The 72,089-nt window shown below is 35.8% G+C and overlaps 4 protein-coding genes across 9 annotated transcripts; all 4 read right to left on the reverse strand.

Moving 5' to 3' along the window:
* Positions 1-14,140: 14,140 nt before the first annotated feature.
* Positions 14,141-20,632, reverse strand: LOC105032916 (probable methyltransferase PMT3). Its single transcript, XM_010907500.4, has 8 exons — positions 20,449-20,632; positions 19,124-19,645; positions 18,871-19,035; positions 18,580-18,762; positions 17,739-18,333; positions 16,256-16,368; positions 15,867-16,087; positions 14,141-14,750 (listed from the first exon to the last, which is right to left on the reverse strand). The coding sequence occupies exons 2-8, from the start codon at positions 19,388-19,390 to the stop codon at positions 14,429-14,431; spliced, it is 1,866 nt and encodes a 621-aa protein (XP_010905802.1). The 5' UTR covers positions 19,391-19,645; positions 20,449-20,632; the 3' UTR covers positions 14,141-14,428.
* A 1,638-nt stretch (positions 20,633-22,270) lies between these two features.
* Positions 22,271-27,848, reverse strand: LOC105032917 (NADH dehydrogenase [ubiquinone] 1 alpha subcomplex subunit 13-B). Its single transcript, XM_010907504.4, has 3 exons — positions 27,362-27,848; positions 22,709-22,780; positions 22,271-22,610 (listed from the first exon to the last, which is right to left on the reverse strand). The coding sequence occupies exons 1-3, from the start codon at positions 27,574-27,576 to the stop codon at positions 22,466-22,468; spliced, it is 432 nt and encodes a 143-aa protein (XP_010905806.1). The 5' UTR covers positions 27,577-27,848; the 3' UTR covers positions 22,271-22,465.
* A 3,823-nt stretch (positions 27,849-31,671) lies between these two features.
* Positions 31,672-39,565, reverse strand: LOC105032918 (uncharacterized). 4 transcript variants are annotated; one of them, XM_019846489.3, is made up of 11 exons: positions 39,417-39,565; positions 38,811-38,921; positions 37,115-37,522; positions 36,473-36,583; positions 35,848-35,938; positions 35,004-35,072; positions 34,079-34,156; positions 32,833-32,925; positions 32,485-32,535; positions 32,086-32,322; positions 31,672-31,938 (listed from the first exon to the last, which is right to left on the reverse strand). In XM_019846489.3, the coding sequence occupies exons 2-11, from the start codon at positions 38,891-38,893 to the stop codon at positions 31,816-31,818; spliced, it is 1,344 nt and encodes a 447-aa protein (XP_019702048.1). In that variant the 5' UTR covers positions 38,894-38,921; positions 39,417-39,565; the 3' UTR covers positions 31,672-31,815. The 4 variants fall into 4 exon arrangements, with proteins under 4 accessions (XP_019702048.1, XP_019702046.1, XP_019702047.1 ...); XM_019846487.3 differs by having other exon boundaries at positions 34,067-34,156; XM_019846488.3 differs by having other exon boundaries at positions 34,067-34,156; positions 39,298-39,533.
* A 3,217-nt stretch (positions 39,566-42,782) lies between these two features.
* Positions 42,783-61,276, reverse strand: LOC105032919 (glutathione gamma-glutamylcysteinyltransferase 1). Of its 3 annotated transcripts, none has more exons than XM_010907508.2 (8): positions 61,101-61,276; positions 58,777-58,933; positions 46,780-47,018; positions 45,481-45,644; positions 44,393-44,444; positions 43,788-44,015; positions 43,187-43,699; positions 42,783-42,984 (listed from the first exon to the last, which is right to left on the reverse strand). In XM_010907508.2, exons 1-8 carry the CDS (start codon positions 61,173-61,175, stop codon positions 42,895-42,897), a joined length of 1,518 nt encoding a protein of 505 aa, XP_010905810.1. In that variant the 5' UTR covers positions 61,176-61,276; the 3' UTR covers positions 42,783-42,894. The 3 variants fall into 3 exon arrangements, with proteins under 3 accessions (XP_010905810.1, XP_073106295.1, XP_010905811.1); XM_073250194.1 differs by having other exon boundaries at positions 43,187-43,267; positions 61,101-61,275; XM_010907509.4 differs by lacking the exon at positions 58,777-58,933 and having other exon boundaries at positions 61,101-61,237.
* Between the last annotated feature and the right edge of the window lie 10,813 nt (positions 61,277-72,089).

Consider the following 72,089-nt stretch of genomic DNA (forward strand, 5'->3'; position numbering starts at 1 on the left):
TTGTACCCTAACTCAGGCCATTGGGTAAGGCGTGACAGACCCATAGCTTACGTGAACTAGGAGATACTGCAACATAGGTTTATTTGAGGCTAACTATGGGCCGATCATAGTGTTTGTGAATAGAAGCATGATGTTGGATCCTTATCCTAGTGATGATGCCAGAGCTTAAATGAGGAGAATATGTGAGAATCCATATGAGCGTATATTTAGTCCTACATGGGTTATTTGCTGAAAAAATTTTAGATACTTATATAGGATCAAGAAACTCAAATAATATCTACTGGATAGCCTTTTTGAATGAGATCCTGGGTTGTTACAACCACCCAGCTCATATCTAAAAAATAAAAATTATAAGGCAGGCTATAATCAATAAGTTGTCTAGCACTGTAAAATAATTAGAAACTTCGATGAAATATATAAGAATAGTGCTTAATCACCTAGTCTTTTGTGCCATAATATTTTCTTCTGAATTTACTTATCAGGTTGACCAAAAAATAAATGTATACATACTATCCTAAACTAAATCGAAAGCTACGTCAGAAGCAAGACTGATTTCCAATAAATCCAGGCGATAGCGCAAGAGTGACTCAACAACACGAGCAGTCAAAATGCTTGGCCGTAGTTGAGCTCTCGTATCGAAGGAAAGAACAATGTTGTGGAACTTTTTTTCTCCAGTCAAAGAGGCGACCCAAAAATACAAAACTATAAAAATGGACATATAATCTGAAACTTCTCCTTTGAATCGCTTCAACATAAAGGCAAGATCGCAGGCCCATAAAGAACAAAACATTATAAGATTTGAAAATGTATGGTTAGAACTGCAAAATTGGAGAGATGAAAATGCTAAAATTTTTACAGATGTCATAATGAACACATAGAAGGTAGAATAATTGAATACTATAAACTATTAGCGATAGTCTGCATAATTTCATCATGAGATATACCAATATCTTGCAAACAAAATTGTTAAAATATGTAGGTTTTTTTAAAGATCACCTGTAACACCTAGATTAGTATCAAGATAACCACTTCATTTTCTCCTCAATCACTTGCAAAAATCCCACAATCTTGGCCTCCTTGAAGCCTTACTCCCTCCTCTCCCCACAATCCCACCTAGATTAGGAAAACAAGTTTAATTAAGTGCTAGTATAATTTTCATTTTGGATGCCAAAACCAAAAATCAAAACAAAGAAAATCTGTTTTTTTGTTCTGCCCACTGTGGACATAACCAGAGACATGAATTTGACAATGCCAAAAGGGACTATTATCTACTAAAGAAACAAATCAGATGACCCAATTCTTAAGAAGAGGCACATCTGTGGATCTCAATCTCACTAGCAACAACCAACATGTAAAGCTGAGGGAATGAAAAAAATGGAGATCAAGCTATTTCTTGTCTGCAGGTCCAAGTCCTGATGGTGCCATTTGCTGCTGCATTCCTCTGAAAATAAAATAAAAGCACAAAGAATGGAAGCTGATCAAAAGCTATGTATATGTGAATGGGATTTGAGATAAGAATGAGAATGCATCAACATGGGTGAAGAGGAGGTTGCCTTTCGATTTCAATGACCGAGAATTTAGAGCCCACAGGATCCTTCAATCTTAGATACGGTCATGTGCAGAACGCACCAATAAATTCTAGAAACCGAATATAAGATCATAAAGAGTAAATATCCAGTTCAATCACCAATAGTTGCATAGAATTCCCAACCAACATATTGGTGATAGCTCTCCATCTTTCATAATGTGAATCAGAACAAGAAAAATTTGATGCTTCCTAAGGCATCGAGATTAAAATGGACATAATTATAGCGAAAATTATGGTTGGAATCTGGGAGAACAATCAACCTAGAAATTCTGATTATAGTTTAGCATTCACTTCCAGAAACACAAAGCCAAAGGGAGTTTCGGTCTAAAGTGGTGGAGGACCATGTAACGTTGCATGAATGGAAGGGCACTTGGCCGGGGAAAAGGATTTAGGTAATATTATGTACCAATTTGTACCGGGTTGGATTATGAGTAAAGTACTATTATTGGTACCATTATGCCCCGCATACCAATGTCACACTGATGCATGTTATTTCATCTCTATTTCCATATGTTTTGGCCAAAAAACTCTACAATGTGCCTATGTAGTACCCTACCATATTGGTTGAACCATATGGGTAAGGTATAGATACTGTTGGGACCATTCAATCGGCCTACGACTCCGATTCTATATCGATTTTATAAATACAATACTCCGACAAACAATCAACTAACCGACCGACAGTCGGCTATTATCAACCAACAATGAACAACTCGATTAATCTCCGACTGAAGATCATCGGTATATCAGAGTTACCGACCGATGCTCATTCGGATCTCCAGGACTATCGACTTACCACTATTACCAACATATAGTCGGCATATCTTCTCAACACACCTAACCATTATAAACGGTTATCGATTACGTGTCATGATCATTAGTGGGCATAAATAACCCATTAACTCCATAATTATGGTTCGATAATTTAGCATCATAAAAAGCGAGACTGCATGCTCAACGGTTACATGAAAATCATCTATAAAAGAGAGATAAATGAACAGTATGGATAAGATAATTCTGGGCTAATACTCTGCCATTTCGATTACTCATTATCTGTTGTTCATCAATTTTTTACTGACTTAAGCATTAGAGGGTCTCCACTGGACACAATTTCGATTTGTGAGGACTTTATTTTACAGGTGCTCTTCACCGACGACAGGCGATAGGAGATTGGCTGCAACAGATTGGCGCATTAGGAAAGAAAAAACTACAATCAACCATGTCAAAAATTAGAGCTCAACACTCGACTGGATCAGTGAAGCAGTCTTTCCATCGGGAAGATGTTCCTCCCCCACCTCCAGAGACAGAGTCCAGTTCTTCGCATTCTGTGGTCACCACAGACGCACAGATTACTACATTCATGCAGCAAATGAAGATTTTGACGAAGACGGTCTAAAGCCTCCAGTAGCAGCAGCCACTGGTAGAGCAATCGGTGGCTCAGTCAGTGCCATCTAGGCACAACCGCCGTCCACCACGGCATTCGCCCTCATCTTCAGAGCGGCGACCGTCTCGACATTCTTATTGAGATGGACAATTGTATTCTCGGCACTCCCATTATGCCACTCATCATTTGTGGCGTTCTCCCTCTCCTTCTCGTGCACATAGCATCAGGAAGGAAAAAAAGACTACGGACACCTTCTGCTTCTCCATCCTAGAGTTCTTCAAGGGATTCTATCCCTAAAGTTTTCCAGCAACGATGGCTTGACGACTACAAACGTAAGTTCATAAAGATTGACCACCAGCTCACTCGACTTCAGGTGGAAGGTCAAAAGTCACTACAAGAAATGCCACTTTTTGCGATGAATTTATTTGCGATGGAAATATATTTTATCACAAATAATGATATTTACGATGAAAATCAAAATTCGTCGCTAATAATTATTTATTTACGATGAAACTAATTTTTCATCACAAATATCTTTATATTTGTGATGAAAATAAAATTTCATCATAAATATAAATTATTTACGATAAAAATAATCATCGTAAATAATAAAATATTTATTTTAATTTTAAATTTTTAAATATTAGTGATGAAAATAATTTAATCATAAATAATTAAAGTATTTACAATGAAAATTAAATTTTTATCGCAAATATATGTTATTTACGATGAAAATTTATCGTCACTAATATTTAAAAAAAATAAAAAATTTTAAAAATTCAATAATTAAAGATTATTTATGATGAAAATATTATATCGTAAATAATAGCATATTGACGACAAAAACTGAATTTTCATCATAAATTAATATTATTTACAATAAAAATTTGTCGTCACGAATATGTGAAAAAAATAAAAAATTTTAAAAATTTAGAAATTACAGATTATTTATGATAAAAATAATATGTCACAAATACAGGCATATTTTTGATAAAAATTTATTTTCTATCGTAAATACTTAAATATTTACGATGAATAATTTTCGTCGCTAGTATTTGAAAGAAAATAAAAAATTTAAAAATTACAGACTATTGGCGATGAAAATAATACATCGTAAATGATTATTATTGGAGATAAAAATAAAATTTTCATCATAAATATATTTTATTTACGATAAAAATTTTTCATCGCTAATATGTGCAAAAAAATAAAAAATTTAAAAAATTTAAAAATTATAGATTATTTACGATGATAATATTATGCCATAAATACTTGTATATTTATGATAAAAATTAATTTTTTATCATAAATATTTCAGTATTTACGACATAATATTTTCAAAGCTAATAAATAAAAAAATTTAAAAATTTATAAATTATAAATTATTTGTGATGAAAACTCTATTTCCATTGTAAATAATACATATTTATGATAAAAAATATATTTTCATCATAAATAATCATTATTTACGATGAAAATTTTTCATCGCTAATATTTTAAAATATATAAGTACATTTTATCTAGTTTTATCATTAGTTAGTTCATAATTATCATATATACTAAATTTTTTGTTTATTATATTTATAATGATATATTTAAAGATAAATCTTGATTTTGTTGCTTGTGATCTTTGAAAATCATATTTTATTTTATTTCTTAGTTATACACATAAGTAATGAATAAAAATTTAGAAAGGTTGATAAGCTGATATGGATGAAGAAAAAGTATATGTGGGGTGTGGGTCGAACCTACTTCAACCTACATGTAAATCAAACACAATTTGACCCGTTGACATCCCTAGTTTGAATCATGCTTTTGTCCAATTTTGATTGGTCTTCCATCTATTTTACTTAATAAATAAAAGAAAAAAAAATAAAAAGGATGATATGATAGTAGATCAAGAGAAAATCTTGCACCCCATATCTGGGCTCTGATGCTAAAGAGGCCTAGTTCTATTTTCTAACCTCTCAAATATCATTATTTTTCATAGAAAATCTTGAGTTAAAAAGTTTGCAGTCAAATTCTTGAACTCACTTTTAGTGAATCAATATCGTCCTGCCGTCTACCTTGTCAGTCGGATCTGAACAAATTTTATCATGCGAGCATCATATAATTACTTATTAAAAATTTATAAATAAGAAAATTATTTTTAGTAATTATTAATGATGGAAGAAAATTTTCGTCGCTAATAACGTAATTAGCAACAAAAATAATCATCATAAATAAAATTTTGAGACTATTAGCGATGAAATAATATATTTTTATTGTAAATAACATATTTGAGAAATTTTTTTTTCTAGCAAAAAAATTTTTTTTTGGTGGAAAATATTAGCGATGAAAAGTTATTCGTCGCTAGTTAGTTTTTAGCGATGAAAAGCTTATTTTCGTCATAAATATTTTTTATTTAAATTATTTACGATGAAAATAAATTATTAACAATGAAAATTGTTTAAAAAAAAAATTCAGCAAAATTTTTTTTTTGATAGAAAATATTAGCGACGAAAAGTTATTCATCGCTAATTAGGTTATTAGCGACGAAAAGCTTATTTTCATCGTAAAATTTTTTCGTTTAAATTATTTACGATGAAAATAAATTATTAACGATGAAAATTTTCATCGCTAATATCCCGCGTCCCGTCATGTCCCATCTGAAACCTATTTTCTCCCCCCTGCCCTCACTCGGCATTCTCTCTCTCGCGTTCCCTCCCCCCGGCATCCCATGTCTCTCCCCGTGTCCGGCCACCGTCGCCGTCCGCTCTGCTGTCGCCGTCACCGTCGCCGTCCGCTCTGCCGTCACCGTCGCCATCCATAAAGCCATCGCCAGTGCCGCCGTCGAGATGAGCTTATTTCTTTTTTTCGGAGGGGGGGTTCGGGCCAGGCCGGGGACTTGGACGGTTATGGGGCCGGCTGGTCGAGGCCTGCGAGTCGAGGTCGGGGCCGAGGGCGGCGGTCCGGGGCCTCGGGGCCTGCGATCCAGGGCAGCAGGGCCTGCGGGCCGGGGCCGCGGGGCTTGCTGGCCAGTACCGCGAGGCCTGTGGGCCGGGTCCGCGGGCCAGGGCTAGGGATGGGGAAGGCGGTCCGGCACCGACGGGTCGGAGATGTGGTTCTGTAGGGCCAGGCCATTGCCGTGGCCGTGGCCGGGTCCGGGTCTAGGGCGGGGCTGGGTCGGGTCTGGTCCGTGACTGGGTCGGGCCGGGTCCGTGATGGGGCCGGGCCGGGCCTGGTCATTTTCGGGTCGTGCTGGGCTGGGCCGGGTTGGTGTGGGTCGGGCCAGGTCGGGTCGGGCTGGGGCGGGTCGGGTCTGTGACCGGCCCGGGTCGGTCCGGGTCTGGTTAGGGCCGGGTCGGGGTGGGGCGGGCTAGGTCAGGTCAGGTTCATGTCGGGCGGGGTACAGGCTGGGACGGGTATGGGTCGGGCCGGGCCGGGCCGTGTCAGGCCGGATTGGGTCGGGTCGGGTCCGTGACTGGGTCGGGTCGGGTCGGGTCCGTGATTGGGCCAGGTCGGGTTAGGGTCGAGTCGGGGTGGGGCGATCGGGCCGTGTCTGGTCGGGTTCGAGTCGGGTCGGGTTCGGTACGGGCCGGGTCGAGTACGGTATGGGTCGGGTCGCATACGGACTGGGTCAGATTGATCTTGGTTGATGAAGAACTTGTAACGGCACCTTTGAATAGGGCTGATCTTCCTTCCGTCCAATGAAGTTGAAGCTGATTTTGTATTTAATCTTAATAAATTGAAGGGCGACGATCAGTTCATAAATGACGATGAGATAGAAGACGACATATATATCGATTACTGTGATTCGGACGAGGATCTACACATCGAGAAAGAAATGAATATTGATGAGTAGATCTATATTCTTTGTTCAATTTTGTCTTCCAATAATGATATGCGATATAATTGTATTCATTATAATATTATTTGATTTTCACTATTATTATTCAATATTATATTTATTTATATCTCAATTCCTGTATATATGGCACCAGGAGATAGACGACGACGTTCGCATTCATAGCTCCCTGCAGATGCCTCAGAGGTTGAGGCACCTCCATTGATCTCTGTTGCCGCATCGACTTCACTGTCAGAGGGTCCTGCACCGGCAGGTCCCAATGAGGCAGGTCCCAGTGAGGTGGGTTTCAATGGTATTAACTATTACACTTTATATATAATGAAATTTGATTCTTTTATTTGGATCATACTAATAATTTATTTATTGCTGTTTCAGGTGAGTCCTCATCGGTGGTGAGGTGAGGGCGAGGTCCATCGAAGAATCTCACTCTGGAGCGTTGAAGTCGCGAGCATTCGAGATAGCATCTCCGAATCGAGATACTGACCAGCTACACCAGACCCATTAGGGGATGGTGTGACCCACAGCAGACTGAACGGGGCTTCATATGCCGCAGTTATGCCTCCGTGACGCTCTTCGATTGGCGTCACATTCTACAGCTCAAAGAGAGATTTTCTACACCCACTTACAGGTAAAATAAATTATATTATAAATATTTAATTTATATAGTATTCTTTTAATATTTGTTATTAGTAGGGTGTATTTGATATTGCTGATTTTGAGGAAGATCGTGTGAAGCGAGCCATCGACATTCAGTAGTCATTGCATTTCAAGGACTATCGCCATCACATGCATCAGCATTGGTATCGGATGGTGCAGGATCATGGGGAGGAGGCAGCACGACAGCAGCCCTATGACAACATCACCATAGATGATGGACTACCATATGCCGGCAGTACGAGGATCCGACATATCAGGTTACATATCCAAACTTTTTTTTTATAGTTTAATGACTTAATCATTTATTCTTAAATTAATTATTTTATCTACTAATTTTACTTATAATTTTACAGAGACAATGTGTCTAAAATACGGCGAATCGGACGAGACAGATCGTGCCGCATTATGGGGGTTCGAGATCGTTTGCTCGTCACATGGAGCACATGGTAGGTAATTTTTAATTTTTAATTAGCATATAATTTTTTAATTATTTAATTTTTTTTAATTAATTCTCAAATTGCAGAGAGATGCTAAGAGTGGTGAGCTTCCTGGTAGGATCGATGTCTACCAGCGAACCCACCAGCGACGATCAGGGGAGTGGACGACGGAGAGCCAGGAGCTCTTTGTAAGTTTTTTCAATTATCTTTCATTCGTAATCTAATTTTTATTATAAAATTAAAATAATAATAATTTTAATTTTTAAGATCGTATGATGGAGATTAGATCCCAGCCTATTCCTGAGGGCTCGACCGCACCCACAGATGATAAGATCTGTGATCGGGTGCTCGGTACGAGACTCTGTTATGTGAGGGGTCTAGGGTATGAGATCATTGCTCCTTCATCCTCATGCACATCTAGGACAGACATCCATTCTGCGTGCGAGGCTCGGCTGATGGAGGTGCAGAGACAGGCTACCGAGGATGGACAGCAGGCTATCAAGAATCGACAGCGAGCTCAGGAGTTGGCTGCACGCGTCAATGACTATCAGCACTTCCAAAATCAAATGATGGAGTGGATGGCACAGATGGAGCAGACGATACAGCTGATGAGATAGCAGCAGGTCGATCCGAGCTCCATCGTCGGTCCGAGCTCCGTTGAGCGCTCTCCGTCCCCAGCTCGTTCTCCAAATATCAATATTTGATGGCTTACTGATGTATTTTTTTTTATTTCAAACATCTTGTAATTTTAATTTAATATAATAAAATAATAAAATTTATTTATCAATTTATTATATAAATTTTTTATTTTAATTTTTTAATTTATAAAAAATATTATACATATAAATTTAAAATATATATTCATAATTTTTTTAAAAAAAATATGACTAAATTATTAGCGACAAAATTATTTCTGACGAAATATTCATCGCTAAAAATATTTTACTAATATAATTTAATTTATCAATAAATATATAATTAATATTGATAAAAAAAATATTCATCATAAATAATATTATTTACGATAAATTTTTTTCATTGCTAATATTATTTAATTTTTTTTAAATAATTTTTTATTAAATTAATAGCGATGAATTATTTTCGTTGTACAAATAGTTTTTTGCAACGAAAATTTTTGTCGCTAAAATTTTAGCAAATAATAGCGATAAAAATTTTTCATCGTAAATAATTTTTTTTAGATTAATTTTTTTCGTCAATTTTTTTTAACAACAAAAAATATTCATCGCAAACATCTTTTATTAGCGATGAAATTTTTTTTTCATCGTAAAATATGATCAATGATGGGACTATTTGCGATGAAATATTAGCGATCAAAATTTCGTCGCTAATATTATTAGCGACAAAAATTGATTATTAGCGATAAAAATTTTTCATCGTTAATAATCTATTTTATTGTAGTGAGTCTTCCAACGACTATGACTTCCACACTGCCTAGTCTCTTTCTCAGTGCATCCTAAATGAGACGATTCTTTCTTGGTTCAAGATGCTACAGATATAGCCATATGACGACTCGATCGATCTGATCGATCATCTGGAGAGCTATAAAGCTCTCATGATGATCCAGAGGGCAACCGACGCCCTCTTATGCATTGACTTCTCCGCAACTCTTTGGAAGGCTGCTCGAGCCTGATATTCTGGATTTCAGTTGGGAAGCATTAACTCCTTTGAGCAGCCGAGTATTCTTTCGTGGCCCAGTTCAGCACTAGCCGAAGGTTGCCACGGACATCCGACAATCTCTTCTTAATCAAGCAAGGTGAGACAGAAATATTGAGAGATTTTGTAGCTCATTTCAACGCGGCCACACTTGAGGTCAGAGACCTCAATGAAGACATGGCTATATCGACTATGAAGAAGGGTCTGAGGGGATCTAGATTTATCTACTCTCTAGATAAAACTCTCCCTCGGACCTATGCTGAACTTCTAGAGCATGCGTATAAGTACATTCGCATGGATGAAGCTGCTTCTGATCAACGCTAGACAGAAGAAAAAGGTCAGAAGAAGAAACAGAAGAAAAATGGAGCTCCAATCAAATCATGTCCGCCAATTACTAATAAAAGAGCTTCACCTCGATGATGAAGTCCGAAGCCAAGTAGCTATGACAGGTATGACTCCTACACTCCTCTCTCTGTTCTCCATGTGTAGATCCTGATGGAGATCGAAGAAGAGGAGTACCTACGACACCCCCATCAATGAAAGTACCATCGAAGAGCCATGACAGAAAGTACTATTAGTTCCATCATGATCACGATCATGATATCGAACAGTGCATCCAACTCAGGAACAAGATAGAGACCCTAATACGATGAGAGTACCTCAGAAAGTTTCGACGAGATCGTCCGACTCAACCTCCCACCGACCAAACAACCTCAGCCACAAACTGAGGAAACACTCAACAATCAAGCAACGGTGGAAGTAATCAACATGATCTCCAAGCGATAGAAGAACTGGAGGGCAACTTTCAAAGAAGAGCCGATGAAAAAATGATGCCTCGATAATATAATTACTTTTTTGAAAGAAGATATTCAGAGAATTCAAACTCTCCATGATGATGCTGTCGTTGTTTCGACAATGATAACAAATTATGATGTAAAAAAAATTTAGTGGATAATGAAAGTTCGATGAATATTTTGTTTTACTCGACTTTCTCCTGAACGTGACTATCGATTGATCGGTTCAGAAGAGTCTCGACGCCATTGATCGGTTTTACTGGAAATGCAGTTATTGTGAAAGGTCTGACCTTAATGCCATACTCGGACGATCTGATCTTAATGCTCTGAGGGCAGTAGTCTCGATATATCATCTGCTAGTCTGATTTTCAATAAAAAATAAAGTTGGAGAGATGCATAGAGATCAACTATTTGCTCGATGCTACTTCCTTGTTTCCATATAAAATAGTCAACCTGAAGACTCTTTGTCTGTTGATAAATTGGACCAAAGAGAGAATGAAAAAAGAGGTGAACCAGCCGAGCAACTGATTTTTGTCCCACTAAAAGAAAGGAATCTTGAGAAGACAGTCCAAATTGGATCGTAGCTATCTGATCCAGAGTGATAACAACTAATAAATCTACTCAGAGCAAACATCGATATTTTTGCTTGATCAGCTACTGATATGCAAGATATTTTTTCGGAGGTAATAATCCACCGGCTAAACATTGATCCAAAGATTAAGCCGGTGAGATAAAACAAAAGATCTTTTGCTCCTGAAAGGCAGAAGGTCATTGACGAAGAAGTCGACAAGCTCCTCACAACTGACTTCATCAGAGAATCTACTTATCCCGATTGGCTCGCCAATATAGTGATGGTGAGAAAAGCCAATGAACAATGAAGAATCTGCATAAACTACACAAATCTAAATAAAATTTATCTGAAGGATAGTTTTTTCTTATTGAAGATTGATCAACTAGTTGATGCGACTTCGGAGCACCGACTTTTAAGCTTCATGGATGCTTTTGCAGGCTGCAATCAAATTCAAATGGCATTCGAAAATAAGGAGCACACAGCTTTCATAACTGACAAAGGGATCTACTGTTATAAAGTAATGCCTTTTAGTTTAAAAAATACCAGAGCCACATATCAACGGCTAGTTAACAAAATCTTCAAGGCACAAATCGAGCAAAATATGAAAGTTTATGTGGACGATATGCTGGTAAAAAGTCCTCAAACTACTGATCATATTCGGAATCTGAAAGAAACCTTCAGCATACTTCGACGACATCAGATGAAGTTGAATCCGACTAAGTATGCATTTGGAGTAATTTCTGAAAAGTTTCTCGAATTTTTTGTGTCACAACGAGGAATCGAGATCAATCCCGAGAACATAAAGGCTATCATCAACATGAAGGTTTCTAGTTCCAAAAAAGAGATATAGCAGCTTAATGCAAGGATCGCCGCACTTAGTCGATTCATCTCAAGGTCGACAGAAAGATGTTTGTCCTTTTTTAAAATCTTGAGATAAGCAAAAGCCTTCTCATGGTCAGATAAGTGCCAACAATCTTTTGAAGATCTCAAAAGATATCTGACATCTCTACCACTACTTACAAAATTAAAGGTTGAAAAAATTTTGTATCTCTATTTGATGACTTCGACAGGAGCAGTTAGTTCAGTACTTGTCCAAAAAGATAAAAATTGAATTCAACAATCGATCTACTACACTAGCAAGATGCTTCATAATATCGAAGTAAGATATTCAAGAGCAGAGAAGATGATCTACGCTCTAATCATATCACCACAACGACTTCATCCATACTTTCCAACACATCCTATTATCATCTTGACAGATCAACCGTTGAAGATAATCTTATAGCGATCGAATACTTCAGATCGAATGATAAAATGGACGATAAAGCTTGACGAATTTGATATACAATATCATCCACGTCCATCAATAAAAATATAAGTTTTGGCTGACTTCGACATCGAGTATAAATACCTAATAATAATCCTGAAGATGAAGTTAACGACAAAATAAAGCCAGTTGAAACTTTCGAGCCCGACTTAACATCGACATAGGTGCTACATATTGATGGAGCATCTAATGCATAAGACAGCAGAACTAGTCTCATCCTCATCAATTTCGACAGGATTATAACTGAATATATCTTTCGATTCAATTTTAAAACTTCGAATAACCAAACCGAATATGAAGCATACTTAGCCGGCTTAAAGTTTGCCAAGAAACTCGATATTGATAGCCTGAAGGTCTTTACTGACTCACAGTTGATTGCCGAATAGATCAAAGATGAATTTGAAGCCTAAGATCCCATTATAGTGAAGTATCTTCAGAAGGAGAAAGATCTAACATCAATCCTAAAATATTTTAAAATCTTTCACATCCCAAGGATAGAAAATGCTCGAGTTGACGTACTTTCATGACTCACAACCACTTCTTTCAACTCATTGGATCGGATATTTATCGAATGTCTTGAACAACTGAGTATAGATAAAGTTGAAGAAGTACTACAAATCAATGATGAACTAAGCTGTATGGATCAGATTATCCAATACTTAACTGATGGAACTCTATCTGTGGATCCTTCAGAAGTCAACCGACTCAAATGGATGGCTTCGCAATACATTTTGATGAATGGTCAACTATGTAAGAGGTCATTTTCTCTTCTCTTACTGAAGTATTTGGGACCGACAGATGCCGACTATGCAATGAGAGAAGTTCACGAAGAGATTTATGAAAATTACTTGGAGAACAAATCTTTGGCTTATAAAATCTTATGACAAGGATATTATTGACCCATCATGAAGAAAGATTCTGCTGAACTTATCCGAAAGTGAGAATCATATCAAAAATATGCAAATATACAACATCAACCGACCAGTCAGTTGACATCAGTTATTAACATCAATTATTGCATCAGTTGATATCAAAAATTTAAAATTATATTTTTTATTTTTTATTTTTTATTTTTTAAAAAAAATAAATAATTGAACTTGTTATTCTAAATGATGTTTTCAAAAATATTATTTTAAATGATAATTTTTTTTCATCGATGACGTGATCATCATAAAATACTATTCAAAATAATATTTTATATAATTTATATTATTTTAATAAATAAATTAAAAATTAAATTATTTTTGTAAATAAATTTTTTTTAAAATTATTTAGGTAAAGTGCTCTCTCTGTTGGGCTTCAATACTTGCTCTTTTTGGTCTCGGTTGCAATTATTGTCCTTCTCTCTCTCGCTGAATTTTGTTTCGGATTCCAAGATCATATTTTGTATTCCAGACTTCCGGTCATGCACCGCACTGTACCTTTTTACCACAGGCAACATAATACTTCTCCTTTTTTTAATCAAAAAATATACCACGGGCAACATAATACTTCTCCTTTTTTTAATCAAAAAATAAAAAAGATTTTAACTGGATCCCATTTCTATAGGTTGCCAAGGAATCCCCTATGATTTAGAGAATTATCAAGTATCTTTTTGATGCAGATGATATTAATTTGTAGGCTCAAACAAAAGAAAGAATAAAAGCAGACATAAGAAAAATGAAATCAGTGCCAAAATGCTTGGATGAGGCCAAATGCCAGAGGCAACAGAACAAAATTGGTAGGCAAAGACCGTACATTTCTAGGCTTACCAAAGGAGCCACATACCTTACAGTTTTGCCTTCGTTCTTTTATACTTGCATAAGATGTTCCATTGAACAGAATTCACCTTCAGCTAGTTTATTTTATTTTCGCATCCATCTAAAAGGAATATTTTGAGCATCTCTATTGGATGAAAAGAAAAAGGACTGTTTTTCAAATGGAAAAAATAGACAAAAAAATGTATGAGGTAACACCGAAAAAGGCCTACGGATCATTGCTCAAAAACCGGGCCTACTAACTTCATATCACTACAGTTAGAATAAGAAAAATAGGGGAAAGAAAACGGCTCACTCCGCTAGATTTTTTTGGTGCGCGCAGGTCATGCATTTTTTGACCCAATTGCATAGGCAGTTGGGGAACAAAGGAAGTCAAAGCTATTTAAGCACGTTTACGCTGAATCCTTGAGACCGTCATCTACGAGCCACATCTTTTTTTGGATAATAAATACCATCTCACCATCTTCTGAATCCGAGTTCGGCTCAGCATCCACCACGGCAACTGATTCCCATTGCAATGCTGTTAAAAACTTCTTGATGAACTCAATGATTGGCCTCCTGTCCCGGAAAATTATGAAACCAGTTGGCCTGAGTATTCGGTCCATCTCAAGAAGCAGGTCTTCAGCGCTGCAACCTTTTTTCTCGATGTCCGTGAAGACAGTCCAAGCATGGAGGAGATCATAAGTACGAGGGTATGTTGAGAATGCCTCACACCTGTCAAATTTGAGATTAATCATTAAAACCCAAATTTGATGAATTAAAAGATAAAATAGCATTTGCTTGCAGGGTTCAATATTGGCTGCTATCTTAACTGAGACAAAGAATGTATCAGCATAAGTAACATAGTTCCTACTGTATGCTAATTTCTCCATGTAATCTAACTATAAACCTGTTGATATCAACCATTGAATTTTCTCATCCCCCTCTCAAGGCTTACCCTGAAACTACCAAGACGTGTCTCTGTAAAACAGGCACACACATGCATGCACGCACGCATGCACGCATGAGAGAGAGAGAGAGAGAGAGAGAGAGAGAGAGAGAATCTTTTATGGTTATATTACTAAAATAGAAAGAGGTGTTGGTGCAATCAACAAGAACCTTCGATAAGGTAGAACCAGCATGAGATGGATTGCCAACATAGTGCAGGTTTGGCCACGGCCTCAAAGAAGAGGATTTCGATTTGGGCTAAATGGGGTATTGCTTGAAAAGGAGATGGATAGTGCTCAGCCGGCATTTTTTAGGATAGTGGTCAGCAGGCGTCTTTTCAACATCAAAGAACGTGGCAATAGATAGAAACAAAAGGTAAAATCCACCAAGAGAGCACAATTCAATGGGGTACAACTTGCTATTTACCTAATTTAAAATTTTGCCTCATGTTTTAACACTAGATATTGAGACAATCTGGAACTTCAGCAATGACAGATTATATCAAATTAGAAACAGCATGAAGCAAACCTTATCAGAACTTGTTTTACTCACAAGCACATAACACAACTTAGGAGTTTGACAGATTACTGGGCAAGCTATCTTCAGATGCACTAACCACATTTTGGGAAATCATCAAAACAAGGTTGCCCTACGAGTTAATCTACTCAATTTAGAAGCTCCTCCACAGTAGATGGGCTTACAAATAGTCCTAGGACCATAAATGCACATTTCAACAATAATTAATAGGCTAACCACCAATATTGACCTTTGCTTTTAATGAAAACCTCTACACCACTGCCTGATTCTACACACGTGACTGAGAAGTGGCAATAAGTGGATCAAATAGATGCACAATTCTAAAGTTCAGAACTTAGATGCATATAAATAAAGACAGCTGCTTACCAATCATGCATTGTGCCTATTAGGCCTCTATCATAAACTATCTTGAGGGTATTTGGTCCATCTTCCGGCACAACATTCATAACCCAAACATCTTTGTCTCTGAGGGCAGCTGCAAATGATCCCATATTAGCCTTCATGTCCATCAAGTTCCTCAGAGTGTTTGGTCGTATTTTTGGACTCAATAGGCTCCAATAACTCTCAACCCTTTCTTGCCAAATCTCCTACAGCATATGAGCAAATATGAGAAACCAAACTGCTATACCAATGATGATCTGTAACTCTGTATATTAAATGTGTATGCTTGCATTAACTGGCACACAAAAAGACAACCGCAAAAATAAAATAAAATAAAATAAAAAATTAAAGAGCAGAAATGCTTGCTCTGTTACCATGTCCTTGTCAAATGTCTCGCTAGAAATACCAAAATCAGCAAGGCGGGGAGGAGGTGTAGTTAAGCGAGCTGGCCAAGGAGCCAATCCACTTCCCTTATCTCTATGGTTCTCTGCAAAAACAAAAATATTTTGGAAGTTACCACAAATATTAATTTCAAAATTTATGAAGGACGATAAGATGAGTATTGTTTATCGCAAAAAAGGAAAACAAGGGGTCTACATAGTTGACATCTAAGATTTTCATCAATAACTGGAGTGTCTTGTATGCTGTTTAGAATTTCCAGAGAAAAAAAAATACTCTGTTGACACATATGGCTGTCCAGAGAACAAGGTAACAAACACCACAAATTCTTTCCACGAAGATGAGGCATCAAATTTCTAAAACCTTTTTCACCATCAAAGGTGTTAAAATTGCTAATGACTAAAACAATATTTGTTTCCTCTTGTAAAAAAGGCAACAGCCCAATAGTTGCAGTCCTCTTCAAAATTGGTGTAAAGTCTGCGATCGAATCTTGGGATTGCTCCCAAAGTGTTGTTCAACATGGTACTCCTGCCATTACCTCAAAAGCAAAAAAAAAATGTACAAAAGATTTGGCTCCCCTTGGTTGCATACAACTTGCATGCTACAGAATATAACGCATCATTCTTATCGAGACACAAGCACGACTTTTGTGCATCAACACAAGGCATGGTGTTTTTATGGTTGTTCTCTCACGCATAGGTTCTACAACAGGTAACATTATTGCAATAACAATCTAAACCCTTAAACTTGCAAAAAACCAGCAAATGCAGTTTCACGGTCCTCTATACAAACAACCTTGATAGCATTTCCAGATAATGCTGGCCAACTTTCAAAATGACTAAACTCATAATCAGGCAATCAGTGGCACATTATAAAACAAATAAAAACAGCTTAATAAGTAATAACCCTATCCCCCAGCCCCACCTGCTGCATGCCCCTACCGCTGATAGAAAAAGAGCCAGAGGGAACATGAATCTGAAAGCACACAACTACAATCTGCATGTCCAAAATAAGATGCTCTATGGTTTATATAGGGCAAAACATATCCAATCCAATGAAAATGACATTGTCATAGAACATCTCTAGTCCATAAAAAATTGTCCGGGTTCATATGGTTGTGCACTTGGCATATAACATGCCAAAACGAAAAAACTTATACAAGGTCAAAAGGGAAACCATAAGTCCATATTAGCAGAGATAAGCACAATACTTATTAAACAAACTCACCAATAAAACATTCATGAACAGATTTTTCCAGATCACAACAATTACTCGAAATAGTTTCTTACATAGCTAGACTCCTCAAAATAAGAGCTCAACAAGCACACCCACATAATAGTCACAAGCAATATTAAATATTCAGAAATGGTAAAATAAGCTTGGGAAAATCCAATGACTTTTGTAACATGAAGAAAGAAAGAAATAATCATAATCAATGCAAAATGCTAGGATACTCACGTTCAGAGTAAGGAGTGATACAAGCCTCCATTGGGACACCCCAGATAGCATCTGAATCGTCATCAGATCTGCATAGAGGAGGTCTTGTGCCTGGTGCTCTGTTCATGTAACAGTCATTTGTCAAAGGTTTAACCCATATAACTGTCTGGTTTCTTTTGGCAGCAATTTTCCAACACATTCGTTCAACCAGTGCACTCATTGTTCTCCATATTCTAAGATCCTCTTCATCCTGAGCATATGCTTCAGGAGATGAATAGGCAAAATAACCACCTGGCCTAAGCAGCCTATCTAACTCAAGTAGAAGGATCCCATCCCTTTGAAGCCAATCAATTCTACATCGAGAACAGTGAGCAAGTTCAAATGATCTGCTAGGGTAAGGAAGTCTCTTCGTCCCTAGCACACCAAGGTATGCAGGAATTCCTCTCTCCAAAGCAAATTGAATCTGGTTTTGATGAACATCATTTGGTGCTAAAGACATCGCTATAATATTTGAGGAAAGAAGATATCCTCCAAAACTTGCAACTCCACAACCGACATCGAGGATCGTCCGGATTCTTCCCTCATTATTCAAATTATTATTTGTGAAGTTAAGCATCTGTCAATCCAACCAGGAACAAGTTTGTTCATTTTGTCACCCAATACATTAAAGGAACAAATGCACAGCAAACATGACAAATGCACTGGCCAGTAATTAGAAGATTTGACAATCCTCAAGTATAGACATAAGCATCTTTAGAATGCATACAAAAGGTAATGATTAGAATTAGAATATAGTAAAATGCCAGAAAAGTGCTAGCGTCCCAAATTAAGCTCCTTAATAGTGTAAGCAAACCACACTTACATTTGCAAGTGATGCTATATACTTATCAGCTCCATAATGAAAATGAGTTCCACCTCCAGGAAATGCAATCTTGTCACCTTTGACAACCATCCAGTTCTGGTCAGACTTCTCATGTGCGAGGTGGGTGTGAGGTATGTTCACCCGCCACACTTCATCTCGGCTTTTTGGCCACTTGATTGGAATCTATAGCACATAAGTAATAACACAGTGAGCAAAAGTTTTAAAAATACCCAATAACTGTGAGGTAACCATATATCATGGGTATTTTCATTAAGGCACGCCCGAGCTGACCTTATAAGCCAGTGGTGGAGGGATCAAGCAATTGAAACGCCTCTCCGGCTGGGGGCAGTGCCTCTCATAATGTTCCATCAAAGATAGATCCAACTTCAGTCGTGTTTGAGAAATAAGATTTCTGTCTAGGCAGGGAATCAACTCTGAATGCCGATCATCACAAATCTTCATGGGCAAAACAAAAACGACTATATTCAGCAAACATGATAGTCAATGATCGCAAACCAAAACAACTAGTTCTACAAACACTTACTGGAAAGCTCTTGGGTACAAGACTGCCATCTCCATCGTCCAGCTCAATAATGGACTCATCGGATTTGCCAACCTCTCCACTATCATCATTACTCCAACCAATTGATCTTGAGAATCTACTACCGTACTCTAAGGCAGAGCTAGTATGCTGCCCCCGAGAACCAAAGAAAGAACCATAATATAGGAACAGAAATCCTAAAATGAGCGCCATAAGACACAACGATGGAACCAAATGTTTGTTTTGACCTCCATCTGCTCTCCCCCTCATGATGTTAGCTAACAAAATCTATTATAGGTCCTTCTACAGCAGCATTCAAATGATCATATAACACCAACCTGTGATAAAACAAATTAAGACCTCACAAAAAAAACTACAACCCGTCCACCAAAACTTCAGTCAGCGACCTAACTTTCACTAAACTTGCACTGCCTTTCCTTCCTGATAAGAGATCCTAATCTGTTAAAGAGGAATGACAGAAAATCTGCAAAAATTGACCTTGAAGCAGACAGGTGGAAACAAAACCTGTAAACATTGAAGATATCTACTGTCAGTCCATCGACCATAAATTTCTAATCACTTATCAGAATTTAACCATGCCGACAGCCTTCAATACCAATGGGGAGGGCGGGTAAAAATGCATCCAGGTAATCAACCAGGAAATAACTGAGCGCATAGATCTGAAAGATTCAGCACGCAATCTAAAGATAGAGCAGAAAAAGAACTAAAACTATGATGTTCACTGCTTGACTTTCGCAAGATCGAATCTCACGAAAGACTGATCAAATCCACGTGATTCACTGGCCTAACAAACCTAGATCAAAATGTCTATCAATCAAAACAGTCATTTACTAACCCACATTGTTTGTCAGCCAAAAAAAAAAAATTCTAGATAGAAGATTTATCGCTACCAACTTCATATCATTGCGAAGCTATCCTATGAAGCGAAATCACGCTAAGAGCCGACCATCCAGAAGCAATAAATTCTCCGCCCAGCGCACCAAGAATCGATGTCACGGTAATTCCAATAATAGTAATAAAAATCCAAAAAATATTTTAAAATAAAAATCCCGAATTTAAAGAACCGTAACATGCATTCCGTTTTTCCAAATTCAATAAACCATTAACATTTCTTCCTTAAAAGCCGTAAACAAATGGTGAAGAAAATCTCCCACAAATGGAAATAGAAGAGAGATGATTCACAAACCCATCAACCACGCTAAGTGCCTCAAATTTCCACGACAAAAACCATCAAAACGAAGTAGATTTCATCAGTGAAATTATCGAAATGGAAGTCGATTGAAACAGAAACCTCTAAACTTGCTTACCGTGATGAGATCTGGACCGGATCTCGATCCGGTAAGCGAAAACCAAAACCCTAGACCGAGGGAGGCGCTAAGGTAAAGCAAGGAGCAGGGAGAGGAGGAGGAGAGAGAGACAGTGCAAGCAGATCTGAGCTCGCGAACGAGCGAGTATTTTAATCCGCTGGTCCAAAGGAGAGAGAATCACTTATTAGTTCTAATAATGAAAGGTCGCATTGCGTACAGACGCGCATACATGCATATTATATATACACACACTACAGCATAATGATTTGACTATAACAAAAAGTTTATTAATAGGTTGTTTGATAAGGAATCTAATTGAATACTTGATCGCTTGTTTAAGTCGATAAATTTGAAGAATAAGTGTCGGCTGAGAGACGTGTTTTCATCAAGATTACAAGGGATAAGATTATAAACATGATAAATAAAAATTTGTCTATTGCAAGTGGTCTTATATCTTTACTTTTATTTTCCGCTCGTCTCGGGTGTGTACCCACTTGTGCTGCCAGAATCGGTTAGAGCCTGAGAGGTGCAAACAAGGCCTGCCTCGTTCAATTTTTTCATGTATCTTGTGCTCCTGTCACGGTCAAAAGTGCAAAATATTTATCAGAGCCAGGTCAATGATTTCATTAGCGAACCCAAGTTTTCATTAGCAATCCTTGTTCTGATTAAAACTGATTTGTTTTAATCAAAATTAATTTACATCATTATAAGGGCAACGTCATGAAATTATTATGAGCAGACGAAAAGTTCTAACGCGTGACAAGAGAGGATTAGTACAACTCCTGATTGATGGCATACATGATATGACAGTTGAATACTAAATTACTAAAAAGTCCGACTTTAACGGGACTGAAGAACTTTGCAAGCAAACGAGATGGATGTCCAACATAGCATTACATTTTCCCCCCTTATGATTCTCCTTTGAAATAGTTGATATCACAATCTTAGCTGCATGATACCAGCCATCACCATAACCTTCTCGTTGTCACATTGTCCATACCATGCAAACAATCCAATAAATCCCTTCCATATGCAAAACAAACAAATTCAATTCCGTGCAACTTAAAACTCGCCCCCGCCTCTGACCAAGTAGCACAATCTATCTATGATTCAACCAAGATTCATGTTCTGCTATTTTACTAACTTACATTAAGAAAGTTCCAGGACCAACAGAGACGTAAATCAATAACTGTTGGCATTTATATATTACCGTGATAATATTTGGCAAGGTAAAATTCAAATCCTCACATATCCGCACACGTTTGACATGAGGAAAGCAACCAGATATAGCACATATTCCTCACAAAACTCAACTCCCTCAAATCAGATTAATAAGCACAGAAGAATTGCAGCCATCTACTTGCTGGTCGTGCACCAAAATACCCCCAATGCTCTTGATAGCGTAGAGTCGGTGCTGGCAAGCTTCTGCTGAGGGACCATGTGTCATGATATCTATCGTAGTAGAGTACAGCTATCGAGTGCCAGGTGCTCGTAATTTTGGGAAGCTTTCAATCAGACTCGCTAGTCCATTTCGGCGGTGCGCAAGGATGCACTTAAAGCGATTATATTCCAATCACATGAACCCCATCCATCAACCAGGATCACGTTCCGAGATGACAGACTTTTCACACATTCTGCCGACAGAAGAACCGCACAAAAACCAATTAGCATTCAAGGATGCAAACCAAGCATTTAGCTTCATCCAGCTGCACAGCACCTGCCTTTCTTCTTTTGCAATCCCCACCCATTTCTTACAAACAAGTCAAAACTCCAACAATTATTGTTAGCACAGACCAACACAAAATTAAAAATTATTGCGAGATAAGAGAGTTATTGTGTGTTGAGGTTTTATTAATTGGGCAAACCCTTCCGACTGTCCAAGCAGGAGGTGTTTACAAGGACTAGAAATTTCGAACGCTGACATGTTGGATGGAGTCAAGGCTCCAACCAAATTGAATAACCAGAGAACTCAAATTTAGATGATCCAGATGAAATCGAGAGCACGTACTGCATCCTCTCACCATACATCTGGTCGGAGTTCACCAGTTGCTGGTGGCACCCACCGCCCAGAGTGGTACACACTCTCACCAACCTTCCACCCAGGCACAACCTTCATAATTCTGGCCTCCTCTTCCAGATATTTCTTCCATTCTTTCACAAATCTACAAGCAAATCAAAGGATACCCAACAAGAGATTCATAAAAAGGCAAAAACCTACACATTATTAAAAAGCTGGTTTAAAGTAAGATACAGCCCTCACCTTTCATCTTCTTCTGCTTGAAGCATGGGCAGTATTGCTCTGCGAGCAGCATATTTTTCTTCCTTGAGCTCACTAAAGATTTCAATACAGCAGCGTCATAATCACATGAGGAATAATTAGTCAAAAATGTGCCTAAATATACTAAACAGATTTTTTTTGGTGTTGCAAATCTTAGTGCAATTAAACAACAAATAATCACGTAAGGCAGACACTGTTGCACGCTAGGAATTATCTGGCAACAGAAAAGGCTAAAACAAGCAATGTGTAATAGATCAGAGTACTGAGGTGATTGAGGTACAATTATCAAGAATTGCTTCAACCGAGAAAGCTTAGGATTTGTATCACTTGAGAACAACATAGTGGAGAACCAATAGAGGCTGCATAGACATGCAATGAAAATATCAATATGGTCCAGTGAAAAGTAATTTCAACGGATCTTGGAGTTCAGAAAAGAGGATGGTAAGACCTAAGCAGATGGGATGGAAGTCATAAAAATAAAGAATTTGTTGCTAATATAAGAGACGAACTTCATAAACTCAATAAGCATAGATAGGACTGGGGTTTGCAGATTAACATTTCATGTTCAACACTGATGGGGGTTTAAGATGGGGGGGGAGAAGATTTTCGGAGCTTGTTGTAGTTGTCAACCGCAGCCGCACGTAAACCCAACATGAAGGCATCGAAGTTTAAAAAAAAAAAAAAAAAGGAGAGATGAAAACTTTTGGGTCCTTAACAGCAGTCAAAAGCCTATCTGATTGATGGTGGTTCCCAGATATGTGGGGGTGTGGGTGTGTAGTACTAGATTAACAATTTGACACAAATGCACAACAGCATTTTCAAATTGATTTTGTAACTGCTACTCATCATGAGCAAACCAAGATTCAGGATGGGGCCTTGGTGAACAATCAGTTATATCATCCATGCATTGCAATCTATAAATTCAAGATATACACTACCTGGGTTTAGCTCAAGCAAATAATGTTCAATGGCAGGTCAAGTCAGGGTTGATCCCAATAAATTAAAGAGCAGGCAGTGAACACTTTAAACTAATCACACCAAGCAACACAAAGTTTGATTGCTCTTGCTTAAAAGAATCATTTGTATAATCTAAACCAAGACTAACGCACAGAAAATAAGTGTACCGCAATCAAGACCAAATCTTGGTCATGTCAATGAGATGTGTTGTCAATGAATCCCAAAGAAATTTCCTTTTAACATATTACAATTAGATGCTATCATCATTTTGTCTCGGTGCATGTCCAAAAAAGTGGACGACACAAAAAGTTGTGAAAGAGGGAACTTTAAGTTGTCTTTTTTCTGAAATAAAAGTAGGAATAGGGAGCTTTGTCCAGAAATAGGATCTATACCAAGATTTAAAGAGTGCTGCTTCTAGGGATGTTGATGGACTGGGTTGGCCCTAGGCTGGAGCAAGCCTGAGGTTTAAACCTCAAGCCTAAGCCCAGCCAGGACCAGATTTGGCCCAAGGATGTCAGCCTGTCAGGCCCGAGCCTGACCTAACCCACTTCATGTTTTGGAGTCAGGTCCGGCCTAGAACCAGCCCCTATTCATTTTTTACTGAATTTTCAGCTCAGGCCTGACCTGAAAATTGACTGGGCCTCAATTTCTTGGCCTTACCCAGCCCGCAACCCCTAAAACCTGAGCTGAGCCTGGTTTTTTCTGGTTTTGGTCTTCAAGCCAGTCAGGCCAGCCCAGTCCATTTGACAGCCCTAGCAGTTTCAAAGGTTTGACCGTGGATTTATAATATTTTGTTAACACCCAACATCATAGAAACAATTCACTAGTCAGTTTACTGGTAGATCATCCAGCCCAGTCCATTTGACAGCCGATATATAATATTTTGTTAACACCCAACATCATAGAAACAATTCACTAGTCGGTTTACTGGTAGATCATCCCTAGTCACCGAAACACAGTTGTCCCTAAATCTCTCTCTTATATCCATTCAAACGACCAGGAATGGGACTTGCAAAGTGCTTTATCTCATACAAACTTCTCTTGATGGTTCTACGGCTAAGCCGAGAGTTAATAGATGACTTAGGAATTTTATTGACCTAGTTTGAACACCATATGAATACCACAATGCTAGGTGATAACCACTTTCACATGGGAGCAAAACTTGCGCAGCTCTGAGCCTAAGGAGCTGATTTAATGTAAAAAATCTGGAAGTTTCTGCGGTCAGATTTGCAAAACTAGTGACTGGTCATTAGCCTATTATAGTAAGGTGACATTAGGTCTAGATAATATAATGTCGTAATGTACATGTTTCTACTCTCTACTGCTATAGAAAACAGTAGACATCAACCTTCTGAATTCAGAATGATTCACCTTCACATAAGAGCAACTCCAAATGACATAGTACATTAGCAATGACATGTCAGGACGAAGAGAAAGAGGGCATCAAGGGTGGTCATGGGCCCTGACTATCTCAACAAAGACCAGAAATGGGAAAATACACCCAATCCTAAATTACCAAAGTGCTAATATAACGTATCCGAGTAAATTTTGAACTTTTCTAATAATTTATGGCATAAAAAAGCAAATTAAAATTATAATGTAATCATAATCAGATGAACAAAACTCCATTGATGTTGGGTTCTCAACAACCAACACCCAAAAACCCAAAATCCCTAATTTTTCTTTGATGCTAATATAACATGTCCTCGAAAAGTTCAACGTTTCACACAATTTGTAAGAAGTAAAAAGTTTAAATAGAGTGCTTTTTAAAAACTGAAAATTAAATTGTTAAATCATGATCAGATCAACCGACCTCAATCAATCTCGAAATCTTGACATAAATAGCCAAACCCTACAAAGAAATGGGGACAAAACAGCAAGCTTTGTAGATTTTTGCTAATTTGTCCCACATCAAATGACAGTACCAATAAAAGCCCAACAATTTGACAAAGCTAAAATTAACACTATCATCATAAAATCAGGTAAATAAAACTCTCTGAATCTTGATTTCTAAAAGAAAAAAAAGAAATGCAAAATTCCTAAAATTCCACTCATTTCTTAATCCCTTATCAAATCATAATGCCAACGAAAATCCAATTTCTCTACCGTAAGAAAGAGCAAGTTGAAACCGTAAAGCATATTCAAATCTATAGAACGAGGTAGATGGGGAAGGAAGATGTAATATTGGCAAAGATCATCAAACAGAAACCAGAATTCTAAAGGATCTTCCACAGTGTATTTAAATAATAATCAGTCAGTAGACCTCCATCGATCTTGGTTTCTCAACATCAATACCCAAACTTTAAAAGGGAAGGAAAACATTTGGAAACATTTTTAAGCTTCAACCTATTTCTTTATCCCCAAATCAAATGCCCCGTGGCCATAATTCAACTCATAGTGAAAGAGGGATCAACAACCTGCGATAGTGATCGGCAGGTTTCTGCAGCTTAAAAAACAATAGCAGGAGACCATGGGCTAAATGGGCCGCCTTGCCCACTTGAGCCCGAAACCTTTTGGGCAGGCTTGGGCCAACTGTTTAGTTCCACAGGCAGAGATGGGTCTGGAGAATAGGCCCATTTAATAAATAAGCCAGTCTCAGACTAGAGGATTAAAACCCAATCCAAGCCCGTCCTGGCCTCACCGGATTTTTTTTTTTTTTTTTTTTTGCTTGTGTTATTTGTTTATATTTGATATGTTTATAGACTTAATTAATAATTGCTGTTGATATCTGAACTTAATGGGATGATAGATATGTTGTAGGTTGTTAATGATATTTAGTTATTCATGTTTAGTATTTTTTTTAAAAAAATAATTTTAAGCATCTTTCATCTAGACCCAAACCAAAGCCCGAGTAAGAGCCAGGCTCAGGCCTAGAAGGTAGGCCCAAAGGCCGTGCATAAGCAAATTGGGTTGACCTTGGGCAAGGCCAAGCCTAGCCAGCCACAGCCCAGCATATAAACAGGTCTAAATAGCAGTGGTGAAAACGAACATAGCCTTCACATATGATACAGGTTCACGGATAACGAATCCAACAAAATGGTATATTAACAGCAGGCGATAGCAAGAAGAAGATAAAATGGTGGTGATAGGTACTAATTGCCACCGCAGAGACCAGATATGGCTAAACTATACCCTAATTTCCGTGGTTATCCTTCTGACCACAAATTTTCTTATTGCTAAAATCCCATACACATCAAAAAATAAATCTTTTTCTCACAAGTTATGATCTACGGATCAAAAAATATTTTAAGAAGATTGCTGCCAGGAAACAAATTTTGAACTTAATATTTGAATCACGACTAGATCGACGAATCTCCGTCATCGTCGGAACTTCAACATCAAAATCCAAACCCAATGAGAAAAAGGCAAAAATCTCTAAGTTTTTAGAGCATATACTTCTAAAAAAATATATTAATCTTTCCCCAAAATTATGACCTAATGATCTTGAATTAACTGGATCACTGTCAAGAAACAAGTCGAAGTCAATATTATCATGACGATCGGATCAGTAAAACCTCCATCAATCTGGCTTATCGACATCATCAACTCCCAAACCCTAGAAACATAAGAAATACCGGGCACCATTTCTAAATTCCCAAAAGCAAACCCAAATCACAGTAAGAAAAGAACATATAGACAGATCCCTGCAAAAGATAAGGGAGGTGGTGAAGGACTGACCGACGGATCTTGTTGCCCTTGCCCACTTGGTACATACCCCAGGAGAATGCACCGAAAGCGGTGAGGAAGATGGCGGCGGCGCTGGGGCCCTTGTTGGGGATCCGCCGCGCGTACCTCACCGGAGGGAAACCCCCCGGCGGCGGCCCGTCCTGGAGCACCGGCATCTCCTTCACGCTCACCATCCCCGGCTTCTTCCGAATCACCGCCTCCGTCATCGTTGACCAGTGATTCCCACCCCCTTCCTTCCAGTCCGATTCGACCCGACCGCGGTTCCCGACTCACAAGAGCATAAAGGCAAAGACCGGCGATGAGGAGGCCTGCGTCGGAGGAGAGTTGGTTGGGGGGCCTTTGTTGCCCGGGGGGAACGCAGGTTGCCATGCTCCGCGGGGCAAATTGAGATCGTTTGTTTCTCGCCACGTGGACTAGCAGCAAGACGTAGCTCGTTTTAGGTAGCCTCCTGGGATGAACGGGACTCGTTAGTGCATGAATCTCTTAAGTTTTAACCCTACCACGCAGGTACAAGTTTTCTCTCCAATTTATCCTGATAGAGCGATACAATAAATCATAATAAATAAAAAATTTTAATAACTAAATTCTTATTATATATTAAATAATAAATTTTAATAATACTCGACCAAAATTTCCTCTCATTAAAAGCACAGACATTTGAGACGTAAAATCCTGATCATATCTCTAATCTTTCTTTAAAATCCAATAATACTCGGTGCTCCATATTTAAGGATGCTATACTCAATTTGTTGTTTCCTATATATGAGGAAGAAATGACAATTTTTCATATCCATATATTATGGTTATCATCAGTCACATGAGTTGCTTTTTATATAAAATATAGATATTCGAAGATGAACAATTCGTATTAAATGTACTCAAAAAACCTAATACTACATATATCATCTTGAGAGTTACCAATGAAGGTTACATTTTTTTCTATAGAAGTTGGAGAAACTTACGGTTGGCAAAAATCCTAAAAATAATATGTCAGGCTGCAGCTGCATTGTAGATTCATCAACCTATGGTGATAACCAACCTTAGTGCACTTGCAAGCAAATTATGAGTTGTTCAAATAATCTTCACAATTATGTTATTATGTGCCTAAAGGAGACACAAGCAACATATGAGCTACCCAATAATCTTAAAGATAATATAATGGTGAGCCTAAAAGGGGGAGACTTGGTTTGTTGCATTTTTTTCCTCATATAATAATGAAGTTTTTTTGGCTTATCTGAACAACAAAACCTTCCTCATATATGAAAAAATTGATACAGAATCCTATATTGCTGGTCATCTAATAATCAAGATTGTATTAATGCTTGACAAACTGAACAACATCATGATACATGAGGGCACGCTTGTTTCAAATGTAAGTGCCCAGAATGTCCAAGGTACAGTTTGGCGAGTTTGAGTTCAAACAAGCATAAATTTGGTAGAGTTCCAGTCAGTTCTGGTGTTGTTTTGGAGTCGGTGCAGATAAGGAGCAGTTTTGAATGTTTAGTTACTTACAATGCTGGTAATTACTTGTGTTGTTTCTGAAATCATGCCTAACTTCACTTTGGTATCTCTTGGCCAGAAGTGAGAACACCAAATCACTCAGTAGAGTCCCGACTGCGGGCTTTTTACAAGCTAACAAACAGTGTAGAATGGTGGGTAATTCGGGCCCCTCGCTAGCACTAAAACAAACTTTCATCCATGAGATTTGGCATGCAGTTACATTGCACTTCTACTTCAATAGCAAAATTATGGGCGGAATTAAGCAAAGCAAACCAAGACAGGCCTCGCTCTAGCTCGATCATTTTATTTTCAAGCTAAGCTCAAGCTAGCTCATTTAATTTTGAACCATTGTCAAGCTGCTCGAGAACAGCTTGTTTGAGATATTTAGTGAGAATTTACGATCATCTTGGGCTCTATCTTTTGAATGTAGATCATCAACATGGACTCTCACTTGTCCGGTTCAAAGAAATAATCCCCATTAAATCTTTAGGTTATAATTGTAGTACATTATATTCTATGTAATCTATATTAATTTATATAAATAACTATGAGATAATGATATTATCTATTACTTGTATGAGTAATGATAATAATTAGAATAATATATGACATGTAAATATTAGTATTTCGAGCTAATCCAAGCCGAGCTTGAATAAGCTAATAAGCCTAGCTCCAGATGGGCTCGTTCTTAAACAAGCGAACCGCGTCAAGCCAAATTCCAGGCAAGAACTCAGACCACTTTGCGAACAACTTGCTTGTTTGTTTGCTAGCTGTAATAAAAAATGCACGCCATATACGTGCATCACCAATGTCCTCTTTTTCAAGACCCGTCTTGACAATCATGCTACGTTAAACATTTCATGTCATGTCTTCGTGGACCAAGATACAATTTCAGTTATTTATTTATTTTTCTAGTGACCAATTTCTTTGAGCAGGCTCTCGAATGGATTAGTAACATAACCCTGTAAAAATAAGTTACAGTAACTTACAACATACTTTATCTCCCCAAAAAAGAAAGAGGCAAAACTCTCGATCCAAAATTTATAACCTGCAAATGTGCAGTTACACCCATGGAGATTTAGAAACCTGTGGGTTGAACATCTTCAACATTATCGTGTTCAGCGGTGGCACATAAAATCATAAGATTAAAGAATTCATTTGGGTTTGCATGTAATTAACTTTGACGTCAATTATTTAGCTATCATATTAACTCATAATAGTGCAATAACGTGTCCAACAGACTATCCATATGCTGTCTGAACCTGCAATTACCTTACATGCAGAAATATGTGAAATATCATTAAACTATCAATTAGCCTGATCCTGTACCGGAACTCCAAAGTGACAAACATGAAATTTTTCTATTCAAGAAATATGGCAGCAAAAAGGTGTTGTATCACATACCTGAAATAAAGAGAGCTGGATTTCTCTTATAAGTTCCCAGATGATTTTAAAGAAGAGGCAAGCATCTAACTTTGGGTAACAAAGAGTTTGAACCTCCACCTGAGTGAGCTTATTGTGTTGCCTTCCAGAGGCTTGGAAGATTGGAATAACAACATTCAGCACCAATAAATGGACTATATAAATACACTCCATGCAGGAATACGAACAATTCAATTTCGTGACGCATGAAATCCTTATAAAAATCTAAACTATGTAATGAATTTATTAACATATGGGTTCAACCAATAATATCTGGTTTCAGTAAAGAGAATATTTTAGGCAGATGACTTTATGAAAGGACTCGCATACAAGCTCCATACCAAAGAATCTATTTCAATTTTTACCCATCCATTTCCTTGGTGGTGTAGACCTTGTCTCCATTTTCATTAACTGAAATCAGAGACATCATTGTTTGTTGGGTTCCTTAACATAGAAACCACCAAAATTTATATCATATAAGAAGAATAAAACAACTAATCTTAAACATACTAAGATTAAGAAACAAAAATAACAAGAATCATTGAAACAAATAGAACAGGATTCAATTATTTTGACAGAGAGAAGTAACAAACTGTACTGGAAACTCTCAATCCCAATTAGATTTTCTTGAAATGCAATGTTTAAAATCCGATTCTCAATGAAAACAGAAAAGCTAATCAGATCAAACTACATATAAGCAGACCGAAGCTTAAACCCAAAAAAAGGAAAATAAAAACCCCAATCTCAGATTGGAAGGAATAGAAAGATAGTAGGGAGGGAGGGGGGAGAGAGAGAGAGAGAGAGAGAGAGAGAGAGAGAGAGAGATGCAATGCTCTGCAGGTCCAGGGATTTATTAGGTTTTTGGGCTTTTGGGGAAGCACCAGGAAGCCTTTTAGGCTGTTAATTGCCACTTCTGGGCATGCGAGATGCACGAGCATGCATTGTCTTCTCTTATTTTCTTTTCTTTTGGTACAAGAGCATATGTTTGTTTCTCGTAGCTTATCCGCAGTATGAAAATGTTTTCACGGAATTGGTACCTACAAATTTCAACATTAGCACAGTGAATTACAATAATGTCATTAGAAATATGCTATCAATGAAATGATATAGAGAATTTTTATTTTCTGTGGCGAAGAGAATAAACTGATTTTTCAAACGACAAATTGAAGTACACACTCAACAAACACGATATATAGCACATTAAATAAATATAATAATGCAGGCATTCTGGTCAGATATCAGCCACTATGATTATGATCATAAAATATGAAAGCCAGTATACAGTTTTGGATAATTACCTGTCATCAACATTCTTTCTGGAGTGATAACCTGGATCTTGGTCATCGGGTTCATCCAGACTCAAAGGCACAAGCAAGAACTGATCCAATAATTAGCATACATCTGATTGACCGAAGACACCATACAATTGATGTGCAATGGTTTGCAGGGGCAGTATGCACAAAATCATACAATTACACAACTCAAAGCAGCAACCACCCATACAACTTTCCTGCTCTTGGCAGTCAATTTAGTAAACTTTCCCACAGTAATGACCTCTCCAGGCTTGTCCTCTCAAATATGACCTTCAGGTCTCCCACCTCTCTCAACCTCTCTTGAAGCCTACACTTTTCAAGCATTGGAATGTGCTGCAACAAAGAATATGGGGATAAGTAAAGAAACGTCACATCATGCATTAGTTACATATATAAAAGCACTGACGCAACAAAAAAATTAATTTCGCATAATAAATCCAGGAAACTAGAAAAACTTAAACCCAAGCATAAATCTTAGACCTTTGACATCCATAGAATGTAAGACACTGCATGCTGAGCTTGAATTTGAGGGTCCTCAAATCCATCAGCTGAGACATCCAGGCAGGCAAGCAAGAGTTGCAGCTCTCTGCTCAGAAAAAAATCCAAGGCAGTGTTTATGTGAAAATGATCTTCCGAACCACGGGCAAGTGCTTCTTGGTCTGTAGCAAAGTGCTTAATCCAACACTGAGATAGGAACCGCCTATGAACCCACAAGGCCTTATAAAAATTCAAAAATCAAAAAAAGATACCATCATCACTGTTATTTATGAAGAACCAAAATTTACACAAGGTTCACAAGACAAAGCACAAACATTTGTCTCATAAAAGAAGAATGCAACAACCCATAACATATCATTGTTGAGCAGGAAAGCACCAAACCTCTCTCCCCACATAGCGTTTAATAAGCATCTCGTTCCACTTGAGCTCTTCCTGTCAAAATCATGCGGCTGGTAATTTTGTTCAACTGTTTTTGGTCTACTTGCTAAAGAATATCATTAAAATCCTATAAAATTGCCACTATAATCCTTTTCTGTGAAAATAGTGAAATAGCATGAACAATGGCCCCAGTAATCTAGAAAGACAACAAAGCTTTGACTAGGTCTTTTAATGAAAACTAGATTATAGTAAAATGAAACTTTATTGCAGGTAAGCAAGGTATTAAAAGGTAAGACAACAGTACACTAAGATTTCCTATGACTTAGAATACGCATAGCAAGAAAATCATACCACCCATACAAACGCAACTTCAGACTTGTGATCAAGAGAGTCTTCCACATCTTGTTTCAAAGAAATATCTTCCAGCAATCTAAGCATCAAGCGCTGCAGCCAAGTAAAGAAAAAGAAAATCAATAGCAAAAAAATTGCATATTTGCAATGTATTACTTATTGCCAAAAGGTAATATATACTATACTAAGGGAAAATAAATCAACTAAAGAAATTGATAGAGACTAAACAATGTCAGCCAGCAAAGATGGAAACACAAAACTTCCATAGATCAACCTGTTTAAGATCTCCAAGATGTTTAGCTAAACCAGTCACAAGGAGATAATAAAGTGACTGCAATATTGTATTACCAATATAATAATATAAGTGGTCCCTTTGATAATTCTCTTTCCTATTTCAGACATATTCTCAACGGTTGATATGTGTGCTCATCTGAACTTGGTGTTTACAACTCAAGAGACCTACTTTCATGACTGATTCAGACTCAACACTCACTCTAATTCTGTGATTGTGCTGAAAGTTGACACCCATCCAACACTTGGTTGTTTCACAAGTCCACCAAATCAATAGCTGCAGTTCCCCTAAAAATAAAACCTTCCCTAAATTCCCCATGCTGGGAAAGAGTACAGACTAATGGCTCGATCAGCAAATTAAACTGCACAATGGAGAAGAATACGATACCTAGAGTCTACAAGTGACAAATCATCCTATATGACTAGCTTAGTAGCAAAACAGCAATCCAAAAGAATTTTATAAAGGAACTGCATAATGTTTAATTTACTACATGCACAACCCCTTAAACAACAAAAGAACTCTTGAAAGTTATAACTTGCATGAATTGCACTGTGTCCACCAAGAAAATACCGTAGAATCTATTAGCAGTTTTTCTGGCCCCTAATTGTATTAATCAGGAATATCTGTTCAAATCAATTTTACTGGTCAGAAAAGATGCAATTACAAATTTTTATGATGGTAGTGGTATCTTCTCCTTGATGTTGTTTCCATTTGGAAATGATGATCACAGTAAACCTCTCGTGTATAAAGAAAGATAGGAGCAATATAGTCTAGAATCATTGCAGAATGATAGTTATTTTTCAATAAACCTTTGGCTAAAAACATACAACGTAATGGGAATAAATCCTATAACATTAATAGCACTGGCAGTTTAGTTTATTAGTTATTTTTATGAACTAGAAGTCTCCAAACTGATATCCTAAGCAAAAAGACACCACTGACAGAGAAGTGCACCCTGCGATAATGGAAGCAGCAGTTATCAGCAACATGCAATTCAGCCCATTTCCTTGATTTGTTCAGCTCATCAAGAACCTGCAAACATACAAATCCAAATTCAGCATTAGACATATCAATTATGATGGTAACTAAGCATGTTTTCATTAGACAAAATGATACGGCACTGGATGCACTTAGCAGGTGCAATGACTAGTTGGACCAAGCCAAGTTTCGCAGGAGCCAATAGATTAGACAAAGTGATGCAACATAATGAATTGATAAATTTTCCATTAGAGACAGTATCAAATTTTAGCCAGATTTTTATATTTGCAGTAGAATAATTCTAGCATCTTTCTTTATTGTTGAGTCCTATTTCGAGTATAATTTTATACTAGGTTTAATATCCAAATTAGGATTAGGGTACATATCCTAGAAATATGCATCCAATTCATTATGATGTGTTAATAAAATTTCTTAAGAGAAGTTTCTTCACCAAACGAAAGATTCTTCAATCCAATTTGCTTCATTTGTGTGTTGATCTTTGAAGTATAATCCCAATGATCAAATTGCCCGTCACCTTTCTGCTATGTTACAAACTACAAAGGACTAACTTTACAGACATAAGTGAGGAAAAATAAAAAAGGTCAGATGACACAGAAAATAGACAGGAAATTCAAAGAGATTACTGCATTTTGGTGAATGAGAACCAGCCTCAAATGGTAAAACGGTCAAATGAATAAAAAGCAGAACTCAGTTAACTGGTTAGCCATATAAACACTTTGAGAACTCAATTTTAATTAATACTCTCCACGAATATGTGACAAACATACTTTTTTAATCCTTTGAATTATCAGATCTCTATTATAGGTATACAAATACTTGATCCCCCACCCCCCCCCCCCCAACAAAAAAAAAAAAGATCATGTCAAAAGTCTAACCTAACCTGCACTCTTGTCATGTAAAAAGTAAGCCAGCAACGATGATTCCATGCACGATAGTTCATTTTTGATCTCTGCAAAAATAAAAGAAGAAAAGTAAGCACAACAGAAGAAGAAAATTGTGACCGCCAAAAATTGTTATTTACTGCCATCCTGGTGCCGTATCATATGCATGAGTAGAGTCCCATAATAGAACTACATACTGGTGATGTCAACTAAAACCCAATTACTGAAAAGACAAGAGTCGTTACTTTCCCAATGTATAGTGACAAAGGTGAAAAGGCAACGCAGATGTAAATTATACTTATTTTTGTTCTTCTTTTTTTTTTATAGGGTGGGAAGGGGCATTGGGGCTTACGAGTAATATGAGGAAACAACATGCTACAAAAGACAAGAGGTCCCCTAAAAGCATACAATGAGTATACAAACACATGCAAGTATCAGAGCATTACATTGAATTATGCAGAAATTTAAGTAACATTTCTCATTCAGTTCTCAAATTAGATCATATCCCATAAGAAACACGAACATTGTGGAGTTAGTAACCTTTTCACCAAAGAGGAAAAAAAAGGACATCAAGGATAGAAAAGGCAATAAGGTGAAGGATTATGATGGTCTTCCCTAGATAAGGACCGTGTCACTTAATATTCTCCCTAACAAAAGAATCCACCAAAAACCATCAAGATCTCTTGTGCAGTTATACAGCCTTAATGGTAGCATTATATCATTTATCAGACAGTAAGCAACAAAACATTTCAAAGAAAAAAAAATTCATAAATAAGCTTTTGTTAACATCTAAAATTAATAAACTTCAGATTCTAAAGCATATGTATACTGGGCTAAATAAACCTCTCCTATTTTCTTCACAAGCTCAGATTCTTCTTCTACAATCTCCTGCAATTTCTGAAAATTTTCTGCAACCTTCTTGATCACCCACCTCCTGAAAGCAATTGATGTTTTATTAAAACCACCGATTTACTTGATAGGAAAATTGGAAAGGCAATATGAAGTAAAAAAATCCCATCTAATGCAGAATAATCAAGGAGAATTTTGTTTAATAGTGATGATCAGAAAAAGGAATAGCGAGAGCGGCTTTTTGACTTTATTAACCATTTTGAGAAGAAGCAAGGGTTACAGTTCTTTCACCAGCCTTCCTGAGAAAGAGCTCCGACTCTTATTGTTTTTGAAAGTTAATTGCTTGCTAGGATTTTAATGTACAGGAAATCACAACTTCTAAATAGGTCAATTTCATGCTATCCTACAATTTTTTTCGATGGAAAAATTGAAGTGCATTATTAGGAAGGATTGGATAAGGAAGTAATATCAGAAGAGATGCCCACAGCTATAAATAAGAATGAACAAGATGCAGGGCACTATGCAAACCAATGACACTGCCTGTTACATCCAATGGAAATTTCCCCTCCCCTAATGAATAGGACAAGATTTGAAGTTCACAGAATAAAGGTAATATTACCTATGACTCCAGGCATATTCACTTTTTGGTGAATATGAGAGAACAAGCGTGGATAGCTGGAGCTCATCCATAAACAATGACAACTTATATTTCCTTGAAAGTACTAGCTTCCTGCAACACATATTGAAGCAACTATTATGCATAACTAACAAAGTAGAGAGAGAAAATATATATATTTAGAAAGCTATATTTGCTGTTTTTATTTAACTATCCATTCCCTACCTAGCAAAAATGGTTTGGACAATTTATGTTGCCATAGAAGGATCATAACATCTATCCTTCTATCATGAAGTGAACCATGAATCTAATAGAATAATGATGTACCCCGATATAGCCCAAGGACCTAGAATATTTTCATGAGTTTTAAAAAGCACTAGGTTTATTGAATTGCTTGGACCATGTCAAGAGTTTAAGAATCTAAGTCAAAAGCTACATTCTAATCTTCTGCAACATTTAATAGTCCTCAAGAAAATGCACGAAGATTACGTACACTTTCTAAGGAAAACTAGTAACTAATGCCCTCACACATTAATGAGAAAAATGGAGCATGTCTTTGTATTTTTTTTTAACAATTAACCTAACAAGAATAAAGTTTGACTGAGAAAGGAAACTTCATATACCGCTACTAGGGAAGAAAATCACCTGGAATTCCATGCACTGCTAAAGTCACAGCTTAGAATCAAAAGAGCCCTAGTGTGCTTTAGTAACTCATTTTCAAGCAAATGAAAAGAATTTGCTGGTGCAGTTGTATCATCAGGAGCATCTAGGTTCAGAGATAAGTTGATAGACCCTTTATAATTTCTGGTTACATCGTTATATGCATGCAAAGCGCCACTATATAGTTGAGGTAACACCTTAGTTGAGATGGCCAACTTATGATTATAGTTCCAGAAAGCTGTCTTGTCATATTGGATTATGCCAAACTCTGATATATCCGGATCCTTGATTCCATCTGGGAATTGAATCATGTTCGTTGATTGGGGTAGCGAGACACCGAGATCCTCATTCAATGATGTAAACTGGGATGGATGTACAAAGCCTATTTCATCGCTGCATAAATGTGAAGAATGTGTACATAATAGTTTTAAAAAAGTAATGAAATGAGATTGTTAGTCCTCAAGGTGCTGGAAAATAAGTAAAATCAAAATTAAGAATGGAAATAACAAGAACAGGAAGATTACAACTATCGACGTTAGAAATTCAACCACAAACATTGTCACATGCAGATTACTTCAAATTACAGCACCAGAGAAACAGATATAAATAAACCCGATCTGGCAAGTGGGTGAAGCAACGCTCCATTTGTAAACCCATTTTCATTCCGTCTTCCTTGCACTCCCTGAACTTGTCTTCTTCCTCCTACTTCTTCCTCCCAAGCGCCTCTTCCTCCCGCTTCAAACCCTAGCTTCTTCCATTTTGGTGATGGCGGACAATGGACAACGATTACTTTGCAGTGCTGGAGGATGGATATACTCTACACTTAGCTTGTGCCAAGACATCAGGGCAGCGAGCTGCATGCAGGTTTCAAACTACCGAAGAAATGCAAAGGCATTTTAAGTTGGCAAGTCTAGATTTGTTAATTCTTCCTCCATAATTCCTGTTTCTCATATTATCTAATGAATATTTTGAAGTTCTTAATTTCTTGGCTTGTTCTGAATTTTTCATATCCATGATTCTATGATTCATGTTTCTTTTGATGGATTTCTTGAAGTTTGTTCCTCTTAGGTTTCTTGATTTGTTATGGATTTTCTATATCATGCTTCTATGGTTCGTGTTTCTCATGTTATCTGATGGATTTCTTGAATTGCACCGAGTCCACCAAGTAAATACCGTAGAAGCTATTAGCAGTGCAGGAAAATAAGTATGCTGGAAAATAAGTAACATATAAGAATAGAAATAACAAGAACAGAAAGATTACAATTACTGATGTTAGCAATTCAACCACAAACACTGATTACTCCAGAGCTATTAGAATGATGTAGTCAATAAAAACATATCCGGGATACTAGATCATGCCCATTGTCATGCTACAGTCTAACCGAATCCTCCATGAAAAGGGATTTCACAGAAGTGATTCAACAAACGACCATGATGTGATCCAAAACATGTGCTTGTACATGACTGATGAATGAATTAAAAGGTAAACATGGAAAATGTATTTAAAACAAAGAAAAGATTGATTTTTATAAACTTTTTAAGAATCTATTGAAGCAAGCTCTGGAAGATCTCCTGGATGAAATCAATAAACTTCCGATATATATATCAAAAAAAATAATAATAATTTCTCCGATTAGCTTACACGAACTGTCACGTTCTAGAATAAATTCGAATAGCTTACATGAGAATGTCACGTTCCAGAATAAGTTCTAATTGCTGTAAAAGCTCCAATCCATCTCGAGGAGGGCGCGAATCCTCTCCCATCGTTTCAACAAATCACCAAGAACGATATCTAGAGAAACGAAATGGATTGACTGTTAAACAAATCACCAAGAATCGGGATCTAGAGAAACGAAATGGATTGACTGTTAAACGAATCCAAATCCTAAAACTGAGAGCATCGGGACAGGCCGACAGGCCGGGCTGCCCTAGCTCCCACCTTGCGGAAGGCTGAAGCCCCAGTCCTGGACTGGTGAAAATGGAAGAGCCCGACCTGAACCACTCCCCATAAATACACGGAGAGATACTGGGTCTCGTTCCACTCCCCACAAAACACGGAGAGATATTGGACCTCCGGAACGAGGTTGTGGATTCCGTCGGACCGGAGGAGGGAGAGAGTGGGGGAGATGGAGGAGGGAGAGAGCGGGGGGAAATCGAGGAGTTCCCACCTACGGGCCGTGACATGGCTCGAGGGTGTTTGGCGGCGAGACACAGAGAGAAGGGGAGCCGAAGGAAGGAGGTAAGACGGAGGGAGGGATGGACAAGTAGAGGAAAGGAAGACAAGCACCTGTTGGCAGTCAGGAGCGGGAAAAGATGGTGGTAGGCGCCGGAAGAGGACGGACGACGTCCAATTACGCTGTGTTTGGATTGGAGGTACACAGGCGTTCGGGAGGGGAGGGGAGGGGAGGGGAGGGTAAAGAAAGAAGTTTGGCAAAATTTTTTGAGAGATAAAAAGGATAAACAAGGATTCTCCCAATCCCCCTCTACCCCTTCGTCACTCAATTTTTTCTACTCCTGATTTGAGATATTGAGAAAGTGAAGACTCAAGCTCAAATATTATTTTTTTTTAATTTATTTTTAATAAAATTTTAAAATTATAATAAAATTATTTTATAACTTCTCTTCCTATTGGTACAAACTAAGTTTTATAATTTTGTATGAAATTTTTCAATACATGGAGTAATGCATCTTATATGAAAAATATCTAATAAATTTATTCTAGATAATAAAAAATATTATAATATTAAATAATATATATATTAATAAAAAAATATATTTATTAAAATATATATAAAAATTCTTCTACTCCTCCCTTTACCTCTCTATCCATACAAAAATAAGATATTCATCCTTCTTTATCTTTCTCCTCCTCATCCAAAATTTATTAAATTTCTTATCCTTCTCTCTCCTCCATGACCCTCCTATTTTCTCCCCTTATGAATCCTGTATATCTCCAATCCAAACAAGAGTATTACAATTAAAAAAAGTCATCTCCCATCCCGCACATCGAACCCAGATCAAGCAGAGCATGATCCAACTCAATCGATGTTACCGATAAACTCTCAATCCCCATGCGAGCCGTGCCAAAATGGATAGAGATAGCAAAAACAAAAACAATTAAGCACGGTTTGCAATTAAATCAGCTCAACTTAAACCTGCACTGTAGGCTCCAAAATCATTTCAAACCCAGCCCAAAAACACACCTAGCTCATTCTTCGATAATTTTAAATATTTTCTCTATATTTTAATTTTATAATTAAGACTTTTAACTGGCATATATATTGATATTTGAATCTGTTAAATGTTAATTTAGATTAACTGAGCTTGAAATAAAGTTTTAGTTAAAGCTTAAATCGAGCTTGGCTCAAGATTGAATTAATTTTTCGCTTGATTAAGAATTTACAACCTGCATGTTTAGGCTTGTGTTTAGAAAGGTTCGAAATTAGGCTTGCCTTAAGCTTGAAATAATAGTAAATAAGTCAAGCTTGAACAAGAATTTCAAGCTTATACTTAATTTCAATACAGGCTTGATCAAACTCATCTCAACTCACTTACACCTCAGGTAGAAGTTAAAGTATTGCAAATAGATGTGAAATTCTACAGCCCCGATTGGAAACATGAACTAGCATAACCAACCCACCAGGGAAAATGAAAGGAAAAGAACCTTGGATGGAAGGGGGTGCAGCGACCTTTATCATTTTGAATTATGCAAGGAGCCACTGGACTAATATCCCAAAATTCTATGGACCAATTAAATTACCTTTTATATCTTCTAAAATTTTTTAGATATAGAGAATTCTCAACCACACTTCAAAATCTCCTCTACATATGCCTCACGCCTCCTCCACACCAATCATCATGTGGAGGTTATGCATGACCTCCACATTCCATTTGAATGAATGCATGTACAGGTTATGCATGACCTCCACGTTTCATTTGAATGAATGCATGTACAGTTATACTTCAGGTCTACATTCCATTTGAATGAGGACATGTATCTCTCATATATGATTTTTTTTTCTTATTCCCCATTTCTAAGTATTTTTTAATGTATATTAGAAATGTCTAGATTGAAAGAGAAATGATAAGGCTGTTCCATTATAATATGGATGTCCCAAGTTCGAAAGACAGAAATGGCAATGTTGTGAACATCAAACCCTCCTCATACCTCATATGGTGGGAGTGCCGTACATTACACACCTAGATTGCTAGAATATATGATAAAGATAAAGAAAAAGCAAATCAGATTCCAAAAATAAAAAAAAAGAAGAATCAAAAATAGGTTGATATTAGATAATAAAATTTCTTAGCCTGCAAATTCGCTTGGAAGGCGAAGTTATTACAAGTTATATAAGAATAACTTGGATTGAAATCCCCTAGAAGCACCATTAGCACCTACGAAGATCTAAAGTCTAGATCTAAAAATCTGAAAGATGATGAAGGAATTACTAGAAGAAATTTAGAACAAGATTTATATTTTCAATTTATCTTTTTTTAGGCTTTATAAACAAGGGGTTTTTCATAAATACACCTCTTTCCCTACCTTGAACCATTATGTCCTTCCTTGAGAAAAAAGAGGAATATGAATACAAATTCTATATGAGAGTCTCCCAAAACCCATCCACAAAGTCTGATCAAAACAATTATCAGAAACTATCATTCCATGCAAGTATGAAACTCTTAACATTCTTTACTCTCTCTATCTTCCTCAAAGAAATCATCACCGCCAGCTTCCATCTCAAAAATCAAATATTTGTGCAAACCGTTAAATTAAAATAAGAAGGAAAAAAATATTACGCTAAATCCTTCTTCCGATCAAAGAGAAAGAAAAAAAAATTATGCTAATCCTTCTGCAACTTAAGCAAACATACATGAAGCGTGAAGCTAACTTCAATCAATCAATCAACGGAGCTACAGCCTGTCTCCCCATTACATTCTTATTCAGTAATTATTAATCATGAACGGTCGCAATTAGAATATTGTTATGATATGTCATATGTGTAACTTCCTTCAAACAGCCGACGGGTTCCATATTGGGCAAACAAGTCGTTGATGCTTCAGTCCGGTAGGCTAGGATTGGCCCAAGGGCTCTTCACTTTCACATAATCCCAAGATTCCTTGGTCATATATATATTCGGCACATAATCCCAAGATTCCTCGGTTATATAGTCCGGTAATATAGTCCGGTCTGTGTGTTTGGCACTGGTTGGGTTGCCATGCAACTGATGAAAAATGAGCCAACGGTGACCACGTGAGCTTTGCTGACGAAACTAGCATGGCTACATACAGCTTAGCAACTTATCCTCAGGCAGAAACATGTTCCTGGATTAAATACCTCGTGCAGATAATGATTATCTCAAATAGAGAGAGAGAGAGAGAGAGCTGAGGTAAATTCACCGCCTGGGTACCCTACCAGGACCCACCCATAAGCAGCCAATTCTAATCAATCAGATGAAGCAGCTAAACTCAAATGCCTTCCCATTGCATATTTCTACAGGTTTTTAATTACTAAAAGTCTGAAACATAACATCCATGATCTAATTATGTGCAATTTTTTTAAAACCCTTTTAAACCTTGCTTTTCGCCCTCTTTCACTCATTAATATCCAGATCAGAAACGCAGATTGTACATCATGCATCACATAAACAAGAACTATGCGAACATGACAGATGGTTAACCGTATATCCAATCAGACAGATCTACGCTAGCATGAGAAGGGTTCAATATCCTCCCAGACACCGTAGAGGAGAACAAAAATGGTTGCATTAAAGTTGTAAAAGCGATACAATTTCACCTTCGACTTCTTTATCTTTAGCTTTCTCGAGGAAATGGAGCTGACTCCGCAAGTGCAAAACCTGTCATGGTCATTTAAAAGAGTTTTTCTCAGTTTGTTAATGTTATGACACAAGAAGGGAGACCCAAACCTACCTGATGTAACCGGAGACCTGTTTGGCAACTGACACAATTTGGTTCTCAAATGGGATGGTGCTTAAGGACAAGGAAAAAAAAGAGAGAGAGAGAGAGAGAGAAGAAAGATTTACGGGTAGAAACTCCTACCTCCTGTTGCAAAACATCTGGAAGATTCTCCGTTGAAACGAGGTCATGAATTTCAGCCAAAAGCTTCTCATCCTTTATACCCTGCCAGGTAGAAGGGGGTAAGGCCAACAGCAGAACAGTTAACGCATCATTGCTTGATGGGTGCTTCAGGACACAATCACTTGGATTATAACTACAACAACTCTTTGATTTTGCGGTTGATTCAGGCACAAGCATATCAACTCCTTGCTCATTGTTGCCTGAAACAACCATCCCAGAGACAACAGTTATGGGTGCATCACCATTAGCCCTCAAGCATTTAACACATGTTGTGCGGAAGCCAAACTGTTGGATAAATCCAAGGCCGCCTGTTAAAATTGCCGCCCCTTGGCAACAGACAGAAGCTGCAATCTCCGACAGCGAAACTTCATTGCTTAAAGATAAGAAACTTGTGCAATACGAGCTTGCACAAGACAAAAAGTCTGTTACAAATTTGTATAATTCAGTCTCACAAACTTGTTGCAGTACCTCTTCCTGATATCAGAAGGCCGGTACATGAAGATTCAGAGATGAGATAGAAAAAGAGATGGACAATGCAAGTATAAGGGAAGAAAAATTGGACCTTTGCAGCAAGCCTTTCCTCCTCCTCTTTGCTTAAGATTGACCCATCTTCCTCCTGTCTCCTAACTTCTGCAACCCACTTGATGAAATCCCCAACACTGGCAGGTAGGGATTTGAATAAAAGGAAAAGAACTTCTGGAACACTGCTTACGCCCTCAGACTTTAAAAGAATAGGTACATCATCAATCAAGTACCTTGCCATGCTGACCCAGCTCTCATGACAGCAGCTCTAAGAATATCCCAGAAGTGGCAAATGTAATTATTAACTTATGAACACGATGAATAATATAACAAATGTTGATGTACAGTTCAAAAACAAAAAATGTACAAAGTTGAAGTAAAAAATGTACCAAGTTCAAGTACAAACAAAGAGTTGAATGCTGCAGGAATATAAATTAGATCTAAAATGGTGGACATTTAACTTTTTAATATTCAAACGTACCAACACTTTGTACATTTTAATCCTGTTCTCAATACATCAGAATCCACATCTTACCTATCCAATGATTATGATGTTCTATCAACATTTTACACCAATGCACAAATTGAATTGATCATATCAGAATCCACATGCCAATAACATTTGAACATGAATTAATATCATACCAGGGTATAAAGCAAAGATGGTGCTTTCTGAAGCCTTGACAAAAGCATGAACCTGTGAAAGATCAGGAGCTCAGAAGTCAATGAAGCAAGATGTGAATGGTTTCTCAGAGAAAAAATCATGTCCATCATGAATGTACGAAAAGCCACATCACCAGTCAACCATGATCCAACTGAGTTGTATGCAAAAGAAGTAGAGGTGGATATGGGAATACAAAGGATTAAAATGATTTAATAAAAAGTACTGGCATGTATCATTCAATTTTTTCTGATAAAAAGAAGATCAAATAGGAGAATTATTAGATGAAGAGGGAAATGTCATTCATACATCTGCAAATATAATTAGACATAAACTTATTCAATCGAGCAATCTAAAGTGCAATATTTTAGATAAAATCATGATCGATTTGTTGAAAATACAAGCAAGATGTCCAGACAAGGATTTTGCAAAGTACAACAGAAAAGTCAATAAAAATGTAAATACACATAAAGGGCATGTTTGATTGTGGGGAACTGGGCTCTAGATTGGGGATGGGAATGAATGACTCTCACTCCAGCCATTTGGTTGGAGGAGGTCTCATTCTTATTCTATTTCCAAGGGAGAATAAGAATGCCCTAATCCTCCAAAACACAATCCGTATTCTCCCCTTGTATTCATAGTCCATTCCGATTCTGATTCTAGTCATGAACCAAACACATCGGGAATATGGCCATTCTGATTCCCATTCTAATCAATTCCAATTCCAATTCTGAGAGGACTGCTAACCAAACACACCCATAATGTTAATGAAACTCCAGAAAAGTAAGTTCATCATAACTTTCAAGATAGCAATCTCTTGAGGAACATAGATTAAGTAACAAAGAAAAATATAATGGAGAATTGTCATATCTTAAGATGCTCAGACCACATTCCTAGATAAGATAGATATACTTCTCATACATACAAAAAAAAGATAGCAAGCAGTTTCAATAAAAGGCTTCGCATCATGATAATAAAAGCTATCCCTGCATTCAAATTGCATTTGATGTTTAATTGGTATGCTTGACCTTTTGTATTTCAGAATATGTTCCATGAATTCATAGTTTCATACCCCCTATGGTGTCCAGTTGCTTCATCGATTGTATCCATGGCTTTCCAAAGAAGTTCAAGTGGGACCCAGTGAGGAGGATATTTAAAACGAGCAACATCCAAAATGAGTACCATGTCACTTTCAGCATGGTAACCACCAATTGGTGAAAAATGACCACTTCCTGTCTACAAATTTAGAAGAATAAAATCATCAGATTGACACTCCCAGCAATCATCAAATGAAGACATGTTGTAATAAGACAGAAATGCAAATAACTTATATTATCCCATTACCAATAAATAAAACATATTTATTTTGTATCTATTTTTATTCCAATATCGGTTAATAAAAATATGTGACCCTATCTCTGTCCAAAAGGAGGACAAAACATGCACCAGGCGATATGAAAAATGGAGGACAAAAACGGCCATAGGAGATGATATGTAGAAAAATGAAGCAGTTAAGAGGTATCACAACTTATATGAGACTATAAAGGCAACATGCGTAAACCCAAAAGTCATCTAGCTTTTAGTAAACCATTTTACTGTTCATCATGTATTAGAATTTGCAAACTTCTGATCCAAGTCATTGAGTAGCAGAATCAAATGCCCAAATTAGAATTTGATTCACAACACAAATTCTGATATCACTCACCAGTATAATCTTAAGGTTTCCAAAGTTTTAATCATCCATTGAATTTAAGGTTTCCCAAACAAATTTATAAGAAGTCTAGCATATCTCTGTATAAGTACACATATATTGTTGTGTTGTTCTGTGCACCCACTTGCAGATATCAAATTGAATATGAAAGGATTCATAACAAGTTGTTTTAATTGTGACAAGATGTCTATAGAATGGAGTAGTGTTTTCATGGAGTAATCCTGAAAAGCAATGATATGCTATAGAATATATAGAGGTTAAGCAACTGGGAAGACCAAAATACTGAATAATGGACGGCAAATATAAGAAACAAAAACATCAGTTTACAGAGTACAATCATATTTATACAGTTGATTTTACACATCTTTGACTACCATTTCACTTGAAACCATGTATCATGGACAGAAACCTGAGCGTAGTTGAACAACATCTGTACATGTTTCCATGTTCCACTTCAATTCAATTAGACAAATACCAGAAATTTTACTGAAGAAACATTTTGTACCGAACTATAAATCATGGAAGAGTGAGAAACAAAGTTTTACAACAAATATGTTTCTAAAAGAACTTGAGATCTACTGAAGTCACATTTAAATTCACCAAAGAAAGATAAATAGATATTCCACTAAGAAAAACAAAACATTGTACTAACACATAAACCTGCTTGAAAGGCTTCCTATGATACGATGCGATCAGATGGCAGTCTTCAGAAGAGGTACATTTTATGACATGGTTACGGAAGTCATCAACGGAGCTGTGACTTGTTCGATAAGCTTCAACTTTAGCTCCAGCGCAGTGAGCCAAGCAAGCAACTTTGCCAAATGTGATGCCTTCAGCTTTAACTTTGTCCAATGGTTCACAGCAGTCCAACATGGACTCATCAAACCATCTCCAAGGTCCTGAAAAGGAGAACCTGAAGATGCATAGTCTGTTGTCCCAAGAATTAAGACAAGCAAGAAAAAAAAAACAAAAGAGGCAAACCAATCTCATTATTTTACACCAGATTCTACAGAAAAGGGATTCCAAACTGTTGCCCAGCTATGCAACCCAAGAGGGGGGGGTGAATTGGGTTTCTAAAAAATTTTAAGCCCAACAGATTACTTATGAAGAACAAAACAAAGACTTTCATTCAATATTAATTCCCTAAGGCAGGAGTGCAAGAATATAATAAAGAAATAAAGTGAAGAGATAAAGCACACCACAAACACAAGGATTTATAGTGGTTCGGTGCTAACCTTGCACCTACATCCACTCCCCAAGATCCTACTTGGGAATTTCAATCCACTATCCTTTGTATTCAACCCGAATACAAAACGTCGGAAACTCCGACACTAGCTATCCCAAGCTAGATCACTTGTTTCCCGGGTACAAGTAAACCCAAAACACTCCGATTTCAGGTTCGGATCAACCTTTCCTTGTTTTGGAAATCCTCCAAAAACAAGAATAAAAACTCACAAAGAGTAAGAAAATTTAGAGCACAAATTAATACAATAACAGCTCCTTAAATGAGCGAATATAACAATAAAAGCTTTACTCAAATGAAGAATCCCTTTTTCGGATTTTCTCAAAGTGGATGAACGCTTGAATGCTTGAGAAGAGGTTGATTGTTGATTGAAGATCTCTTGAAAGCTTTGAACGATCTCTAGATCAAGGTTGAAACAATAGGCGTGAAGAATTCTCTCCTTGAAAGCTCTTGCTTTTCTCTTTCACAATCTCTCTGGTATATTGTGGATCCTCTCTCTTTTTCTTTTTGGATTTTTCGTTGATCTCAGGCTTTTTCTTGCAGATTTCGGATCCTCTCTTCTGTTCTTCTCTTCTTTTTTGATTTCACGTTTGATCCGCTATTTAATCTGCAATTTCTTTCACCATTTTAAGCATTTTGTAGCATTAGAAGCAAGAGAAAACAATTTAGGTAGATAAAGAGCCGTTAGAACAATTTTAGGAAGCATAAATGGCAATTAAAACGGGCAAAAAAATAGCCGTTACTGACATTTTCCGTCGCAGGGGTCGACTCATGAGTCGACTCATGCATCAGGAGTCGACTCATGAGTCGACTTCTGTTGCTCAGACCAGAAGGTCTGATTTCTGGATTTTTCGGCTCAAATCAGCAGAGGTCGACTCATGAGTCGACTCATGCCTTGTGGGTCGACTCATGAGTCGACTCACAGGTCGTGCCAAGTCAAAAATCCAGCGTGTCATGGGAATTTTTTGCGTGCCATTCAGCTCATAGTGCCATGAGTTGACTCATGAGTCGACTCATGCACTTCAAACCTTCATAACTTCAAAAATATAAGTCCAAATACAATGAAATTTTCACCAATAGTTTACAAATCATTTGTTCTACCAAATGGTACTATCAAATCAGGATTTTAGTGAAATTACGATTTTGCCCTTGAAGAGCATAAGGACTTTTTCATTTTAAAATTATTTGTATCCCTTCAATCTGCTTTGTAATCATCAAAATCAATCTAGGAGCAACAATCTCCCCTTTTTTGATGATGACAAAACATTTGAACAAAAATATTTATGTTAATGCATTAATTTCAAAAGAATCCATTATACGTGTATATGCTTGAAAAGAGTATGATTCTTTTGGCATGTAATATAAATGCAAAAATAGTTTGTCCATTTTCTTAAAGATTTGAAAAGGGTATTAGATCATTTTGAATTCAAGATATATCAGAGCAAGAGAAGAGAAATAAATTTTGCAATGTATCAGAGCAAGAAAAATATTTTTTTTTTTTTTTACAATGTTATCAGAAAAGATTTTACAATGTATCAGAGCAAGAAAATTTTATAATATATCAGAGAAAATTTCACACTGTATTAGAGCAAATGTCAGAGAAAATTTCACACTGTATCAGAGCAAATGTTATAATTTATCAGAGAAACCTTCACACTGTATCGGATTAAATTTTATCATGTATCAGAGCAAGTTAAAAAAAATTGTAGGGTGTATCAGAGTAAAACAAATTTCTTAAGATGTATCAAGATGAATAAAATTTCAAAAGATGTATCAGAGCAAGTTTGAATTTTGAAATATATCAGAGCATATAAAAAAAATACTTATTTGCATTGTACTTATGATTTTGCTTTTGATGGATGACTTTTTGTTTAAGTTCTGTCTGATACCAAATTTCGATACCAAATTTCTCAAAGTTTTGTTTAATCTTTCAATCCTTGTTTTTGTTTAATTTCTCCAATATTTGTTTTAATCTTCCAATCTTTGTTTTTGTTTAATTTCTTCCCCTTTTTCTCATAATTTAGGGTTTTGCTTTTTGTCTAATTTCAATTTTTGTTTTTGTTTAATTTCTCCCCCTTTTTGACATCATCAAACATAGTTAACTCTTCCTTTTCTTTTTCTGAAATATTCTTTAATTTCTTCCTCTTTAGAGTTTTTCACAGATGTTTGCTCCCTCTTAATATAGCAATTATCAACAGCAAACAACAACAAGGAGAAGACAATATTTCAACAAGAAGAAAATATATAACCAAAATATGATCATTACAAAGAGGTAGAAATATAGGTAAAAGATGATTCCATTAATATCATAATTGTTTCAATACATAGTTCTTAAAAATAAAATTCAACCAGCTAATTGTCAATACATGGCCTCAAGGTATAGATCCTAGAACAAGACACTAACACCTAGGATCTAGTAAAGATCAAGATAAGTCAATGATCGGAGTCATCAGAGATAGGGTGAGGAGATGATGGATCAGAAGTGCATCCTCTACCCCGTCTGCCTCTGCCACGAGTGGAGGTGCTGGCACGAGCAGGAGAGCGAGATGAACTGGGTGGCTGAGAACGCTGAGATGCTAGGGACTGAACAGAAAGGGTGAGTCTAATAGAATCAAGTACGTTCAGTGCTCTGGAAACAGATTGAAGTAGAGCAGTGAACTGGGTGGTAGCATGCTCACTCGATCCTCGGATCTCTTTCCTCAGTAATTCATATCCACCTTCTAGTGCTCCTCTGAGCCTGCCAGCCTCTGCAGTGAGGTCTATGACCTCAATAGTAGACTCCTGTGGCTGGGGATGGGCCAATGCAAGGAATTGCCCCTGCAAGTCAAGAACTCTGCCAGTCAGTCTCCAGACTGTGTCCTCAAGCTGCTGTATCCTGACGGACTGATCTGAAATCATCTGAAATACAGTGGAGATATGGGGAGTAATGGTCTGATCAGAAGAGGTAGCTCCAGGTTCAAAAGAAGTACTACTCCACTGGCTAGACAGCAAAGAAGCCACACGCTGAGAAATATGCTCGATCTGATCATCAGCCAGTCTGAACTCTGAATGAGGTGCTCTGCTCTCTGGCTGATACACTGGTGTGGGCATCCTAGTAAACTCAGAAGGGCCAGCCTCAGTATCAGGAATGAACTGGGTATCTGGTGAAGCTGTCCTGAAGTCATGTACAGGAGAAGATGGACCTTCTTCTTCTACTCTGCCTTCAGTTCTGTCTTCAGCTCTTGTTTCAGCTCTATCCTCAGTTCTTTCTTCAGAGCCCTTGATCCAACCACCAACAGTCTTTGTAATTCCCATTCGGTGCAGGCTGTGTTGGTTGAAAGTGTCCACATGTGAGAGCTTGGTAGGTGCCTCCCCCTCACAGCTAACTCCAAACCTCCTAAATACTCTAGTAAGGGCCATACCATAAGGCAAGTGTGCCTTGGATCTGTTCAAAGTTTCTCTCATGGCCTCTATCATAAGTGCAGGGAGGTTTAGGGGGGTCTGAGTGATGATATGAAACATGACACATACATCTCTGCCAGATAGTAGATCATGCCTACCACTCCTAGGAAAGAAGAGTTTTGTTACAATCTGATGCAGGACCCTCATCTCAATGGATAATAGCTTTGCTTCCAATTTGTTTAAACTTCCTGAAAAAGCTTCTCCTAAGATAATTCTGATCCCTTCTTCTTTAATTGGGAGTTCCATATATGAATATCCTTCACAAGGCAACTGAAGTATTTCTCCCAATATCCTAGAATCCAAGCATATGTCAATCCCCTTTACAGTTGAAGTCACTGATCCATTTCCATAATTTAGGTTCTGGTAGAACTCTCTCACTAGATCAACATAGGTGACTTCCTTAAGGGAACAGTAGAGTTCCCATCCTTGATTTTTGATCTTACTTGCAAAAGTAAAGCCTTCTTTCTCAAAGAACCGAAAATCTATGTTTTTCCCGGTTTCTACTTTTCTATCAGAAAGAGGATTCACACTGAGGCTTATGGAGGATTGAGAGAGACCTTGAGCAGGTACTGAAACTGGATCGGGAACACTGGAAGACTGAACATGCCTTTTCTTTCGGACAAATTCCTCAGGCTCACGGATTGATTTCCTTCTTTGGGGAAGTTTTATCTTTGGAGCCATATCCAATAAAGTAGCAGACAAGAAGACTTGAATTGAGAGGAGGAGGAATCACAAGAGAGTAAAGAGGAATTTTAGTGGAGAAAAGAAGTGGATTTTGGAAGTTCGGTGAAGTGCTAGGGCACGTTCCAACCGCGCCAAGCAAAGCGAGAAAGCACAGAAAATCCTTTTGAAGGAGGCGATTTTTGGTGGAGAGGAGGAGGAAGAATTGCCTCAGAATTGATCCTTGGATTTGGAGCAAGAAGAGTTGGAGAAGACGGCTTTTGGAAGAAGAACGATGGGAAGATGAGTCGTCTCACAAACAGTAACCCTTATAAAAACAATGAACCCGTTGAAAGTTGGTGGGATTTACAAGTTTGCCATTGAGTCGACTCATGGGGGTCGACTCATGAAGTTCAGAAAATCAGGAAAAATGTGAATAAATTCCAGAAAAATTTGAAATTTTGAGTGAAGGAATTTTGCTCAATGATAAGTTTTTAGAATGATAAATCTGAGCTTTTGGGACCAGGATGGATGTTGAAAATTGAGCTCTAATCAATTCTTTGAAAATTGAGAAATTTTTAGGCAAATGAATCTAGAATTCCTAGATTTCTCCTAATTTCACAGAATCTATCCTCACTAAGGGCCTTTGTAAAGATATCGGCTAATTGATTCTCAGTGCAAACATATTCAAGAATTATATTTTTGTTTTGAACATGTTCTCTTATGAAATGATGTCTTATTTCAATATGTTTAGATCTTGAGTGTTGAATTTGATTTTTAGATAGATTTATGGCACTTGTGTTGTCACATCTTATTGGTGTTTCATTAAGTTTGATTCCAAAATCTTCGAGTTGTTGCTTAATCCACAAGATTTGAGCACAACAACTTCCGGCTGCAATGTATTCGGCCTCAGCCGTAGACAGTGCCACCGAATTTTGTTTCTTGCTAAACCATGAGATTAGGTTTACTCCAAGAAATTGACAAGTTCCACTTGTGCTTTTTCTATCTAATTTACATCCAGCAAAATCAGCATCTGAATATCCTAACAAATTAATTTGTGAGTCCTTAGAGTACCATAACCCTATAGTTTGTGTACCATTTAAGTATCTAAGGATTCTTTTAACAGCATTCAAATGAGATTCCTTAGGATTAGATTGATATCTAGCACATAAGCAAACACTAAACATGATATCAGGCCTACTTGCAGTTAGATATAATAATGAGCCAATCATACCTCTATAGTATTTTAAGTCTACGCTTTTACCTTCATCATCCTTGTCAAGCTTACATGAGGGACTCATTGGTGTGCCAATTGGTTTGCAGTTCTCCATTCCAAATCTTTTGAGTAGTTCCTTGGTGTACTTGCTTTGGGTGATGGAGATTCCCTCTTTTGATTGTTTGATTTGGAGTCCGAGGAAGAAGGTGAGTTCTCCCATCATGCTCATCTCGAACTCTCCCTGCATAAGCTTAGCAAAGTCTTGACAAAGGAATTCATTAGTAGACCCAAAAATTATGTCATCAACATAAATTTGTATAAGTAGCATATCATTTTGGTTTCTTTTAATAAATAGGGTTGTATCTACATTGCCTCTTGAGAAACCATTATTTAGTAGAAATTTGCTTAGCCTTTCATACCATGCTCTAGGTGCTTGTTTTAGACCATATAAAGCTTTATTTAATCTAAAGACATAATTGGGAAAAGCATGATTTTCAAATCCAGGGGGTTGTTCTACATATACTTCTTCAGAAATATATCCATTTAAAAATGCACTTTTAACATCCATTTGAAATAGTTTGAATTTCATAAAGCAAGCATAAGCAAGTAGAAGTCTAATGGCTTCTAATCTAGCAACAGGTGCAAAGGTTTCATCAAAATCAATTTCTTCTTCTTGATTATATCCCTTAGCAACCAGTCTTGCTTTATTTCTAATTACATTTCCATGCTCATCTAATTTGTTTCTAAAGACCCATTTTGTTCCAATTATTGAATAATCTTTAGGTCTTGATACTAAGGTCCAAACATTATTTCTTTCAAATTGATTAAGTTCTTCTTGCATAGCATTAATCCAGTTATGATCATTTTCAGCTTCTTCAAAAGTTTTAGGCTCAAGTTGAGATACAAATGCACAATGATTAAGTATATCTCTAAGTGAAGAACGGGTTTTTACCCCATGCATAGGATCACCAATTATTAACTCCTTAGGGTGGTTGTGAACATACCTCCATTCCTTGGGTAAGTCATTTGTACCTTATGGTTGTTCTTGAATTTCTTCACCTTTCTCATTTTGTTTGTCTTCTTGATCCTTGTCTTCTAGAGTTGCTGAGTCTTTCAGAGTGATCTCCTTCATACCTTCTATTAGTGGATCTGCATCATCAACACCCTCATTCTTCCTTGAAGGAAGATCGTTAGATTCATCAAAGACAACATGTATGGACTCCTCAACTACTAAAGTTCTTTTGTTGAAAACTCTAAATGCTTTACTAGTGGAGGAGTAACCTAGAAAGATTGCTTCATCTGATTTTGCATCAAATTTACCAAGTTTTTCTTTGCCATTATTTAATACAAAACATCGGCAACCAAAAACATGAAAATATGCAATATTTGGTTTTCTTCCTTTCCAAAGTTCATAGGGGGTTTTCTTTAAAAATTATCTAATTAAAGCACGATTTAAAATGTAACATGCTGTGTTAATAGCTTCCGCCCAAAAATATCTTGGAAGGTTGCTTTCACAAAGCATGGTACGGGCCATTTCTTCTAAGGTTCTGTTTTTCCTTTCTACTACCCCATTCTGTTGGGGTGTCCTAGGAGCAGAGAAGTTATGGCCAATTCCATTTTCATCACAAAAATTTTCAAAATCTTGATTTTCAAATTCAGTTCCATGATCACTTCTAATATTTTGAATTGAAAATCCTTTTTCATTAGAGACTTTTCGATGAAATTTAGTGAAAATATGAAAAGTTTCATTTTTGTGAGCTAAAAAGAAAACCCAAGTAAAACGAGAGTAATCATCTATTATTACAAATCCATATCGTTTTCCTCCTAGACTAGTGGTTCTAGTTGGTCCAAATAAATCCATATGTAAGAGCTCTAAAGGTCTAGAAGTTGAAACAGTGTTTTTGGGTTTAAATGATACTCTAGTTTGTTTACCTAATTGGCATGCATCACAAATTCTATCCTTTTCAAAATTCAGTTTTGGCAAACCGAGAACTAAATCCTTTTTAATTAATTTTGAGAGAGAATGCATGCTAATGTGTGCAAGTCTACGATGCCACAGCCAACTAGTCTCATTTATTTTAGCATTTAAGGAAACTAGGCATTGCATGTCTAATTTTGTTAAATCATTCAAGTCTACCATATAAACATTTCCATGCCTATGTCCTATAAATTTAATGCCATCATTAATAGGACTCGTCACAATGCAAACAGATGATTCAAAACTTACTTTATACCCTTTATCACAGAATTGACTAATGCTAATTAAGTTATGCTTTAAACCTTTAACTAATAAAACATTCTCAATGTATTTGGAGGGAGTGATACCAATGTTACCTATCCCGATGATCTTTCCTTTGCCATTATCTCCAAAGGTGACCATCCCTCCATCCTTAGCATCAAGCGTGATGAATTGTGATTCATCACCAGTCATGTGTCTCGAGCATCCGCTGTCAAGATACCATTTCCTGTTTCCTTCTTGGGATGCTAGACACACCTGCAAGCAAAGGTCACGTTTCTGTCTTAGGTACCCAAGCTTTCTTGGGTCCTTTCAGGTTAGTCAGAATGGTTCCTTTTGGAACCCATATTTTCTTTGTGTTTGCATATTTGTTAATAAGACATGTGTATGATTTATGTCCTATTCTTCCACATTTAAAACAAGTAATATTTGTAGACTTGTTACTTGAATAATTTACATAAATATCCTTCAGAAATTTTTGTTTCTTCAGGGGTTTATAACCAAGTCCAGCCTTATCATATATAGCTTTCTGATTTTCAAGGATCATATTTAGTTTGTTTGAACTTAAGGTGAACTTGTCTACTATAGATTTCAGCTTGTTCATTTCATCCTTTAAGTTTTGATTTTCTTGAATCAAGGTGAATTTTTCAATTGAAAGATTTTCAGCTTGTTTCACTAAGGACTGATTTTCCAATTTCAGCTCTTTGTTTTTCTTCCCTAGTTTCTTTAATTCATCAATTGAATCATAGAATGCTTCATGCAATTCTTCAAAAGTAAATTCACTAGTGGATTCAGAAGTTACCTCATTTTCGTGTGCCATCAGGCACAGGTTGGCTTGTTCTGTTGAGGTTTCCTCGTCGGAGCTTGAGTCATCACTCGCACTCCAGGTCGCCATCATTGCCTTCTTTTTGAACTTCTTTGGACCTTTCTTCAATTGTGGACATTCGGATCTGAAATGTCCTGGCTTCTTGCACTCGTAGCATATAGGGGGTTGATCTTTCTCCTTTTCTTTGCTTTGATCCCCTTTTGTGAATTTCTTTCTCATCTCCTGTTTCCTTTTTCTTAGAAACTTCTTAAATTTTCGGGTGATGAGAGACATCTCTTCATCCTGTTCTTCATCTTCAGATTCATCTATTTCATAATCAGGCGAAGTTGTGGATTTGAGGGCAATGGTTCTTTTCTTTTTGACTTCATCCTCTTGATGTTGCTTCATGCTAAGTTCATGAGTCATCAAGGATCCAAGAAGCTCTTCTAGAGGTAGAGTGTTCAAGTCCTTTGCTTCTTGGATGGCAGTCACCTTGGCTTCCCAAGTTCTTGGCAGTGACCTGAGAATCTTCCTTACAAGTTCACTGTTAGTATAAGATTTGCCAAGACTCTTTAAACCATTGATTATATCAGTAAAACGAGTAAACATAGCAGTTATGGACTCATCATGCTCTATTTTGAACAATTCATATTTATGTACAAGCATGTTTATTTTAGACTCTTTTACTTGATTTGTTCCCTCATGGGTTACTTCTAACCTATTCCATATTTCTTTAGCAGATGCACAAGTAGAAATGCGATTAAATTCACTTGCATCTAGTGCACAATAAAGAACATTCATGGCTTTGGCATTTAATTGTGCCAATTTCTTGTCAACCTCATCTCATTCTTTCTCGGGTTTGGTTGACTCCTCACCATCTATAATCTTGGTGGGTGTGTGAGGACCATTCACTATGATACTCCACATATCATAGTCGAGTGCTTGTATGAAAATCTTCATCTGAGCTTTCCAATAGGTGTAATTAGACCCATTGAAAAGTGGAGGTCGGTTTGTTGATTGCCCCTCGGCTAGAGAAGTACCAACATGGGTTGCCATAGATCTTTGGCTCTTTGATTATTAGATCAAAGAAGGGCTAGAGCACCGGCTCTGATACTACTTGTTGCCCAGCTATGCAACCCAAGAGGGGGGGTGAATTGGGTTTTTAAAAAATTTTAAGCCCAACAGATTACTTATGAAGAACAAAACAAAGACTTTAATTCAATATTAATTCCCTAAGGCAGGAGTGCAAGAATATAATAAAGAAATAAAATGAAGAGATAAAGCACACCACAAACACAAGGATTTATAGTGGTTCGGTGCTAACCTTGCACCTACATCCACTCCCCAAGATCCTACTTGGGAATTTCAATCCACTATCCTTTGTATTCAACCCGAATACAAAACGTCGGAAACTCCGACACTAGCTATCCCAAGCTAGATCACTTGTTTTCCGGGTACAAGTAAACCCAAAACACTCCGATTTCAAGTTCGGATCAACCTTTCCTTGTTTTGAAAATCCTCCAAAAACAAGAACAAAAACTCACAAAGAGTAAGAAAATTTAGAGCACAAATTAATACAATAACAGCTCCTTAAATGAGCGAATATAACAATAAAAGCTTTACTCAAATGAAGAATCCCTTTTTCGGATTTTCTCAAAGTGGATGAACGCTTGAATGCTTGAGAAGAGGTTGATTGTTGATTGAAGATCTCTTGAAAGCTTTGAACGATCTCTAGATCAAGGTTGAAACAATAGGCGTGAAGAATTCTCTCCTTGAAAGCTCTTGCTTTTCTCTTTCACAATCTCTCTGGTATATTGTGGATCCTCTCTCTTTTTCTTTTTGGATTTTTCGTTGATCTCAGGCTTTTTCTTGCAGATTTCGGATCCTCTCTTCTGTTCTTCTCTTCTTTTTTGATTTCACGTTTGATCCGCTATTTAATCTGCAATTTCTTTCACCATTTTAAGCATTTTGTAGCATTAGAAGCAAGAGAAAACAATTTAGGTAGATAAAGAGCCGTTAGAGCAATTTTAGGAAGCATAAATGGCAATTAAAACGGGCAAAAAAATAGCCGTTGCTGACATTTTCCGTCGCAGGGGTCGACTCATGAGTCGACTCATGCATCAGGAGTCGGCTCATGAGTCGACTTCTGTTGCTCAGACCAGAAGGTCTGATTTCTGGATTTTTCGGCTCAAATCAGCAGAGGTCGACTCATGAGTCGACTCATGCCTTGTGGGTCGACTCATGAGTCGACTCACAGGTCGTGCCAAGTCAAAAATCCAGCGTGCCATGGGAATTTTTTGCGTGCCATTCAGCTCATAGTGCCATGAGTTGACTCATGAGTCGACTCATGCACTTCAAACCTTCATAACTTCAAAAATATAAGTCCAAATACAATGAAATTTTCACCAATAGTTTACAAATCATTTGTTCTACCAAATGGTACTATCAAATCAGGATTTTAGTGAAATTACGATTTTGCCCTTGAAGAGCATAAGGACTTTTTCATTTTAAAATTATTTGTATCCCTTCAATCTGCTTTGTAATCATCAAAATCAATCTAGGAGCAACACAAACAACGTATAGCAATAAAATATCGAAGATTTTTAGATTACAACAATTGCTGTCAACAACAGAGGCTGTGTACTGGATAGAGATGATCGTAGCATGCTTAATGTAACACCCTAGTAGCCATCACAATGTCATAATGCAGCTTAGGATATCAAAAGAAGTGTATCAAATGATACCCTGGCAAAGATGATCATGTAATATGATAAATTTTCACCACATCTCAACATCAAACACATATTAGGTCAATTCAACATTCAAGCACAAACAAAAATTTCAAGAACAGCCACGTGTATCTCTATTTACATCCAATTTTTGAACATCAGCCTGGTAGAAAACATCCCACATACAATCTCTGAATAAAAGGAAGGTGCTTAATCTAGTAGTAAACACATATATTGATCACAACATTCGTGAGAACAATCTGTGAACCAAGATTTGTTAGAGCCCATATCATTTAACCTGGCAAGAGTTAGACTATCAACAAATACCTTTCCACTTTCTTCCTGGATCTATTGCAAGAGCATTCAGGACAACCGACAAACTAGCCAAGCCACAATAAGCAGGCTCTGATTGTGTTTGGAAGTAAGAAATTAATTTGAAAAATCCTTCCATGGTTCCACTTTGAAAGGCTTCAGAGAAGAGTCTCTACCAAATTATAAAAAGAATAAGAAGGTTATTAGAGAAAATTGCACAGAATTTTAACACTTGCATTAATATTATTGTCTGGATGACACTAAATCAAGGTAGCAAAAACCAGATTTGAAACAGTTTATCAGAAAATTAATGTTCTGCAATGTAAATGAAACTCAAACCAACATGTCCTTCCACATCAGAAAAACATCTTACTTGAAAAAGAAATATGACAAAAAATATACTGAACTCATCAAAAAAAAAAAAAAAGCTTTGAAGCACCATGTTTTTCTGGAATTTCCATTGAATGACTTCCATCATAAGTCATTTGACACTAAACTAACATGAGGTTCATATAAGCATTACAAGTAAAAACAAAAAGGCAAAAAAAAAAAAAAAGGAAAGGAGAGGAGCGGCAGACTCATTTGTTACAAGGATTAGGTCAATTTACTATCTTCAATAAGTTTTTTGATGCACAATTTGCAAAATTCCATGTTTCATACCAGGTACCTAAGGCAGCAAATGACTTTGGTCATGGCAGACCAACCATATTACAGATGCTAAAATGACTGAAAATAATTAATATTCTGAATTTATATTGGACCTATGTCTGTGCATAATAACTCCATTCTTTAGACATTACAGACTAGGTTATGTCTGGTAAAGTTTAATCCACTCTGCTGTACATCGTTGTGTCGAGCTTACAAGACTAGTTCGTGGTAAACAAACTACACCACTAGTTCACCATTTTCTATTATCAGGTATGTCTATAGTCATCACTATGCTAATACCGTTGTTTTTTGTACTTCACACACTAAGTTATAAACAATGGAAGTAAACCTAAACAAAGGGTCAACTCATGTTATTTGAATCTTCAAGTTAAATAATGACCAACGAGGGGGACGTATAATCTAATACTTGTAGAATGCTTTCAGATTTATAAGACAGTATTAAAATCCTCCAAACGTATCAACTTGGCACTTTCTTTTATTTCTCAACTACCTAGAATACATAAAGGCATGCATGATTTTTGCTTTGAAATTACAATTTAGCTCTACCAATAAAAAATAATACTATAATGATTCTATTGTGATATAGAATCAAGGGCATCATTAGTCCCATATTGGTTGTAAGTCAAGAAAGCCAGAGCAGACAATACCTCATGTGCCAAGCCATGATTCCTTGATCGTAACAATGATGTGCCAGATAGGGGACTACCCCTACAGCTGTGGGGATCCTCCCACCCCTACACCAGTCTGTGATAAAAATAAGGAGAAAATGCCCCATCTGTACATAGACTCCTTTACTAGGGAACTCTGATAAAAATAAAGGCACCTCCCATCCGTACATAGACTTTCTCTTGACTGGATCTCTATATTGTGGTGTAAAAGAGAGGGCACCATTAGTCCTACATTGATTGTGAATTTAGGGAGACTCTTATTTATATAGAAAAGGGCCATCTTTCCTACGTAAGAGGCTTTTAAATGGTAAAATCATGAGATCCATGGACCAAAGCGGACCATACCTCATGTGTCAAGCCATGAGCCACAACAAGTTCAATGTGTCGATTTTATTGAATTAATATATCCTTTGAGAATCTAAATATGATTGATCTCTACTTTACTACTGATTAAAAACATTTCAACGCTTTGTACTATCTATTTTCGGTTTTGCTAAGCAAAAACCTTGTGCCAATGTCCACAACACCATGAGGACCATCATCCAAGAACCGTTGTTTCTGCCCAGAACTGCTCCAAAGCAACCTATAATATACATAAATCAGCCCTAGCAATAAAATCTTTCCAGGATTAGCGAAACACCAAAGTGTGCAAGAAGCCAGAATGTCAAATAAGCGAGACGATAATTGAAAATTAGATATGATAAGAATTGGTTTTTTTATTAAAAAAAAAAAACTCGTAAACTTCAGAAACTTAAAGCCAGATTATATCAGAAAAGGAAAATAGCAATAAGAAGATCATAACAAGAAACGTAATGTATCAGTATCACCATTCAAGAAGAACTAGCGTAGCATCACAATCAAACAAATGTTACAATCCGGCGATTAACAGTAGGAAGCAAAATCCTCGATCGCGAAACCCTAAACATTCTGGTGACTTCCCTTTTTCTGGACATGAATCAGGATTCGAGGGAGTAGAGCAGAAGGGAATCGAAGGAGAACTACCTTTCCTTCGTCGGAGGCGAACTCGATCGCGGGCGGAGAGGGGAGAACTCGCCGATACAAACTGGCGACAGCCATTGCTTCTCCTCCGCTTCTCTTTCCTTCTCTTCTACTTGACTTTTCTCTGTTCCCTTTATTTGCCAGGGGTAGCTGAGTTTTATTATAGATCCCGCGAAGGTTAGCGCCTTTGGAACGGCCAACCGAATCCTCGTGGGCTGGGTTTGGCATTATAAAAATGCATTTATAGAAAGCACACGGATATTAATGAAAAGCAGCTTAGTGTTTGATAATCTTTATTCTAAAATTACTTTATAAAGCCGTTTTATTTCATAAGGTGTTTGGTTAAAGTCGATTCAAGAAGTACTTTTACTGCTTCAATTATCAAAAAAAACCTACAACAAGTGAATAATTAAAATTTTCAATTTGTATAAATAAAATAAGAAAAATAAAATATAACTCATATTCATATATTAGTTAAAATATAAAATATAAAATTTGTTAAAAAATATATTAGTCTATCCCGCTGAAAGAGATGGATTAACTATATTTCTTATCTCTATAATTTATGGACTTGTTCTGATGAGATATATAACAGTATTAAGAATTTTTTTATGATATTTTATTAAATTTTTCAATGTATTTTATGAACAGTATGTTAAATTATTTTTGTATTTTGATTTAAGACATCTCAGTTACTTATGAGAACAATTTGGTTAAGAGGTGAAAATTATATATAGTACTTATATGAGGAAAATAGACAAATTTTAATATATATTTTAATAATAATAATATCTTAAATCAAAAAGTCTTACATTCATTCCAAACAAAATAATTACTATTATATATATTAAAAAAATTATCATCATGAAATTTATCTTAAGAGATCATCGTAGTTGTGCACGACGCTCTTTTAGATCATAAAATTCATCAACAACGGAATCTATATCAATTTTTTTTGCAATCCTTCTCTCGATGTAGATAATCAAGTAATCTACAAAAAAATCATCTTCCATCTTGTTTCGAAGTTTATTTTTAACAATCTTCGTAGCTGAAAATGATCTCTTAGCTGTTGCAGTTGAAACTGGAAGAGTTAATACCAAACGAATCAAGTGATCAATCAAATGGTCAATAATAGACTTTCCTATTTTTTCAATCCTTGACAAAGTTCAAAAATTATTGATAACTGCTTCAACTCTGGATGATGAGGGATATCAAGCTCATAATGTTGTGCCTGTATTCTCAAATTTAGCTTTTCTTGTTCAATAAAATTATCAGGGTAAAATTTATTTACTAGCTCACAAATATGGTTGACATTAAGTGACTTGTAATTGTCTCTTAGATCCAAACTTGAGCTAAGAGTAAATAGCTCCATTGTATTTTCAGTGAATCTATTATTAAGCTCTTGCCATTGAGTATCAATAATAGCAATAAATACATTTACTCGATAATTGTGCTCAAATAAAATAGAATTCTGTTGTTGACAAGCTAGCCTCCTTCTTATGATATAAAGAGCACTCATGTCAAGAATATTAATCTCATGTTTCTCACAAAATGATTTCACTTCTTGAAAAAAAAATTCCAACATGATTCTCTCATTCTTTGGATCAAAGTTTCAAAAGTAGAGATCAAAGTAATGGCATTCAAGATATCTTGAGATTTATATTGCAAGGCTTGACACAAATCATGAGTAATTATCATGATATCTCTCATAACATGCAATGTAAAGATAAACTCAAAAGATATCATGGCATTATAAGCAAACTTTGCATTACCTCGTTGTGAATAATTACCTTCTATCATAATAATTTGAAGGACAGAGCAAGTTCCATCAAACATCAGTCATAACCTTTTAATAGATGCCAAATGGGAACCCTATCAAGTATTTCCAGCTCGTTGTAATGTTTCAATTTGATGCGGCCCACTACCTGTCTCAATCTCACCATTGGCAATTGAATTTGAAATGTTAGTAGCATGAGCAACTCTAAGTTGATCGTGCATTTTGGAAGAATTACTAACAATATTGATAATAAATGTTAAATTAGAAAAGAACTGATGAACATGACTAACTTCTCTAGCTGCTGCAACTAATGTCAATTGCAAACGATGAGCAAAACAATGAATATAATATGCATAAGGGCATTCTTTCAAAATCAATGTTTGTAGTCCATTCCACTCACCCCGCATATTACTTGCTCCGTCATATCCTTGACCTCAAATATTGATAATATTGAGGCCATGGCGAGAAAAAATAGTTGCTATCTTATTTTTTAATATTAATGTTGTAGTATCTGACACATAAATAAGATCAAAGAATCTTTCCTACACAATTTTTTTTGTCAACAAATCTCAAAACAATAACCATCTATGCTCTTTTGGACTCATCTCGAGCTTCATCAATAATAATATAAAATTTTTAATTTTCTCACAAATTGTAGAATGAATTCTTCTTGCAAAAATGAATCATATCTCCTTTTAGATACTAAGTGAGATATATTGAGCATTTTCGAGAATATTTTCAAGTACAACATTTACAATATTCTGATCATAAGATGCTAAAAGTTTTATCAATTCAATGAAGTTTCCATGATTCATTGATTCAGAACTCTCATCATTACCTCTAAAAGCACATACTTGAAATGTAAGCCACCGAACAGTATTAATAGATGTCTTAAGCCGCAAATGATTATTAGTAACTATTTAAGCACTTTGCTTGCTAAAGACTTTCTCTGTGTCAACATTAAGCTATCAAAGTATCACAAGACTTCACACAAATATTATGTGGTGAATTTGGGCAATCTCCAACATGGACTAAAAATGCACAATCTTTTCGATGAACTTTTTTCAATTTTGAAATTTTTTTTCTGTAAAAGCATCGATACCATGGCAAATATTTGAAGGATTATTGAACTCATAGCATAGCAAATAAAATGCTGCATCTTTAGCAGGTGAATACTCTAACCAACTAGGAAACTCCTTAAACCAAGAATACTGAAAATGTCATAAATATTTTCTAAATCAGATGAAGGGTATTGAGAAAGACAAGGTTGATATAGTCCTACTTTTATACAAGCATGCCGAATTTCATCATATTGATAATATGATGCTCATATATTGGCACACGTAATCCTGAATCATGTTCTAAAGAAAAAATATTGACTTCTTTTTCTACTCTTGGATTCTTAGCAGGATAATTCTCAATATGAGTAGATTGTGTATTTTATGCTGGAGATGAATCAGTCGCTTCACCATGTTCACATTGAGCTTCAACACTTTTTTTTTTTGAAAAAAGCATCAATAGCACATGATTTTCCCATAATTAGCCTCATATAAAATTAAAAGGAATGAAATGGTTTATTAATTAAATAATTATAAAAATACATATTATAAGCAACAAATAGGATTGCCCTTTTACATGAAATTAAATAAATGATATTATCGTAAAAAATTATTTATGTATCAGACAGAGGCTAACTTTAAAAATACATATTAAAAATAATAAATAGAATTATTTAAAAGTGTATTACCCGCATTTCGCAAGCTATTATTATGTGGGAGACCAACAAATCCTTTTACCTCTAGAAAAAATTTTACTATTGCAATACCTGCAAAGATTTAATAGAAATTCAAGTTATATATGTCCATCAATTATCTTAAAATTTAAAAAATGATGATGCTAACTTAAAAAATATATATTTTATACAATAAAAATATATTATTAACTAAATATGTTAATAATATATAAATTTTTAAAATAATATTTTTATATTTCTTTTCATTACCTGATAAGATTTGAAATTGTTAAGCTATGGTCGAGAAGAATGCACCTATTAGGCTTCTCAAAACATCTGTTTGAAATCTTTAGATCAAAAGAAAAAAAAGTAGGTGATGGGAGAAGAAGGAATGAGAACCTATGAGCCGTGTGTTCCAAGGAAGAAAATAGAAGCATGGGAAAAAGAAAAAAAAAATAGGTAGGTGAGTCTCGACCTATTTTCAAATACAACTTCCAACTAGCAGTGTTTCAATTCAAGGCATGCTTCATTGTATCTTCCTATCACGTAACAGCACATGCAATCCAAAACAATTGAAAGGAGGTAATTACTAGTGAATAGTGATACTTACTTGCTACAGAACTTTAATGATCACTTCATTGATCCTCGTTTCGTTCTTTAAGATTGAAATCTCAAAGAATAAAATATGAATCGTGTAAGCATTGTAAAATTATCCCCTCTAAACCATGAATTAAATGATGGAAAAGATAGAAATGGAAAGACGCGAGAAACAAGCCAGGCATTGGTGTTTAAAATTCCGTAAAGAATCCACTTACCACATAATAAATTCTGTATTAAGATATACATACATACATACATACATACATACATACATACATACATACATACATACATACATACATACATACATACATACATATATATATATATATATATATATATATGTATGTATGTATGTATGTATGTATGTATGTATGTATGTATGTATGTATGTATACATAAAATTCCGTAAAGGATCCACTTACCACATAATAAATTCTGTATTAAGATATACATACATACATACATACATACATACATACATACATACATACATACATATATATATATATATATATATATATATATATATATATATATATATATATATATATATATATATATATATATATATATATATATATATATTAGATGCTTAGGGGGACCACATAATAAATTTTAATTAGTATTTATATATAATATTTTTTTTAAAATGTTGGGGGAGCCAGGGCCCGCCCTCCATCCGTCCCTATCTATGTCGAGGAGATTAGAATTTAAACTCAATATCTTACTTTTAGAGATAAGTATTATCCCTTATGCCTATTTGCCACATCTCACTTATGGATATTTTCCATCTCCACCCATCTTTACTGATGGGGATAATCTTCACCCTATCACATCGTTGTCCTATAAAGTAAAGCAAGTACTATTAAAAAATAGATTTAAGAAGAGATTAGTACCTCCTCCTCTAACACTTGACCTTGCTTTGATGGGTTGCGGAGAAGGTTGTCCTTTACATAGAGAGAAACTATTTTTAAAAACGAGGTAGAAGGACAGTCATTGAATAAAGAGAGTAAAGATAACACTGGATTTTTAAAATTTTTATGAAGACAATCATAAAAAACTAATATATATCATTAAAGTAGCAAATTGCATGTCGGAAAAGTGATTTTTGGAATGCACCCTCGACCTGCATTGAGAAAATAACTTTGGAAAGGTGGTGCATTGAGTCCAAGCACCTTGAGTTTACTTTAACCAAACACTATATTTTTTTCTCAAAGGACTTTGGAGGTTAAAAGTAGATCAAGAAAGTATTCCCAAATCCATCCGTAGTCTTATGGTATCACTTGAATGTTAGGGTAAAATCATTCCACCATGGAGGATATAGACAAGTCTATAAAAATCGATACGTTCTGATTATTTATTAGATACTGACTATGATTAATCATGATTTAATAAGAAATATATAATGATTAGTAGTGATTATAATTTAATAGAAAATGATTAGTCATGATTAGTATTAAATAGGAAATTAAGATAACTAATGTGTTCATTTTTTATAGGCTTGCCCTATATGCTACATGGTAGAATGATTCTACCACAGTAAATGGTAATGGATGGGCTCACATACATTGCTATAGTAAGGGTCTAATCTTCTTAAATTTGAAGGGTTATTCTCTACAGAAGTTTATTGGGTTCTATGCTAAGGCTTGGCCCGAAGGCTGCCAAGCTTCAGATGGGATAATAGTTCATGTGGCAGGTTTTGTTGGATTAAACAACACATAAATTCTATTGTGACATAAATTCTAGTGAACAAATAAAGATGGCTACCTATAGCATTGCATTTTTCAGTCTTGCATGGAATGTAATTTTCAAGAATCTAAGGATCTTTGGAGTAGCCTATTATTGTTCCACATATGCATCCAATCAACAATACCGATATTTGCACCTAGACACAAGGTATGCCCCGTCTAGAACTTAGGAGAATTATAAAAAATAACTTTTGAGTAAAAAGAGGAGAGACAGTTGGAGCATAATCTAATTTATATAATTAATTGAAGAATTTTGATGTCATCATCTAATTTAGACTTTACCTTTCAAATATGTGTACATTGAAATGGAGCCATAATAGATGGCACCATTGCTATATTCATTTTCGACTCTAGTATTACATTTTTTGCCACTTACCGGTTATAACATAATCATGAAAAAAATATTATTGGTGGTTATCTACTTAATCAACACCATTAGTTACATGCAAAAATGCAATAGTAATATCATCAGTACACAACTATAAAATATATTTAGGAAATCAATGATGCATGATATGTGATGGTGCATCCAACATCATCCAAAATAAGGGAAACTAGAGCTACAAAATATAATATCAATATTTATAATACATTGGATAGTCATGGTCATGAAAAAATATACCAATATTTAAGCATTAATTATAATGAGATAAAAGGAAAATGAAATATGCAAAGACATACTATTATCCACTTTGATGGATCTAGAAATTTATCCACCTATTTTCAAAATCAATGATAAATAATCCAAATTTAAGATCAAAATTAATGAATATGATTTACATAACACAAAAGTTTAGAAACCAAAATTTGTGTTCTTGGTCTCTGACCTAATCATCAATTAGATAATAAAATAGATAGTTTTGATAACATAATACTATTTTTTACTATGATCTAATCATCGAAGATTAATGAATTAAAATCAAATATATTATAAAATATGTAGATTACAATTCATGATGTGGATTTTTATGTCATATGCTCTATTATTTATCTTAGTAGAACAGTTCAATTGATATTATTTAGTAGTGTACCAATTTGATACATAAATTAAAGATCATCAAAATATACAATTTTAATTTTCTGAATCTAAAATTAAAATTATTTATTATTGATTGTTAACATAGTAATGGTGTCAAAAGATAGGAATTTCTTGCATGATAATGGATATTGTCCGTTTTCATCTAAAAAAATAAGGATTGGAAGATGTGCACTCCTTGGTATGAATCTTATTTTATCAGAGCAATTTTAAAATTGTAGATTCTTTACTCTTGGTTTGCATATGATACAATTTTAAAGTAGAATATCCCTTCAGGGTTCATGCGATTGTGGAAGAATAAATCTTTGCCTAATAGAATAGCATCTCTTAGATTTTCTTCCAGTGTCGGTCTTGTCAAGAAATTGCTGTCTGGTGGATCGACGTGTGGTAGTTTCTGTTCTAAACCATTCAATCTCAATTGATTAATATATTAGTGGAATAAGCGAGGTCGAGCCACTTTTTGCAACTACAAGGAGAATGATAATGTTAGTTTTATTAGAAATAGTAGAATATTAGTGTGAGATGTATAATAAACTTACTATAAAGCAAGAGCTGAAAAATTCTCATCATCTTCTTCCAAAGTTTTTTCGAATATCTTCAATATGATTTCAGATGAGAGGTTATTAAACATGTCTACAGGAGGATTTCATTGGTTTGAATCTATTTTTTTAGAATTTAGATTTATAATTTTGTATTATTATTTTTATATGATTATTATATAATGGTTGATAAAGGCTATTAAAATTTTTCTATTGCTTTAAATGAGTGTTGAAATTCAATGACTATGAAAAAAATTTAACCGTTAGGTCTCATGAGTTTTCTAAATATTAATGTTGAGATTAATGGGATATTATGGTTAGTTTTTTTTTTGAAAATATCAGAATATTTATTATATGACAATGGTAGATCTCTTATCGGTAGGTTTTCAAATTTTATTTTTTTATAATATTCTTTTACTGATATATCTATTGATAACTTTTTTAATCTTGTTATTTTTCTTTTATTAGGTATTTTGAATATAAAAATTTTATTGACTGTGCATTTCAAGATGTTAATGAGAAATTAAGTATGCATATTTGTTAGTTTCGAAAAAATAAAAAAACTATGGTTATTAATTAGCAAAAAATGAATTCAATTAATTTTTTTTTTGAGTTTTTGTATATTACTTGATTTTGTATAGTATTTCTAAAATTTAAGATTATAATTAATTCAAATTTAATGTAATTTTTTGGAGAATTGAAAAAAAAGAGCAGATTTAATTTTGATGATGTATCTAAATCGAATTTTCAATATTTGGATTACATTTGTATAATTTTGATATTATGAGATGATGTAAATTTATTTTAATGGAAAAAAAATTAATTAATAAAGAATATGTTATGTCTGTGTTATGTTTCAAAATGTTTAATCTTTTTATATGTCATGTAAAATTAAGTTGTATATCCATTCTTACTCAATAAAATATATAATAGAGTATTAATCTTTGATCAGATGAGAATATAAGTTTTTTTGCAGATTGATGTGAGATGAAATAAGAAGATGGTAAATAATATTAGAAGTAATTTGATTAAAAATTTATCTAATGAATTATCAAGAAATAAAAATGAGATTTTATTTGCATTGTGAATAAACTTAATAATCAAATAAAAGTTGATAAATTTATTTTATTTACTTATAAAACTTTGCAGCTATAATATATTATTTTCTAAAAAGTAATGCTCATCCTCAACATGTTGATAGAATCAATACATGAATATGAGTTGCCATATAAACCAATATTACCTACTTTTCTTATATCTCACATAAATATATAAAATCTTCATCATCAAGTAGTGGTTGACACTGATACAGAAATATTTATGTCAGCATATGTAATACTTTAAAAATAAAAAGATTTTAATTATATTGACCAAAATAAATACTTAATATCGGTTGGAATCTTATTGAAATCATAATTGGAGTAGAAAATCTTAATAGCCTCTTTTTCTTGCTCGATGAAAATCTTTGAAATTTTGAAGCATCATTGTAGATATCAGGGAAACAACCAAAACAAATTAAATGTCAGAGCTTTGCTTGTTTGTCAATTGATTGATACTCATGAATTCTGGATATTTGATTATGGTATCTTGTTAGAAGATGTATTCTTTCTTGGTTCTGAATTTGGAGCTGAGAAGATCTTTTAAGCACAGATAAGAACTCCTAAAATAAGAACATTGTGTTAATAGAGAAAAAATCACTAAAAGATATGAAAATATGGAAGTAGATAAATGGTGCACTAAAAGATTAACAAATGGTAGAGATTTATATTTTTATCATGAATAGTTAGGAATCGAATTGTTTGGATATTTTAAATCTCTGAAAAGAGAAGTTATAGTACAAAGGATATGTTGTTGCACAGATTATATATATTATGATTTTCAGACGTTCTATAAGAAAATGAATATTTATGTATTAATAGAATTTATTGATTTTATCTTAGTAATAAGTCTAGAGTTGTAAATATATTTTGAAATTTTTTTTTGTATATAATATTTTGTACAAATGTACAATCCTCTACTTCTTCATCGTTATTTAGTATCATCAAACCCTTGCTTGAGGTAACTTGAGATACTGCAACATATAATTGACCATGTGTGAACACTTGCTTAGATATAAGCCGACATAGTGCAAAAATTGGCCCTGACTTTTATTGATTGTTATTGCAAAGCAGGTAGCTAATGGGAGTTGCCTTCTCTTTAATTTGAATGACCATCTTGATTTATTTGGTGACATTATGATTTTGGGTATAGTGATTCGTTGATCAATATTTGCTCCAGAAATTATATCAGCAGTGACAGATCATCTCTCAAGATGTCGGACAATTAATCTTGTTCTGTTATACAACCCTTCTGTTTGGTTAAGATTTTTTAGAAGTATCACTGGAGCACCAACTTTCAGTCTTATATCATGATTTGGAATCCCAACAAATTTAAGACTATTTAAAAATTCTGTGGTGTATAATAGATCCTCATTATTCACATTGATGGTTGATTTACAAATGGTATCGGAGCTGAAATATGTCACTGAGTCACCTGGTATCAGATCAATGATGAATTCATTCAGTTGATGTACTGTCTTATTTTTTGGTGTTAAGATGGTTCTCTCTTGGAGATATACTAGATCACTATATTTTTTCATTAGTAATGGGTAGACAGTTTCAACAATAAATTTTATGATATTTTCATTAGATTTCAAAGTGATATCTGATGGAAGTTTGATCAATTCCTTGCTGGAATTATCATAGAATGAACCGTCATCAATTTGCAATAGTCACCTGTCAAACAAAGATAAGCTATGAGCTTCTGACTCTGAAATATTGGTCATGCAAAGTCTCATATTTTATTTCAGTTCAAATATCTCAAAAAATAGCCATAGATTAGAAGAATTCAGAAAAGCATCAACAATATCTGCTCTTCTTCCTTTAGGAATAACTGGGAGTATTTGTCGTAAGTCACCCCCACAAACAACAGTCATTCCACCAAAGGGTTTGTCCACACTGTTTTCATATTTAGACTGCAAAATATCCCTTAAAGTTTTATCCAAAGCTTCAAAATAATATTTATTCGCCATAAGTGCTTCGTCCCATATAATCAAATAAGTTTTACATAATAGTTTAGCCAATTGTATCCCATGACGGATTTCACATACATGTTGATTCTTCTGTGACATCCAATGAAATGTGAAATCTTGAATGTGCTGTTCTATAGTTTGGTAACAAAAGAGCTGCTATATCTGAAGTTGCAACAAGAAGAACTATTTTACTCTCTGATCTCAGTTTTGCTATTAATGTTTTCTATAAAAAAGTCTTTTCAGTACCTTCATATCTATTGATGAAGAAAAGCTGACCTTTTTTGTTATGGATTGAAGAAATTATTACTTCATATGCTGATTTTTAACATAGATTGAGAGAAACATACAATTCTTCGTGCAGCTCCTTCAAGTAGTTGCAATCATAATCAAGTTCTTCATTTACTAATCGATTGCTTGAATCTCTTACTAAAGATGAATCTGGAAGTGGCATACCATCAATATCTTGTAAAGTTTTATCCATCTTTAA

Source organism: Elaeis guineensis, chromosome 16, assembly GCF_000442705.2.
Source record: "Elaeis guineensis isolate ETL-2024a chromosome 16, EG11, whole genome shotgun sequence".
Taxonomy (NCBI): Eukaryota; Viridiplantae; Streptophyta; class Magnoliopsida; order Arecales; family Arecaceae; genus Elaeis; species Elaeis guineensis.

Excerpts from the sequence above, each read along its gene's own strand:
- LOC105032916 (XM_010907500.4), bottom strand. The coding sequence starts at position 19,390 with ATGAGGGGGAGAGCAGATGGAGGTCAAAACAAACATTTGGTTCCATCG. Across the intron at positions 18,334-18,579 it reads ATATAGCATCACTTGCAAAT|ATGCTTAACTTCACAAATAA; the intron begins GTAAGTGTGGTT and ends TTGGATTGACAG. Across the intron at positions 16,088-16,255 it reads AGACATTTGACAAGGACATG|GAGATTTGGCAAGAAAGGGT; the intron begins GTAACAGAGCAA and ends CATATGCTGTAG.
- LOC105032917 (XM_010907504.4), bottom strand. The coding sequence starts at position 27,576 with ATGACGGAGGCGGTGATTCGGAAGAAGCCGGGGATGGTGAGCGTGAAG. Across the intron at positions 22,781-27,361 it reads AAGGGCAACAAGATCCGTCG|TGAGCTCAAGGAAGAAAAAT; the intron begins GTCAGTCCTTCA and ends TGAAATCTTTAG. Across the intron at positions 22,611-22,708 it reads CAAGCAGAAGAAGATGAAAG|ATTTGTGAAAGAATGGAAGA; the intron begins GTGAGGGCTGTA and ends ATTTGCTTGTAG.
- LOC105032918 (XM_019846487.3), bottom strand. The coding sequence starts at position 38,893 with ATGGGAGAGGATTCGCGCCCTCCTCGAGATGGATTGGAGCTTTTACAG. Across the intron at positions 34,157-35,003 it reads TTTACATGACAAGAGTGCAG|GTTCTTGATGAGCTGAACAA; the intron begins GTTAGGTTAGAC and ends GTATGTTTGCAG. Across the intron at positions 32,536-32,832 it reads AAGTTGCGTTTGTATGGGTG|GAAGAGCTCAAGTGGAACGA; the intron begins GTATGATTTTCT and ends TGATTTTGACAG.
- LOC105032919 (XM_010907508.2), bottom strand. The coding sequence starts at position 61,175 with ATGGCTGTCGCCAGTTTGTATCGGCGAGTTCTCCCCTCTCCGCCCGCG. Across the intron at positions 44,016-44,392 it reads CATCTTTGCTTTATACCCTG|AGCTGCTGTCATGAGAGCTG; the intron begins GTATGATATTAA and ends GGATATTCTTAG. Across the intron at positions 43,700-43,787 it reads AGGAAAGGCTTGCTGCAAAG|GAAGAGGTACTGCAACAAGT; the intron begins GTCCAATTTTTC and ends TTCTGATATCAG.